The sequence below is a fragment of the Mirounga angustirostris genome, unplaced genomic scaffold, assembly GCF_029215605.1.
Source record: "Mirounga angustirostris isolate CCGP_5_RB_7025 unplaced genomic scaffold, mMirAng1.0.hap1 SCAF_12, whole genome shotgun sequence".
NCBI lineage: Eukaryota > Metazoa > Chordata > Mammalia > Carnivora > Phocidae > Mirounga > Mirounga angustirostris.
In genome coordinates this window covers 35343768-35404715 of record NW_026991720.1, presented here as the reverse complement: position 1 = coordinate 35404715, position 60948 = coordinate 35343768, and the positions used below count along the sequence as shown (strand labels likewise).

The 60948-nt window shown below is 35.9% G+C and overlaps 1 protein-coding gene and 1 long non-coding RNA gene across 2 annotated transcripts; one reads left to right on the top strand and one right to left on the bottom strand.

The window, feature by feature from the left end:
* Positions 1-1089: 1089 nt before the first annotated feature.
* PPP1R3A (protein phosphatase 1 regulatory subunit 3A) lies at positions 1090-47149 on the bottom strand. The gene is made up of 4 exons (XM_045864382.3): positions 46327-47149; positions 6256-6314; positions 6019-6143; positions 1090-4106 (listed from the first exon to the last, which is right to left on the bottom strand). Exons 1-4 carry the CDS (start codon positions 47112-47114, stop codon positions 1710-1712), a joined length of 3369 nt encoding a protein of 1122 aa, XP_045720338.1. The 5' UTR covers positions 47115-47149; the 3' UTR covers positions 1090-1709.
* On the top strand, positions 19134-28333 carry LOC123835377 (uncharacterized). Its single transcript, XR_008505236.2, has 3 exons — positions 19134-22716; positions 23984-24103; positions 26475-28333. It is a non-coding gene; the product is annotated as an uncharacterized LOC123835377 (long non-coding RNA).
* Positions 47150-60948: the final 13799 nt, after the last annotated feature.

Here is a 60948-nt window from a genome sequence, read left to right as displayed (position 1 = left end):
TGTTTGTATTTGTTCAACTAAAAAGTTAAAGTCAAGCATTCAATTTCAATGGGACTTGAGACAAGCCTACAATTAGGGATTTGGAAATAGCTGTGTACCTAATGAAGATTAGGGAAATCATTTACTACTACATGAAAGTCAGTTTAAATGCTTTGTTCTCATTTTTTATTCCCATAAATGCATGTTTCTTAGAAGTATGGGATGATATATGCAAGTTTTACTCATTGAATTTACCTTTACAGGTAAATAGATGCTCTTTTCTCTCTGAAGATCATGTTACGTACTCTATGAAGGAAGTTCCTATGAAAAAGAAATCACCCAAATGGACTCCCACAGTTACTCTCTTCCATATTCCTGGCCAAATCAAAAGTACGTATGCCTCCTCCCTGGAAAGTAGCCATTCACGGTATCAAAGGAAGTACTGTGCCATAGACCAGAGCACAGGATTTTTGCATCTAGCAATCATTTAATAAATGGTTGTTGAAATCTTATATAAAAATCTTTGCATTCCCACTATGTGACCAAAATGATTAGTTCCATTTTTTCACATACTTAGCCATAGAAAATAACAGTAGCTAAAGTCACTGCTACACTGGATATTCATTTCTCCCTGAGTAGATTGCCATATCTACTTACTTGCCCACTAAAAACTTGAGTTATCATCTAACAACCTGATGATTATATAACAATCACCAATGATTATTTCGTCTCTATATGCACCTTGGAAAATAATTCATTGTCCTATAACAAAAAATAAAAATTTGTTTGAAGACAAAAAATACTACCAAGTAAAATAGTTCGTTTGGAAATACTTTTTAAATTATTATTATTATTTAATATTTGATGCTTTATAGGTACAAATTCGTTCTGAAGCAATGCTTGTGGACTTTTTAATTTTAAAACTTCAACTGAATAATTGACATCAAAATTGTTCAGCTGTGTTATACTTTCTCTTCTTATAAGAGAAAAACATTGCTTATAGACAGGCCCCCCACAAAATTTTGTAGATTGAGAGATCATCTCCCAATTGTTTCAGTCTTTGTCAGATTTGGCTTATGAGTGCTCTAACTTTGTAGATATAAGGGAGGTAGAAGATATCTGTGTATAAAGTATTATTCAAGCAAACAAGGTCTTTCTTTAAGTTTATGCATTTCAATATACATGGGTGTTGTTCTTAAAAATATGAAATCAAAGTTGAAAGATTTGATCCATCAAAATGTGCTGGTAAATGATATAGGGATAAATGCAAATTTCATGGTCAATACCAAAAGACAAAAAAAAAAAGTCCTCTGCCATTGTTCATGTTTTATCTATTTTTTTAAAAACTGCAGAAGGAAAAATACTCTAGGGAAAAAAAAATGAAGCTTTACTGCAAAAGAAATGAATGCAAGAAATAGCACTTTAAGTAGTGAAGAGACGTGAAGCATTGCAACTTCATAGCCTGCTAAGGAGCAACAGCTGTACCTAATTTCAACTTGACGTGCTTCAGATCTCATATTCATATAGGTATTTAATGATCCAAACATAATGGTCCTATATAGAATAATTACTTATATGAAGGAGCAAACTTCATACGCATTCCTTTTTAAATGATCCTTCAAGAGAAAAACGGCGCTGGCTCTTTGAACAATGAGTAATCTCTTTCACCAATCCAAACGTTTGGGGCTAAAAAGCTTATCTTTTATGAGAAAATAATAATAGTGGTGAGGTTACTTCTTTTTGACAGACTCTTTTTGTCTCCCGCCTTCCCAAGATAGCCAGTACAATGAAAAAAGATAGAATGCCAGGCCAATCATTAAGTCATACTGGTAGATGGTTACAAGAAATATGACAAACAAAAGGACATACGGTACTTTAGAGTTGGTGTATTTCGAAAGCAGAGATTGATTGCTTTCAGTTTGATCTTCCTGGACAGGGAGACTAGCAGAAGCAGAGCTCTTGGATTCCTTGTCACCTGAAGAGCCCAGTGATTGTCCAGACGCTAATCCTTCATTTTCATGCCTGGCCTCTTCCACGGTCTCAATAGCTTCACTGACAAAAATCGTTGGCTGTAGAGATTTTTCCACACCGTGTTCTCCTTGTTGAAAAATCTGGCTTTTAAATCTTTCTCTGCTACTACCTGAGGTCTCTGTTCCTGAACTTTTGGAAACTTCTTCAGGTATAGACCCAAGATGAGGGTGCTTCTCAATACCCTGGATTTCACTTGTTGGATTACAATTATATTCTGATTTAGTAGAAATAGATTGGAGAGTCATGGTAGTAATTATATTCTCTACAGCAACTGCCTGTTCATGAGATGGCACTGAGGTTTTAGCATGGTGATTGGAAACGTGAGAGACATTCTGAGAAGCTCTGTTAGTGTCTGAGTTTAAAGTAGAATGAATAATAGCATCTCTGTCTGTTTTCTTTGATAATTCTTGGACCTGTTTATCATCTCTATTTTCTGGAAATGTTTTTTTGTCTTTTGGTAACATTCCCAAATGTAAATCCAGTTCTGAGGCTGCTTTTTGATTGCCTGTAATGACCTGGAAGGATTCTTCTACAGATGTGATATTTCCAATGCCACGTTTCTTCCTGTCATGTGTCTTCCCGGGATTGTACATAGATATGGTTTCTTCTTTCTCCATTTCATCTACATGTACATTACAAATACCTAAACGTGATTCCTTTTCAAAATCATTGTCATAGATTACACCTCCTGTATCTCGTTGACAAAGGGTATAATGTGAATCATCATTTCCCCCTTCATGTGGATCAAACGCTGTTTCCTTTACCTCGATGGGCCTGTCACTTCGTGCTGTCTCTTGAGGTAGCTTAGCAATTATTGCTTTTTCTCTAGCAGACATGCTTTCTAGAGCACTTTCTGATGTTGTCTTAATTATATAAGCTGTACCTGCTTCTGCTTTCTCAGTAACACCATGATCAGCTAGAGAAGACAGTTCACAGCTCACTGTTTCTTGGCAGGTAAACAATTTTTCCGTAGGAGTAGCTTTCAAATTCCTTGTATTATCTCTTTTTCCCCACATGTCTTCACAAGCAGATTGTTCCTTGTTCTGTTCTGTTCTATATGTCTTACTCTCTCTTGCTTTTCTCTGACTTTCTAGAACATTCCAACTTTGTTTCTGTTGTGCATTCTTATTCTGATCCTCAGGATTAATCCAATCTGATTTTTCTTCTTCAACTTGGAAAAGACAATCATTCCTCAAAACATTTCCACTTCTTGGTGAACAAACTTGACCAGGCATCCCTCGAAAAGTAGTGCCTTCACTAGTCAAGAGATCATGCTCTGGAGTTGTTAACACAGCGTTTTCCCAACTTAGACTTATCCTTGGTGAATGAAACATATCTGCTGTGATTGCCTGGTCGGGAATTGTGGTATCTTTACTCAGCAGGACAGTTAGGTCTCTGTTGCTAGTTTCTGTTCCTTCCATACTGATTTCAGACTGGCCCATCTTCCTTTCTTGGTCATGTAAGAATGAATGAAAATTTTTGCTTTGTTTTACATTAACACCTAAATGTATTCTTTGCTCCTCCTCCTCAGTCTTACCATTGCCATAATCTTTCTTAGAAGATCCTTTTTCCATTGATTCTTCTGAACGCAAATCCAAATTGAAATCTCCTCTTAAACATTCCCAATCTCTTGTTTCAATTTTCTCAGCTCTTCCCTCATGTTTTTTATTAAGGTTGTCTGCGACTAGTTGATCTGAGGAAGGACTAGATATTTGCACTCTGCCTCTCCCTTCTGCTGGATTAGCATTATTATCCAGTACTTCTTTGCTGCCAATGTGTAATTGCACTAATTCATCACTACTAGTATCTCCCAATGGTGGCTTGATTTCTCCTATATCTGAAGTAATTTCCTCTGAAGGTTGATGTCTACACTTATTTTCTGAGGAATATTCTTCTTTGCAGTAAAAATCTCCCTTTAAGGAGCTTTCTGCTGATGAACTTGGAGACAAAGGCCTTTTAAACAAGTCAGGGTGTACTTCACCATGGATTTGCTTCTTCTCTAACCCCTCAGCTTTATTTGGAAAATTGACCGGATCTATTGCAAATGTATTCTTTTCATCTCTGGAAGCAGTACTTCTTATTAAGCATTGATTTATCTTAAGGGATAAAAAACAAAACAAAACAGATAATGATCAAATGATTTTAAATATACAAAATGAATTAGATTTCATTAGTGGGGCTAGCAATTAACTGGTAGATTTCCTTGATTCATTTCGTTTGTGGATTTTGTATAAATTCTGAAAGCCGGATGTTTTGGGGGGATCCTTTTAGGCTATGACTTGGGAATGAGATTAATAAGAAAAGGGACCAAAATTAATCACTCTCCTTCCCAGTTTCCAAATATCACATTGTATTATTCAACTATTCTTGCTTGTCATTGCACTTTCTCCTCACTTAGGTTATACACATTGATAGCTCCATGCTAATCAATTAGAGAGCAGCTTCCTGGGTGCCCCTTGCTGCATTTACACTTGCTATAGGTGCCCCTATTACAGTTTCTCTTATTAATATGTTTTCTGCAAAGCCTCTGCAAACTATTAATAGCAAAACGTCACTCAAAGAAAAGTGAGGGAGTTAATGTCTGCAAATTCTGTTTTAATGACCCTCTGCCAACTGGTACTCAAATGTATTTGAGCTCTTCAGTGATGCCAACTGTCAGGATTTAACAGTGAGATGCCTGTGGTTTTTTTTTTTTCTCCTTATAACTGACATTTGCATGATCTCAATAATTATATGCAAATCTTACGTTTTCCCCTTCTTCTCACATAAGGCTCATGTTACTTGTCAACTGCACAGCTGTCTTGTAAGCCAATGCCTGTGGGTTCCACAGATTTGGTTGTATTTCCATCTATTATAGAGCTTCATTGTTTTATGCATTAACGTCAGCATGGAGCAAATTAGCATCTAAATTACAGCTCCCTGTTCATTTATTGGATGTACAATCTCAGTAACTTCTAAACAAACTTTTATATTTGAGCCTGCTCATTGTAATGAGGTGTATTGGTGAAGCATGTGATTTTTCAGGGCCCTTTCATTATATTCTGTGGTTTGAAAAAAAATGGTGATGTTAACTTTCAGCTGGTGAGAATTCTCACAATGGGTGACAACTTTGTAGTTTCTTAAAGTTGGAGCAAAGTAAATTGCATACTTTAGTGATGCAGCTTCCATATCACTATAGAAAAGGTGGAAAACGTGGGGAAAGAGATGAGCTCTATTTCTTTTCTGTTTCAGCACTGACACTTGAAGAGGAAATGTCATTTTAATCTTCGATGATTATGAATCCATGTATCCTAATGATATGAGCTCCAGCCAAACACAGTAAAGGATAAATTGCATTATGTGACTCATTTACTCCCATTTCTTCCTTTGTGATAAAAATGCTATCTAAACCATCCCCCAAAAAATTCCAAATAGATTGAATGTTCACCAAGTGTGAAATTTATGATAACAAATTTAATACTAAATTGTACAGTACTGAATTTGTTTCCTGTTTAAAAAATATAGCACAGGCTATTTTCTCCTCATTCGGTAATTTAATACTTTCCAATGATATAGAACTGTGAGATTCTCACAAAGATGGAAGTAAGTTTTTAAAAAATGCTGCTAAATGCAAGAATCAGACTTGAAAAGCTGGACAGACTCTAACAACCATCTAGCCCAGCCCTCTCATTTTACAGACGAGTTTATGCTAAGTGTACACTTGTCACAAAGATTAGAAATGCACATCAGGATAGTGCTACCTCTTCTATAATTCCTACAAACTATTACTCAGAGCCGCTGGTGAAGAGATAAGAAATGAATGTCATTAATTTACCACTGCAGAGACCAGAAGCAACATACTGAAATCAAAGTGCCTTGTTGATCAAGCTAGAGATGCAAGGACAGAATAGGCGTGCTTTCACATTTGCAAATTATATTAGTTGAAACTATTGAAAGGCAGGCATTGCAGCATCTTTGAAGCATAAATGGATTCATTGTCTGTAATACCGTGGCAACCAGAACACTTACCATCAACTCTAATTCTTTTTCATTATGTTCATCATGTTCCCTGTTTACATCTTTTACATTTCGATTACTGGTTTCCAAGGCTGCCTTGTCCTCATGAGAACAAACAATTGTTGGGATATAGGTATCTGCAAAGTTAATACAATTGTGTCTGTGTAAGATTGTTATCATTGTAGGCTTTAACAAAAGACACAGATTTTGTTTAAAAATTAAATTGAAAAAATCAAATAAAAATATTACCTGTAATCTTTGAATTCTCAAAGTTATTCTCGCCTGATGTTACTAATGATTCTTCTTTACTGTCAAATTTAAAACAAAATGTTATAAATGTTTTCTGAGACTACTTCTTCTAAGTATTTTTGTACAGGGGAAAATTCAAACAAATAACAAGCCAAATAAATATTATATAACCTTTCATATTTTCTTGCATTACTTGGTATGCTTTTTAAATAAAATTGATCTCTTAGAATAATTCAATAGTAAATTACTAGTAGTAGAAAAATTTTTAAATAATTTCCACAATGCCATATTTCTAAATAAGATTGTGTTGCCTATATTTAAAACTTACATAACCAAAGTAAAAATATATGTAAATGTTGATTAGTCCATTATTCATGAATTTAGTCTTTGCAAGTGAGAACATTTTTCTGTTGATTTAAATGATAAAGTTTTATGAACTGACAGTCCATTTGTGGTCGTGGAAATTGCTTTTTAACGTTCCAATTATTAATTTTTGTGTGTTCCATTTTATTCAAAATTCTTTCAGTTGGGTGGATATAACATTAACTCTCTCTCTCCAAGAAAGGAGAAATAAACAAACTTACTAAAAACTGAAAGGCAGCTAAATTTATACTCAGTTCAAAGACTTTATGTGTGTATTACCATGGGCTAATTTTACAACCAAGACTTCAGATTGCTCATATGAAAGCATGTGTTTTCTTTCTTTAAAATGATTTGGGTTATACTTCCTTTATGATAATTTTCTGCATAGTGATTAAGGAAGATAAATATATTTTTCTTTCAAATGTACTCTACTTGTAGGTTTATGTGTGGCATCATTAGAATTTAGATTTGTCCATGAGACTCAGCAAGAAAAATGTTAGTGAAAAAGCTCACTTTGTGTATAGTTATGTCACAAGTCAATCTATCAGAAATGATTGGCCCAGTGTCCACATTTTCTTGTATTGTCTCAGCTGAATTTTCTTATAATGACTTTTTTTCTCCAATAAAATGCATCTAGAGAGTTGGCAATTGCTGATAAAGTTGTGTAATGGAGTCTACTCTTCATTGCATGGATAATGTTGATACAAATCCCAGGAAAGCCCATCTTTTTTCAACAAATCATGAGAAAACTAGCAAATTCTTCCATCTGGACTACACAAGAAGGTAATTCAGTTTTGTTAATATTTATATGTTTAATTTAACTTTACCAAAAATATTTGGTATTTTCCAGTGGGTCCATGAAAGAAAATAATGTTTCTACATACATAAAATATCATTGGAAAAATACAGTATTTACATAATTGATATGGAATCTATAAATCTGTATTGTTTAATGAGGCCAATAACTATGCAAAGATTTATTTTTGTGGAATCTAACTGCAAGTTGGTGCATTTTTCCTTCTCCAAATACATGATATATAGGAGCTTAAAAATATATAAACCATTAAACATCATTTAGTTGTTCCTGCTTCCTCTTTACCTGCATAACAGTGTTGAAAATCTCATTTGTAGAAGGAAAACCATAGCCATTTAAGCCTTCTGTTTTTGACTAACCAAAATGCTATCAATCATTTTTCTAACTTAATTCTCTAAGATACTTCAATTTTTAAAAAATTATTGCATCAAAAGGAAATAAATCTGCTTTTAACTAATTTGGGGGACAAAAAATTAGGTACTAAACTGTATTATTATATTGGTGTCTTATAAAACATGTAAATACATAAATATAGGAGAGAAATCTTAGATTCAGGGATAAATACAAGAAAGAGAAGCTGAAATACATGAAATTTAAATATTATACCAAATATCTATGAAGAAAAATAATAGAAGATGTGTATGATTCCTACAAGGAAAACAATAAAGTTGTATAAAGAAATACTAAAAACCGGGGGGCAGAACAAGATGGCGGAGGAGTAGGAGACCTGGATTTTGTCTGGTCTCAGGAATTCAGCTGGATAGGGATCAAACCATTCTGAACACCTACAAACTCAACAGGAGATCGAAGAAAAGAATAGCAACAACTCTCTGAACAGAAAAGCGACCACTTTCTGGAAGGTAGGACGTGCGGAGAAGTGAATCCGAGGCGATATTCGGGAGGATAGATGGCGGGGGAGGGGCCTCCGTCGGCCGCTTCTGGCAAGTGATAGAACCACGGAGCACAAAATCGGAACTTTTAAAAGTGTGCTCTGCTGAGGGACGTCACTCTGGTGGCTAAGTGGGGGGTGGAACCCTCATGGGACAGTGTGGTCTCAGGACCCTCGGGGTCACAGAAAGACCGGGGGTGCCTGAGTGCGGCAGAGCTCCCAGGTATCGGAGCGGGGAAGCCGGCTGCAGAGACAGAACCGAGGCATGGGCTCTCAGCTCGGGGTTGCCATAAACTGTGATCCGCAGCCCAGTCGGGCCACTGCTCCTCCAGCAGGGACCCAACAAGCAGCAGATCTGGGGAGACTCACCTTCTTCCCCCGGGAGGAGAGGCACGGGAGTGCACCACAGGGATCTGCGGGGCTTGGAGACTCCACACGGGGTTGGGTGTCAGAGAAAGAAACGTGCAGTCACAGGCCGGGTGAGCATGGAGTGAGGCCAGACACCGGGGAGACAGGAGTGACTGACGGCTTTTCTCTGGGGCTCACTGAGGAGTGGGGCCCCGAGTTCTTGGCTCCTCCGGGGCGGAGATTGGGAGGCCGCCATTTTCACTCTCCTCCTCCAAAGCCAAATGGAAAGCTTGCAGGGAACAAAAGCTCCGGAGAGCAAACCCGAGCAGATTACTTAGCCTGGACCGGGCAAGGGCGGGGCAATTCCGCCTCTGGCAAAGACATTTGGGAACCACAGCAACAGACCCCTCCCCCAGAAGATCCGCCAGAACAGCCAGCCAAGACCAAGTTTACCGATCAATGAGAACAGCAGAACTCCAGCACTAGGGGAATACTGCACATAGAATCCATGGCTTTTTTACCATGATTCTGTAGTCTTTCAAAGTTAATTTTTTTTTTACTTTTTTTTTTTGAATTTTTCTTTTTCCCTTTTTCAACCAACATCTTATCAATCCCTTTTTTAAAAAAACATTTTTATTTTTCATTTTTAGAGTCATATTCTATCCCTTCATAGTAGTTACCCATATTTTTGGCATATATATATATAAGTTGTTCTCTCTTTAAAATTTTGAGATAGTTTCTTCTAACAGATCAAAATATACCCTAAATCTCTAGTGTATGGTTTTTTTCTACTCCCCCGCCTGATCACATTCTCTCCTTTTTCTTTTTTTTTTTAAATCCTCTTCTTTCTTTTTTCAAATAACTTCTTATCAATTCCTTATATAAAATTTTTTATAATTTCCATCTTTACAGTCATATTCCATCCCTTCATCATATCAACCCTTATTTTTGTACATATATGTTTTTCTTTCTTTAAAATTTTGGGAGGCACTTTCTTCTAACAGACCAAAATACACCCAAAATCTAGTGTGTGGCACTAATCTATATACCAGCCTCATCATATTTGATCATATACTGTTTTTTTTTTGTTTTGTTCTGTTTTTGTTTGTTTTTATCTTTATCTTTTTCTTTTTCTTTTTCCCTTTTTCTCTCTTTCCCTTTCTTTTCCCACTGCTTCAGGTCTTTTCTGATTTGTTTAGAGTATATTTTCTGGGGACCTTGTTACCCTGTTAGCATTTTGTTCTCTCATTAATCTATTCTCCTCTGGACAAAATGACAAGACGGAAAAAATCACCTCAACAAAAAGAACAAGAGGTAGTACCAACTGCCAGGGACCTACTCAATACGGACATTAGTACGATGTCAGATCTAGAGTTCAGAATCATCACTTTAAAGATACTAGCTGGGCTTGAAGAAAACATGGAAGTTATTAGAGAAACGCTTTCTGGAGAAGTAAAAGAACTAAAATCCAACCAAGTCGAAATCAAAAAGGCTTGGTTATACCTAATGAGGTGCAATCAAAAATGGGGGCACTAACTGCTAGGATAAATGAGGCAGAAGAGAGAATCAGTGATATAGAAGACCAAATGATGGAAAATAAAGAAGCTGAGAAAAAGAGAGATAAACAACTACTGGATCACGAGGGCAGAATTCGAGAGATAAGTGATACCGGAAGATGAAACAACATTAGAATAATTGGGATCCCAGAAGAAGAAGAAAGAGAGAGAGGGGCAGAAGGTATAATGGAGCAAATTATAGCAGAGAACTTCCCTAATTTGGGGAAGGAAACAGGGATCAAAATCCAGGAGGCACAGAGAACCCCTCTCAAAATCAATAAAAATAGGTCAACACCCCGACATCTAATAGTAAAACTTACAAGTCTCAGAGACAAAGAGAAAATCCTGAAAGCAGCTTGGGAGAAGAGATCTGTAACCTACAATGGTAGAAACATTAGATTGGCAACAGACCTATCCACAGAGACCTGGCAGGCCAGAAAGGACTGGCAGGATATATTCAGAGCACTAAATGGGAAAAATATGCAGCCAAGACTACTATATCCAGCTAGGCTGTCGTTGAAAATAGAAGGAGAGATAAAAAGCTTCCAGGACAAACAAAAACTAAAGGAATTTGCAAACACAAAACCAGCCCTACAAGAAATCTTGAAAGGGGTCCTCTAAGCAAAGAGAGACCCTAAAAGCAACATAGAAGAGAAAGGAACACAGACAATATACAGTAACATTCACCTTACAGGCAATATAATGGCACTAAATTCCTATCTTTCAATAGTTACTCTGAATGTAAATGGGCTAAATGCCCCAATCAAAAGACACAGGCTATCAGATTGGATTAAAAAACAAGACCCATCGATATGCTGTCTGCAAGAGACTCATTTTAGACCCAAAGACACCCCCAGATTGAAAGTGAGGGGGTGGAAAACCATTTACCATGCTAATGGACACCAAAAGAAAGCTGGGGTGGCAATCCTTATATCAGACAAATTAGATTTTAAACCAAAGACTGTAATAAGAGATGAGGAAGGACACTATATCCTACTTAAAGGGTCTATCCAACAAGAAGATCTAACAATTGTAAATATCTATGCCCCTAACATGGGAGCAGCCAATTATATAAGGCAATTAATAACAAAAGCAAAGAAACACATTGACAGCAGTACAATAATGGTGGGGGACTTTAACACCCCCCTCACTGAAATGGACAGATCGTCTAAGCAAAAGATCAACAAGGAAATAAAGGCTTTAAATGACATACTGGATCAAATGGACTTCACAGACACATTCAGAACATTCCATCCCAAAGCAATGGAATACACATTCTTCTCTAGTGCCCATGGAACATTCTCCAGGATCAATCACATGCTAGGTCATAAATCAGGTCTCAACCAGTACCAAAAGATTGGGATCATTCCCTGCCTATTTTCAGACCACAATGCTTTGAAACTAGAACTCAATCACAAGAGGAAAGTCGGAAAGAACTCAAATACATGGAAGCTAAAGAGCATCCTACTAAAGAACGAATGGGTCAACCAGGAAATTAAAGAAGAATTTAAAAAATACATGGAAACCAATGAAAATGAAAACACAACTGTTCAAAATCTTTGGGATGCAGCAAAGGCAGTCCTAAGAGGAAAGTATATAGCAATACAAGCCTTTCTCAAGAAACAAGAAAGGTCTCAAGTACACAACCTAACCCTACACCTAAAGAAGTTGGAGAAAGAACAGCAAATAAAGCCTAAACCCAGCAGGAGAAGAGAAATAATAAAGATCAGAGCAGAAATCAATGAAATAGAAACTAAAAGAACAGTAGAACATATCAACAAAAATGGAGCTTGTTCTTTGAAAAAATTAATAAGATTGATAAACCCCTGGCCAGACTTATCAAAAAGAAAAGAGAAATGACCCAAATCAACAAAATCATAAATGAAAGAGGAGAGATCACAACCAACACCAAAGAAATACAATTATAAGAACATATTATGAGCAACTCTATGCCAGCAAATTAGATAACCTGGAAGAAATGGAGGCATTCCTAGAGGTGTATCAACTACCAAAACTGAACCAGGAAGAAATAGAAAACCTGAACAGACCTATAACCACTTAGGAAATTGAAGCAGTCATCAAAAATCTCCCAACAAACAAAAGCCCAGGGCCAGATGGCTTCCCAGGGGAATTCTACCAAACATTTCAAGAAGAATGAATACCTATTCTTCTGAAACTGTTCCAAAAAATAGAAATGGAAGGAAAACTTCCAAACTCATTTTATGAGGCCAGCATTACCTTGATCCCAAAACCAGACAAAGACCCCATCAAAAAGGAGAATTACAGACCAATATCCCTGATGAACATGGATGCAAAAATTCTCACCAAAATACTAGCCAATAGGATCCAACAGTACATTAAAGGATTATTCACCATGACCAAGTGGGATTTATCCCTGGGCTGCAAGGTTGGTTCAACATCCACAAATCAATCAACGTGATACAATACATTAACAAAAGAAAGAACAAGAACCATATGATCCTCTCAATAGATGCAGAAAAAGCATTTGACAAAGTACAGCATCCTTTCTTGATCAAAACTCTTCAGAGTATAGGCATGGAGGGTACATACCTCAATATCATAAAAGCGATCTATGAAAAACCTACAGCGAATATCAATGGGGAAAACTGAGAGCTTTCCCCCTAAGGTCAGGAACATGGCAGGGATGTCCACTATCACCACTGCTATTCAACATAGTATTAGAAGTCCTAGCCACAGCAATCAGACAACAAAAAGAAATCAAAGGCATCCAAATCGGCAAAGAAGAAGTCAAACTCTCACTCTTTGCAGACGATATGATACTTTATATGGAAAACCCCAAAGACTCCACCCCAAAACTGCTAGAACTCATACAGGAATTCAGTAAAGTGGCAGGATATAAAATCAATGCACAGAAATCAGTGGCATTCCTATACCACAACAACAAGACAGAAGAAAGAGAAATTAAGGAGTCGATCCCATTTACAATTGCACCCAAAACCATAAGATACCTAGGAATAAATCTAACCAAAGAGGCAAAGGATCTGTACTCAGAAAACTTTAAAATACTCATGAAAGAAATTGAGGAAGACACAAAGAAATGGAAAAATGTTCCATGCTCATGGATTGGAAGAACAAATATTGTGAAGATGTCAATGCTACCTAGAGCAATCTACACATTCAATGCAATCCCTATCAAAATATCATCCACTTTTTTCAAAGAAATGGAACAAATAATCCTAAAATTTGTATGGAACCAGAAAAGACCCCGCATAGCCAGAGGAATGTTGAAAAAGAAAAGCAAAGCCGGCGGCATCACAATTCCGGACTTCCAGCTCTATTACAAAGCTGTCATCATCAAGACAGTATGGTACTGTCCCAAAAACAGGCACATAGATCAATGGAACAGAATAGAGAGCCCAGAAATGGACCCTCAACTCTATGGTCAACTCATCTTTGACAAAGCAGGAAAGAATGTCCAGTGGAAAAAAGACAGTCTCTTCAACAAATGGTGTTGGGAAAACTGGATAGCCACATGCAGAAGAATGAAACTGGACCATTTCCTTACACCACACACAAAAATAGACTCCAAATGGTTGAAAGACCTCAATGTGAGACAGGAGTCCATCAACATCCTAAAGGAGAACACAGGCAGCACCTCTTCGACCTCAGCTGCAGCAACTTCTTCCTAGAAACATCGCCAAAGGCAAGGGAAGCAAGGGCAAAAATGAACTATTGGGACTTCATCAAGATAAAAAGCTTTTGCATAGTAAAAGAAACAGTCAACAAAACCAAAAGACAACCGACAGAATGGGAGAAGATATTTGCAAATGACATATCAGATAAAGGGCTAGTATCCAAAATCTATAAAGAACTTATCAAACTCAACACCCAAAGAACCAAGAATCCAACCAAGAAATGGGCAGAAGACATGAACAGACATTTTCCCAAAGAAGACATCCAAATGGCCAACAGACACATGAAAAAGTGCTCAACATCACTTGGCATCAGGGAAATCCAAATCAAAACCTCAATGAGATACCACCTCACACCAGTCAGAATGGCTAAAATTAACAAGTCAGGAAATGACAGATGTTGGCGGGGATGCAGAGAAAGGGGAACCCTCCTACACTGTTGGTGGGAATGCAAGCTGGTGCAGCCACTCTGGAAAACTGTATGGAGGTTCCTCAAAAAGTTGAAAATAGAGCTACCATATGATCCAGCAACTGCACTACTGGGTATTTACCCCAAAGATACAAGTGTAGGGATCCGAAGGGGTACATGCACCCCGATGTTTATAGCAGCAATGTCCACAATAGCCAAACTGTGGAAAGAGCCAAGATGTCCATCGACAGATGAATGGATAAAGAAGATGTGGTATATATATACAATGGAATATTATGCAGCCATCAAAAGGAATGAGCTCTTGCCATTTGCAACGATGTGGATGGAAGTGGAAGGTATTATGCTGAGCGAAATAAGTCAATCAGAGAAAGACATGTATCATATGACCTCACTGATATGAGGAATTCTTAATCTCAGGAAACAAACTGAGGGTGGCTGGAGTGGGGGGTGGGATGGGAGGGATGGGCTGACTGGGTGATAGACACTGGGGAGGGTATGTGCTCTGGTAAGCGCTGTGAATTGTGCAAGACTGTTGAATCTCAGATCTGTACCTCTGAAACAAATAATGCAATATATGTTAAGAAAAAAAAAAGAAGAAGATAGCAGGAGGGGAAGAATGAAGGTTGGAAATCAGAGGGGTAGACAAACCATGAGAGACGATGGACTCTGAAAAACAAACTGAGGGTTCTGGAGGGGAGGGGGGAGGATGGGTTAGCCTGGTGATGGGTATTAAAGAGGGCACGTTCTGCATGGAGCACTGGGTGTTATGCACAAACAATGAATCATGGAACACTTCATCTAAAACTAATGATGTAATGTATGGGGATTAACATAACAATAAAAAAATTAAAAAAAAAAGAAATACTAAAAACCTAGAAAAATTGAGATACATACCATGTTCATAGATAGGAAGAAGATATATTAAATTATTAATTCTCTCCCAAATTGATTCAATCCAATTCTAATCAAAGTCCCACAACAGTTTTTGGGGCTCCTGGGTGGCTCAGTCAGTTAAGCATCTGCCTTTGGCTCAGGTCATGATCTTGGGGTCCTGGGATCGAGCCCCAAATCAGGAGCCTGCTTCTCCCTCTCCCTCTGCCTCTCCTCCTGCTTGGGCTCTCTTGCTTGCTCTCTCTCCCTCTCTCTATCTCTCTCTCTCAAATAAATAAAAATCCACAACAGGTTTTTTTTTTTTTTTACAAAATTTGAAAATAGGATCTTAAAGAGAAGACTAAAGGACTGAAGGTAGATAAAATATTTTTGAGAAGTAACTGTGAGGAGAAACCTGCTCTACCTGATTTCAAGAGATCATATGAAGTTTTAGTTTTTTAAGACAGTTATGGTGGTATGGAGATGGACAGACAAGGATTGAGAGCATAGTGACAGATTTGCACATATCTAGAACTTGGGTATATTACAAACATGGTATATCATATAGTAGGTAATAAGGGATTGTTCAAAAATGAAGATAGGGAAAATGGCTGCTTCTATGAGAAAAGATGAAATCAGCACAACATATATTCAGAAATGAACTCCAGATGGATTAATATCTGAAATGTCAAAAATCTTGAAATTCTTTTTTTAAAAAGATTTATTTTTTATTTTATTTTATTTTATTTTTCAAATATATACATGCATTTTTATTTTAACATTTGTGGCCAATACTGTGTAAGACCAATGTTTATGACCTTACATTAACTTCTCCAGCAGGACCCATATACAGCAGAAGTGTTCGTATTGCTTTTATTTCTGCTTGTTAGACTAATAGTATCCTAAAATAATTTAGCCATCTGGAATCATACTTATGCAAAATATAAAAAGAATCTAGATGATTTAATTGTATTCTGTATTTCTGTAATTCTATATGAAAAAATAGTAAGTGAACTCATGATGTAATTTTCCCAAAACACAGCTTTTATTATAGCATGCTCTAAACTAGATAAACCTCTTTCTGTAAACATTGTGCATGCTCATGAAAAGTCTGCTTTCCTAAATAGGTATAATGAACAAATATAAGTAAAACTGTTCAAGAAATTTACCCTTAAAACTTAAATTTACTATTACCACATTTGGAAAATAACCCAGAAATGTTCCACTAAGGAATGCTGAAATGTAAACAATTTGAATTTTAAAGTCATTTATTCTTTTGAAAATGTTTTAAACAACAACAACAACAAAATCTAAGATTTAAATCTGTCTCTATGAATAGCTTAAGCAATATACTAAATCATACTTAATTAGAACCAACAAAAACATTGGCAGTAATGCAACTAATGTCTAATGAACCCAGAAGTTCAGATAAAATTAGAAATCTATGTATCCTCTATAACAAAATATTTCCTTAATTCAGAAAAAAAATCTAGGGGCACCTGGGGGGCTCAGTCATTAAGCGTCTGCCTTCGGCTCAGGTCATGATCCCGGGGTCCTGGGATTGAGCCTCACATCAGGCTCCCTGCTCTGCGGGAAGCCTGCTTCTCCCTCTCTCACTACCCCCTGCTTGTGTTCCCTCTCTTGCTGTGTCTCTCTCTGTCAAATAAATGAAATAAAATCTTTAAAAAAAAAGAAAAGAAAAGAAAAAAAATCTAGCATCTGATTTAAGTATATAAAACCAGAATATTCTTTTTTGCCAGTGTTCTGTTGAAATGTGAGATTTATACAACCAGTTTGATTAAATTGACCAGTAGAGGTTTATTTTTACTCCTGTATACTTCTGGTATCTGTTTAACAGGTTTTACTTTGATGGAATTAAGTTGCAATTGTCACTGACCTAGTTATCAGAATTACGCTTAGTATCAATTCTTTCTTTATTTTAGAGAGAAAGAGAGCACGAGCGGGAGGAGGGGCAGATGAAAAAGGAGAGAAATCATCAAGCGACTCCACACTGAGCATGGAGCCAAACGGGGGGGCTCAATCTCACTACCCTAAGATTATGACCTGAGCCAAAACCAAGAGTTGGACACTCGACCTACTGTGCCACCCAGGCATCCCAAAACCTTGAAATTCTTAATAGAAAAAACGTGTGAATATCTTACAGACTTCAGAGTTGGAAATGTTTTCTTAAATAAGAAGAAAAAAAGTGGCTATAAAAAAAAGATTGTCAGTTTAACTATATTGAAATTTAAAACTTGTTCATTAAAAGACAGATTTATAAGAGAAAAATATAAATTACAAACTAGGATAGAATGCATGTGTTACATAAAATCAACACAAAAAAAGCATCAATAATATATAAGAAAATCAATAAGAAAGCAAGAACATTTTCATAGACTCAAGGGAGAGGGACAGACATTTCACTGAAGAGAAACTTCATATAGCCAGTAAGCACATAAAAGGATAGGCAGTATTGTCAGAGAACAGAGAAATGTAAATCAAAACCACAAGGAGATATTATTTTAATATCCATTTAATTGATAAAAATTGCTATCAAGTACACAAACTTGAAACGATCTAAATGCCCACCAACAGAAGAGACACACAGAACTATGGCATATCATAAAAAGAAATATTACATAGCATTCAAAATTAATAAACCACAGAGACATACAACAATATGGATAAATCTTAGTAACATCGCATTAAATGAATAGTTCCAAAACATTACATCAGAGGATGTTCTTTTTATAAGCTAAAAACTACTAAAATAATTTGAATATATATATATATATATATATATATATCAAGGATAATATATATATATTATCAAGGAAAACAGAATATACTAAAAAGTTATATAAACAAGAAAGCTTGATTTTAAAGATTATGGTTACGTCAGGTGGGGCAAGTTGGGGTAAGGGATGAGGAAAGGAAGTGATTAGAATTTGGTTGTTGTTTTGAGTGGTAGTTTTGCAGGTGCTTATTACATTATTTAAAATATCTAGTTAAATTCTAATTTCAGATAATTTATTAAGACAAATGGCTTACTCTCTGGCTTAGATTAGAGGATGTCTTTAGATAAAATCCCACGCTGAAATTCAAAGTGCCAGTCATACGACCAGTTACATCTAAAGAGTATAATTAAAACAACTTTAGAAGAATTGAGGATAAAAACAAAGCACCTGGGCACCTGGGTGGCTCAGTTGGTTAAGCAACTGCCTTCGGCTCAGGTCATGATCCTGGAGTCCCGCGATCAAGTCCCACATCGGGCTCCCTGCTCGGCGGGGAGTCTGCTTCTCCCTCTGACCCTCCTCCTTCTCATGCTCTCTGTCTCTCATTCTCTCTCTCTCAAATAAATAAATAAAATCTTTAAAAAAAAAAAACAAAGCACCTGATGGTTGATGATAGGGCCCAGAACTACACAATTGTCATAGAAATGAAAAGCATTATTGATTATTTCGGGTCTCCCTTTCATGTTACCTGAGCTCTTTTAAGCAAGGAAGTTTCTTATTTCTTTGTATTCCCAGGGGCTAAAACAGTGCCTGACCCATACTAGTGGCTGTTGAATAAATGCACAACATCCTTTCTACTCTTCCCTTCTCTTTACCTCTTTGTCTTTTAATGCTTAAAGTTTCACCCCTTCCAAAGCTCAGGACAATGTTTTTAATTATGACATCAAATAATTAAACAACATTTTAAAATCTTATAAACTTAGAAATTAAAAAGTCAAAAAGATATGTATTTTGTGGAGAAAGTTTATTTCCAGTGCATCTTAAATCATATAATATAGCCTTTTGTATTATTTAATCATAAGAAGGGTCATTCGTTCTTCTAGAAGATATTTTGATCACCCACTCTCATAACTTAATAATAAACACTGGGATATCATAACGTCTTACTTTTAGGAAGCTAAAATGTAAGGATGGAAATAGACACATCAACAGGCAATTATTATAATCACTGTAATAAGTGATAAGTATTATAATACATTATGGAATATGAAACATATTCTCTAAGAAAAAAAGGGAGGACAGAAACAAGGAGGGTACTCTGTGGGGAAATCATGGAATTTTTTACAAAGGAAGTAATATTTTGAGTCACTGAGTTATTGAGGAAAGTAAGAGTTTGGCAATTAGAGAAGAATGGTATGGTCATTCCAGACAGAGGCAATTACAAGTGGTAAAAGATTTTAGGGTAAGAAAGCACAAAAGACAGAGACACATTCAGAAACAATGAAATGTTCAGACGGTTCAAATTGTATTGGGGGGAAAGAATGCCGAGGAACAGAACTAGAGTTAGTTTGAATAGGTTTTGGTGGTGTTGTTTTTTTTTTAGTAAATTTTATTTAAATTCCAGTCAGTTAACATACAGTGTAATATTAATTTCAGGTGTACAATTTAGTGATTCAACACTTACAACATCTGGTGCTCGTCACAAGTGCCCTCCTTAATCCCCATCACCTATTTAACCCATCCCTCAGCCCACCTCCCCTCTGGTAATCATCAGTTTGTTTTTGAGTAGGTTTTAAAGGGCTTAGCATGCCAAGCAGAGTGGGGCTGAATTCTTTATGCACTTTTTAACCACTGCAGGGGGTGGTAGGGAAAGGGAGTTCAATGGGAGAGAGACATGATCAGATGTCCATTTTAGAACCAATCTCTGGAGGTACATTTAGGGACTTCTCTAAGGAGAACCTGAATGAGCCACAGTGGGGCAGGTAGACTAGCCACGAGAAGACTACAATATTTCAGGCACAAATATGATGAGGGTTAAAGGTGACAGCAAGGAAAGAGGAGAGGAATCAAATTTGAGTTATAACTTTTGATGTGGCAAAAATATGATTTGTTGATCAATTCCCTGTAGATAGATTTTAAAAATGACTCTCTGCCTGACGTTGGTTGCATTCATGAGATTTAGAAATCTACTGTTTTCCCTCCTAAGACCTAAGCAAGGAAGAGTTAAATCTGGAAGTTAACTGGGGCCCCTGCACTACAAGTCAGGAAGGTGTTGAATTAATCTGCAGTGTGGTTTCTGATCTCTTATGGGCTGGGTGATCTGCTTCTGAGGTACCCATGAGAAGCACCTTCTTCCCTAATCTCACATGCTTGGACAGGGGACCCACAAGTTATGCTTAGGTTCCTGGCTTTTATTCTAGTCCTTCACTGGGGAAAAATAAAATGCCTTCCCATCCACACTGTTCACCTGGGCCATAACATTCTAAGTAGTTATTAGCCAGCCTGTAAGTAGTACCTACTAGTTCTGCTAGATCTGGGCATTCTATCTAGATGAATCTCTAAGGAACTAGAGATCAAGCTCATAAAGGAACTTGCATCTCCGTTGTTCAGGAGCCCTGCTACCTGTCCCTCCCTTCTCCCATGGATACTATAACTCTTGATATAACAACAGTTCCCCAAATCGCCTTTCATATCAGAAGCACCAGATCAGATCTCTCTAAGTTTTAAATTAATAGACCTGCACATGGAGGTGGGAAGGGAATGGAGAATGATAGAGCTGAGAAACTCCCAAGATGATTTTGATGTGAGGCCAGATTTGTAAACCCAATAAAGATGTGATGTATCTCAGTGCACTGAGTCCATTGAGTCTAGCTATGCAGACTGCCCCTTCCCTCAATGATAGGCAGTGGGGAGAGTCATTTCTCTGCTTTAGTTGGCCCTCCTGGTCCCAAACCTGGTTCCCCTACTCCTTGTTAGTTTGCTATGACTTTGTCACATGCTTTCCTACTATTTAGAAAACACTTAAGAGTGGAGAGAAATAAAGGCTAATGCAGAGGTTTCTAGTTTGAGAATTTAAAAGGATGGAACTAGCATCACCTGAAATAGAGAATTCAGGAGGTGAAACAAGGGTGAAGGAAAGCAATGAGTTTCATTGAGGAAATGTGTTAGGCTTAGAAGGTCTTTGGGCTTTTGACCAAATGGGAAGTGAAAATTAGTGTTTATTGAATGAAAAATGCCCAGATTTTATTGTTTTTTTTCTCTCTTATAATATCATTGCACAAAGGCTTGCATCATCTTTACAATTTAAATTTTCCCCCACTTCAAAGAAATGGGACATAACATTGAAATTTTGTGTGATGGCCTCAAGTAGATAATAAATATGTTTTGAATATATAAAGAAATTAATGGTTTCCAATCAATAATGATCAATAATGATCCATATGAAATATAATAGCCACGTGACCTCGGACATGATACTCAACCTCTCTATGCCTCAGTTTACTCCAAAATATTGCCTCTTCCTTATACAGGGCAATTATTTAGCACAGTTCTCAATACATGGAAGTGTTTAATAAATTTATCGTTATTATCACTATTGTTATTATTATTATTGTTATTAGTGATGTGTGGTAAACACATTCTACGCTACTATGGTACCCAAGTGCCATGCCTTTCCTTTCACTTGGAGTTATCTGTAGTTTTTAATGTTTACCCTATATTCTCTCATACCTTTAATTCACAAGCTACTTTCAAGAGTAAAATTTGTAACCCATGATAGCATACTTGCTTAGTTGTTTTTACAATGCCCTTCTCAGAGGACCATCCTCCAAAGAAAAATCACTAGATCTTCAGTAAAAGTAACCTTTTATTGAAAAGTGTCCTCTCCAAATACAGTGTGCACGGGAATGTTAATCCACACTTTCTTCTTTATTCAGTGTCGAGATTTAGGCACCATGTTAATATTACCACATTACTGCAGTTTCTGCATATGTGACACTTCTGCTTTTGGAGTTAATTTTAACACTGTTGAAATGTAGTCGTTTTTGTATAAGTAATGATATGATTTTCCTAAGGTCCTATAATGCCATTGTGCTAAAAAGCTCATATGTCTCTTAAAATATGAGTAAAACCTCTCAGAGACCTGTTCCACACAATCCGAGTCTGATGTGATGGAATTACCCAACCAGTCCGGGTAAATGTCAGGATTGGGTTGCAGGCAGCAAAAGTGTAACTCTGTTCCAAGAGCAATAAAAAAGTTGGCATAAAAAAGGATCATTTCCAAAGTGGTCATGACTTGTATTTGTGTCTCCTTAACACTGCTGCAAGATGCTCGGCATTGCTCAGAGAACACCGTACTTGGAATTCTTGGGCACCACCTTTCACTCAGAGAAACAGCTAAAAAATGCATAAATGTTGAACTCCTCAAGCAGTTCAGCCTGTCCTCTTTGGTCTTATTTTGTTTCCTCTATCCTCCTCCCTTAAAGAAAGAAAGGAAAATAAATGGAGAGCTTTTAAATTAGAAAAAATAGGCACCTCTTTGAGATTTTTTTTTAAGACACTTAAAAAGAGTACATCAACATTGGCATTGGCACTGACAAATGGCTACTCCTAGAAATACTGAAAAGGCTTTCCTGGGATAATAATTACATATTGTATACTATTTATTTTCATAATTTTATGGTGATATTTTCCTAAAAATTCACTTTCTAGTATTCTGACTTTTTTTTTAGCCACTTCTGAATTGGCGGATGGGGGAAAGCAAAAGCTTGTACTTAACGAGAGGTAATGTTGAAAATACATTAACTACTAGAGCTTAATATCTGTCCCTTTGGTGTTACAATACCAGTAGTCTTCTCTTGATCCGGAGTAAAACTGAAAACAGCAGTGAAATATTTGATCAAAAGACAGAGAATTAAAGAGATAAATTTCTAATTGTGAGCGGAAGTATCTAAGGAAAAAAGATTTAAAGGCATGATGCAGAAGGAATTTAGATTGAAAAGACAAATTATATTCAGTTCCTTGATGATAAAGAAAGCACAATAAAATGAAGACAGCTCTGCATTATTAACAGGGATTGAAAGAAGCAAGAAATAATCTCAAAGAGAAAACATCAACATTTTTAAATGGCTTTATATTCCCTTCAATCCTGAATCTGGAGACTAATAACTAATATGGTAAGGAATATGGTTTTTGTGGGCATCACATTCCTTATCTTCGAAGTAAAGGCTCTGGATTAGATTAGGGATATCAAATACAATACCCTCATGCTGGCCTCTCTCTCTAGCACCCATGGCAAGGACTGATAACAGATCAAGGGATTTCCTTGCTGAGACCAGATTCAACTCAATGAACCTTCTCCACACAGCCAGGCAGCCACTACCCATCAACCCTTTTATTGCTCAAATTGGAATGAACTTGCTCTTCTCAGTTTTGCTATTAAATAACATGCCTTCCAGTTTTAGAGTTCTATATTTATATAACTAATAGGAGTATTTATGAATATAATTTTGAAATGTTTTATTTGGAAATTTCTTAAACTATTAAAAAAATAAAAATGCTAGCAGAATCAGTAGAAATAGCTGCTAACTCAAAATTTCAACACAGTCAAAAATAAACTCTTGGTAAAAATCTTATGGTCAGCATTATCAGTTCAAATTGATAGAAATCCTACCTGCACAGTTTGTGAGCTAATCTTATATTATTTGTAGTAAAGATTACAGAATCATTTGCTTCCACATCATTTTACTTATGTTCTTGTAAAACTTTTCAAATAACAGAACATTACATATATCACAACTGGTTGGATAAACAAATGTATTGGATAATACCTATCATATAGGCTCATTTATTACTTATAAAATGTAATCATAAACCATGGCAAACCACAAGACCCTTGAATAAACTCTAGTGAACAGCTCAAGCATTCAAGAAACTAAGCACATGCCACGACATTAGGGACCAGATGGTTTTATTGAGTCATTTTCCTGTTTTCCATAAAGCTGATTTACTACATTCTTAAAAATCTTTTCTATTTCTATTTCTCAATTAGAGCATTGCCCATTGCCTCGGTGCTTGATCTTGAGAACGTACTGAAAACAATTGTACTATGCCTTCTCAATACAGGAAATTTCAATAACTGAAAAACATACCTTTGTTGAAGAATCCTTTGGTAAGTTTCTTTTCCAAAGTTTCTTCATTTCATAACTTGGTTGCCTACTAAGGATTGCCCATTCAAATCTGCCTTGCCATGTCAAAGTGCTGGGTGCTATTTTTTCTGCTCACCTCACCTCACAGGAATCAGGACAAAAAAAAAAAAGACTGTTTAGATTTAGTTCTGTGATTGAATCTGGGCAACATGTGCATTTTGTGGCAATGTGTATTTTCTCAAGAGGTACTACATTGTGAGCATCTAGTGAAGAATTAAGTAGCCTCTTTGAGGTCCATGTGTGAACCAAAAATTGTAGGTTGCTTTGGGAGGAGATAGAATTATAAGCAGAATCCATGAATTTCAAGTAAAGAAGACTTATAGGTAAACCTGGCTCAAGGAATGACTCTGCCACAACCTGCCAGTTATATTCCATTGAGAGAGAAATGTGATTGTTTTTAAGCAATGAGTACTGGAAAAACTAAAGAATACACATCAGAGGGATATCAGAAAAAGTTCTTAAACTTATTGGCCCAAAGGCCTTATTTTACTTGAGTTCTTAAAGGAAGTAATTGTCACCCATGGAGTAGGTGGGTGACAAGAAACGAGTGATTGTTCAGCTGAGAGTCCTGCTACTTCCAAAGTTGGACATCCTTATTCTCCAGAGTTCCCCTGCAAAGCGACTAAGAGTTTTATACCATCTCCATCTTCCAAAAATTATCAGAGTATTGTCGTGTGTATTTTTTCCCTAAGGATACTAAGTTGCAGGCATTCTTTTTTTCATAACGATGTTGATTTATCTGTGGTTGTGTAAAAAGTCACTATCACAGAGTCATGACTACTGAGCCAGCTAATTGAAATTACAGAAACTCTGATTAAACACGCTTTCTTTGTGGAATCTACGTGTAAGTATTGCTAAGCTATTTGGTTTGTTAAATACTGAGCTTTGACATACAAGCTCTTTAGCATTTCTGTTACTTATTGTTTTGAAACTGTTTTAAGAAAAAGTAATTTAAAATGTAAATTGGTATATCCAGTGTATGTTTGGAAGGGTTAGGAGGCAGAGTCAACACAAAGGAGCATGAGACTTCCAGACTTTGAAATCAAATCATTCAAGAAGTGGCACCTCTCAGAAGGAATTGTTGCCAAATGGAGGGTGACAGGTATGAGGTCAGAGTACCAACCTGTAGCTGCTCATCTGAGCATCTTTGCCCTCAATTTTCTCAAAATAGCAATGTTTACAAGTGGTTGTTCATTTGTTATTTTTTTTTTTTTTATGGGGAACAAAGTGCTAAGAAACTTCTCCAACTTTTTCCCCCAGTTCTACCGATTCCTGTCTCCTGACAAAGGATCTCAAGCATGTGTCAATACTCTTTCCTTCATCTGGAAAGTAAATCAGGCGAGATGGTGTGTAATTCAGTAGAAATACTGGAAGAACAATTCTTCAGTATTTTTTATAGGAGATCATAGATTTTATGTTTGTAAAAAAGCACCAGATATATTAAATAGAGTAATTGGGACCAACTTGCCAAAGCAAGTTAGAAAAGTTAAAATTGTGCCTTCCTGCGACTACCTTGAATTGTTAAATTTAAAAGTTATAAAGTAATTTTTTAGCTCATTTCTTTATTGCTATGAAATTAATATATGTCTGCTATTTCCTCTTTATTTTTAATTTTTTATACTATCAGCTACTGCTTTGGTTTTAATGAGTGTTTATGATATGAAATGTGTTCTAATTCATTTCCATGTTCAAGCAATTCAATTTCACAAACATACTTTCAAACTAGCTATTCTACTTACGCTAATCACAGCATGAATTGATATATCAGGGAAAAGAGAAATATGGTAAATTGGGTTGGATGGTTTATGTTAAAATCCAAATAAGAACCCTATTATCCAACTGGATTTGTGTTTAACTGCATTTGAGAAGTTTTCTAGGCAGAGGAGTAAGACTTAAAGCATTATTTCTGAATTTAATGCTTTTGTGAACTTACGTCACACATTAAAATCATCTTAATGCACCTTTTTGTCAATTCTTCACAATAGTATTACAAAAGGAAGGGAAAAGAGGATACATTTAAAAAGCAAATGAAAAAGAACTCAATGGGAGCCTATTAGGCTACCTGTTGATGAGCATGTAAGAGAGTCGTTAATATGCGGCTCATTGACATGATAGGACATAATGACTCCTCCAGGGACGGTTCAGTCTATTGTGTCAGAGACTAGTTAGGGATTCATTAACGTGAAGACTCATGACTTCTTAATATGCAAATTATTAATGCAATGCATTGAGGCATCCCTCACAAATGTCCTCATTTTGCATTACATGTCTTCTTTGCCACCCTTTACCCACACCTTTTGTGAACTGTTTTCTTTTTTCCATCCTCTGTTGCAGATCTCTTCACAAAAGATGCCGTACTCCTGTGGAATCTACCACTTCACATTCAAAGACCTCCTCCCCTTCAGCCCACCTTTCTGGGATTTATTGCAGGTCCACATATACAAACCCCTTGAACATTTTGAATAAATCAGTAAAAATTCAGCATAAAATCTGATTTGATATATTTCTCCAATGTCAAATTGGTTTTTGGCTAAAGTCAGGGCAATGTGAACAAAGTGGTTGTTTTTAAGAAATGAGACTCTGAAACATTAATACTATCATTTATACTGAAGGTGGGAAGGGAAAGAAAAAGAGAGCTGAGAAAAGCCCAAGAAAGAAGACACAAGAAAAAAAAGTTTAATTAAACCAAGTAGGAAGAGTAAGTATTCATACCAATGTAATACATTAAATGAAGAAATGGATTTAAACCACTCAATGTCTGGCATACAGCAAGCAATCAATAAGTATTAGCTGTTATTATTATGTTGGCATTTTGCACTCTGCACAAAGACAAAGTTAAAATCCACATTTCCTATTGAAACAATAAGAAAAATGTTATTGAGTGAAAGTTGTTCCATCTATAAATTAATATACCATAATGAGGGAATCAAACGTATTCTTTATTCCTACAACAGAATTAGCTACAGCATTCATGGAGAGGTACTCAGGCATCCTTTGAAACTTATCCAGATTTCATGTATAGAAACTATGTTTTAATATACCCTTTCATGTGGGACTTTATATACTACCTATATTCATTTTCTTGCCACTCTATTATTCTAACCTTGTCTAAAACACAATACCTTCTCTGCTAAACTTCAGGAGAAACAGACTCTATTTCTAATTTCCATTAGCCCTCAACTCTGCAGTAGGTCTACAGAAGTCTATTTATCATAAAATTCATATCTCCATACAAAATCAGTAACATTTTTTAAAGCTAACAGCTTTATCGAATTATAATATATACGCCATAAAATTCACCCACTTTAAGTGTACAATACAATAATTTTTAGCATATTTAGTATATTTTCAGAATTGTGCAGCCATCACCAAAAACTAACCTTAAAACATTTCCAGTACCCCAAAAAGAAACCTCATGTCCTTTAGAAGCACTCTTCATTTCTCAACCCCAGCCTTAGAGACACTAATCTTCCTGTCTCTATATATTTGCCTAATTTGGACATTTTATACAAGTGGAATTATGCAATATGTGTCCTTTCATGTCTGGCTTCTTTCACAGAGCATAATGTTTTGAGGCTCATCGATGTTGTAGCATGTATCAGTACTTTCTTTTTATTGCTTAATAGTATTCCATTATATAGATATAACACACTTTGTTTACTCATTCACCAGTTGTTGGGCATTTGGATTTTTCCACCTTTTGGTACTTGTGGATAGTACTTCTATAAACATTTACATTTGTGTGGGCATATGTTTTCATTTCCCTTGGGTAGAAACCTAGATGTGAAATTGCTGGGCTATAGTCATTCCATATTTCACATATTAAGAAACTGTCATACTATTTTCCTATAAAGTGGCTGCACCATTTTATAATCCCACCACTAGTGCATGAAGGTTTTAATTTCAAGTCCTCACCAACATTTATTACCTCTTATTGATCATAATAATTCCAGTGGGTGTGAAGTGATACCTTATTGTGGTTTTTGCATTCCTAATGATGTTGAGTATTGTTTTATGTGCTTATAGGTCATTAAAATAGCTTCTTTAGAGAATATCTATTCAGATGCTTAGCTTATTTTATTTTATTTTATTTAAGATTTTATTTATTTATTTGAGAGAGAGAGAGAGCACATGAAAGGGGGGAGGGTCAGGGGGAGAAGCAGACTCCCTGCTGAGCAGGGAGCCCGATGCGGGACTCGATCCTGGGACTCCAGGATCATGACCTGAGCCCAAGGCAGTCACTTAACCAACTGAGCCACCCAGGCGCCCGCTTAGCTTATTTTAAAATTAAGTTCTTCTAGATATAAGTCACTTACTGGATATATGATTTCTCCACTATGTGGGTTGTCTTTTTTTTTAAGACTTCATTTATTTATTTGAGAGAAAGAGTGAGCACAACAGGGGGAGGGGCAGAGGGAGAAGGACAAGCGGATTCCCTGCTGAGCAGGGAGCCCTGCATGGGGCTTGATCCCAGGACCCCGCGATCATGACCTGCACTGAAGTCAGATGCTTAACAGACTGAGCCACCCAGGTGCCCCCTACATAGACTTTGTTTGATTGAATCTCTTTAAATAGGAGACAATATTTTTAACATAAATAATCTTTATTAATATAATTATCACAAGCAGCTAATTATACTTCACATTCTTCTAATGTTAATTTCAATTCTAAATGCTAGAAAACATTAAACTACCCAGGTTCTAGACTGAAGTAGATGTAAGCAGATTCAGAAATGCTGCAAATGAACACGTAGATTCAAGGAAAGAAGTCCAACTGATTTAGGAAGCTCACGGTACAAACATGCTATTTTCTCTGGAGCCTACAGCTAGAAGAGATAGAATAAGCAGGGAGGAGCTCATCAGTGCCAAGATGACTCTCCCAGTTGAAGGCCTTTCGATCCCTGATTAAATAGAGCAAAGTTTATTACCAGGAAATCCTAAGCAGATGAAATGAGAAGGGCTCAGTAAGATAAAACTATGGTTGGAGATCAGTACAAGAGCAATATGGTACTTGGGAAGGACTAGTTGAGAACCAGATATGAGCCAAAAGGCAAGGAGCCTTTTGACTGAAGACGTTGGGCCACAGACGGGGTTGCAGAAGGAGTCTGGGATAAGAGCCAAATTCTGCTGAGACTCAGCTACATTGCCAAAGATGAAGATCTCTGCCACAGTCTTAAGGCAACAGCAGACTCTGCAGTCAACACTCTGAAGAATACTTTTATCAGGTGGGCTTAAAGGACCCAGTCCTTCTATTGGACATCATGCTAATTCAGAATAATGTTAGACAAAACTCAGTGTGTATTCATTCAACAAATATTTAATATTTGCTAGGCATTATACTAGAAGTTAAACCATGAGCACAAGCCAAGATTAAACAAGCTCTGCCTTCATAAAGTTTACAGTCTAAAGAAAGATAAATACAAACCAGCAGTTTAAAAATCACAACTGTACCATTCACGAATGGGGAAGCATGGGGCCCTACAGAAAAAAATACTAGGAACACTATCCCAAACTCAATGAAGGCAGTAGCATCTGGCACATATGTGGGCTTGTAAAGAGACATCAGACTGGAAGGAGGTCAGATCCTGCAATCTGATTGCAGATCATATTTAAAAGCGTGATTTTCTGAATCCTAAAATATACATTTTTTCAAGAAGGAAAACAGTTTTAAAAGAAAACTCTTAAAAGTTGACTTCATCCTAAATGGCAATTAACTTGATCCTTAGTGTTCCTGCTCTTGCTTAACCCTCTCACCATACCTGCAAAAGCATTATTTCATTTAGATTGACTGATTTTCTTTTTGTTTAAATAGTATTACTCTTTTGGTACGTATTGAGACTAAATGATTTCCAATTTTTTTTAATAATTGTAATTCAGAACACCTGTGTTTAGATCTTTTGTTTACACCAGTTATTCCCAATCCTGGGGCACATCAGAATCACCTGGGGAGATTTTTAAACAATACCTATGCCTGAGCCCTGCCCCAGACCAGTTCAGTTAGTCTTTGCAGTGGGGCCTGTGTATGGGTCTTTTATTTTTCCCTTCCCTGTGTGCAGCCAAGCTTGAAAAACACCGGTTTATGCTACTATTCCACACTGGCTTCTACTCTACAAAGGTATGGTCAGTGTGAAATTAAGTCCTCTAGTAAAAATACTCTGCTATTAAGAGTTTCCATGGGGTGGGGAGAGAAGAAGGTATACATAATCAAATGGGCTAGCATTAATGTAAATTTTATTTATTTATTTATTTATTTATTTTTTTAAGATTTTATTTATTTATTCATGAGAAACAGAGAGAGAGAGGCAGAGGGAGAAGCAGGCTCCCAAGGAGCAGAGAGCCCGATGCGGGACTCGATCCCAGGACCCTGGGATCATGACCTGAGCCGAAGGCAGACGCTTAACCATCTGAGCCACCCAGGCGCCCTAAATTTTATACAAATTGTACTTCTGCTACTGTTAAGTCTATAAAACAATTTTCATTTATCATGGAGATTACCCACCCATACTTCAGTGCATTTAAATTTACTTTTTTTTTTTTTTAACTGAAAAGAAACCTACGTGCTGTTTAGGGTAAAAGACATTCATCGTTTCTACTTTCACAGCTATATTGCTCATTATAAAACTGCTAGTTTTTGTAAGAATTTAGACCTGAACTAGTAAAACGTTTTCTGGTTGTACTATGTGGCAAATTGTCCAAATAATTATTGCAAATGCAAATACCATAAAGTGTATTGCCAAGGACACTAGTAGGTTAGATCCTATAAAAGAAACAATTAGAGTCTTGAGGTAAAAATAATAGAAATGAGATGACAGTTATTGAAAAAGGTAGAACTTGCAATATAATAGTTTAAACATAAGTTTGTGGATAATGCTGGTATTTTAATGTGTTTGGAGTTTATCATGTATAAGAGAATGTTTCATATAAAAATACCACAACCACATATATTCTGGTCTTCTTTTTTCCTGATTTGGTGTGTAAGTGAGGGCACTTGCAAGATTGCACTTGCTATCTTTGAGGATCAGCATTTTACAACAGTTTGCTTCATTAATATGTATATAGTGTTGATTTTATGAAAAAAATTTCTTTTTACATGTCTCAATTTACATAAGCTTATTCCATATGTATAATACTATGATCAGGATACCTATATAATGTTCCTACTCTTGCTTATTCTGCAGATTGCAGATTGCAGAAATCTATAGTCAGGATAATCACAATAATGGAAAACAAAAATAATGATAGATAAAATTATTTAGTACTTTTTAACTCCAATAACTCAAATGTTGAATTCCTTCTTTGATTAACTGTAGCTCAGCTCCAACACGGTGCACCAGTGGAAAAGATGGACCTAGAAAGATAGGAATGAGACTCTGGGAAGCCAGAGAGCAGCCAGAGAAAGGAGAAAGGGATCCTAAAGAGGTCTGGTGTCAAAGAGAAATTGTTTCTGTGCCTTTCCTGCATGAGACCCTGTGGCTAGGTAGTGACTGGTATGCCCAAGAATCTATAGGAGGCATAAGGAGCATGAGCACCTAATGCAAACAGAGGGGAAAGGTCCATCACTTGAAATTGCTTCAAGTATTGCCCTTGTGGCTTTGTTCATCATGGAACCCTGTTCCCCCAGATTTCTTCATGACTGACTCTCTTCATGTCTCTGATCAGCTGTCATTTTCTCAGTGATGTGCAATCTTTACTCCTCCTTCTTCTGTGGTATTGTATTTTATACTCTCAATTGCATTTACCATTTTCTAACATAACTTACTTATTTTTTATGTTAACTACTTATTAGTTTTCCCTTCCATTAGCATTTCATCTAACCAAGGAAAGAGATTGTCATTTTTTCACTAATGTATCTCCAGTGTTTAGAACAGTACCTGGCACATAGTATGTGCTCAATAACCGTGGTTGAATGCATGAAGACCCTTTATTCTTTTCTCCAGTCACTTGTGGTTTTTGTTTGTTTATTCTCTATCAGTGCACAAGCTAAAGGACACAGTAAGAACTTTGCTACTGATATCTTGATGATTTTTTTTCTTTCAAGTCAACCAAGACACATACTCTCTCAATCTTGAGGTCACTGGTATTAGAAGGAACCATACTAGTGTAATTTCCATATACCCATCCACAAGGATAAACATTGAGATGCCTGGACTAATCTTTCTCACTAAGTTAAAACATAAACCTTAGATTTTAAAGGAAGAATTTGGATCAACTAATTACAAAAAGAAATTTTCCCTGAGCACGACTAGAGCAGTAAGATGAGTCACCCATGAAATAGGTATAGGAATACCTAAAAATGCGTGCCATCATACATATCTGCTTTTTATATTAAAGATGACCTCTAGCAAAATTAAATAACTAATATTGGTAATGAGAAAAGGATAAAACCTGTATTTAACCATTCCAAATACAGAAAGAGACAGTAAGTAAAAAATGGTTAAAAACATAGAAAAGGTTTTTAAACATGAGACTCCCAAAACACAAGCAGAAGTATGATGGTATTCCTAAGTACCATAAGCAGTTTTTCAAGGCAATAAAGAATCTTTCATAAAACATGATTAGTGGAAAGCATGTTAGGAGAGAAACATTGGGGAAATTATGCTCAACACTTAAAATTACATCAATCTCGTTTCTTATAGTTAGCAACCTAGTTCATACTTTTCATTAATTTACTCTGAATACTTTCTGAATTAATATAACTAAAATACTACTCTATCCTTGAACAGGGAGACTAAAGTTCAAATTTTCAGCCTAGCAAGAGTGTACAGTTCTTTTCCAGCTTTTTTTTATTGTTTTATTTTTTTTATTGTTATGTTAGTCACCATACAGTACATCATTAGTTTTTGATGTAGTGTTCCATGAGTCATTGTTTCCATATAACATCAAGTGCTCCATGCAATACGTGTCCTCCTTAATACCCGTCACCAACTTTATTTTTCAAGTTTGACTTCCACAATTCCATCCATTCTAGGCAATCTAATTGACTAACAAAATCCCCAAGTTGTCCTTTGCACTGCCATTTCCACACATATTTTTTACTCTCTGTAATGCTCCCCTGCTTCTTCTCCACCTACCCAAGTTTTACCATTTCAAGGTCAAGTTCAGTTCTTCTCTGATGCTCTTCCTAATGAGGGCAGCCTGCATAATAGTCCTTTCTTGAATGCCTATTGCTCTGTATCTCCTGCGATTTCCTCTGAGTATGTGTTATTCCATTTGGCACACATTACATTGATAGCTAACTTTTCATGTATATAAATATTATTCCTTAACCAAATTCATGCTTGAAGATAGAAGCTACCTAGGAGTGTTCTACGTAAAATAAGAACTCTATTATTTCTTTATGAATAAGTGTCTTATCGAGGCATTGTGGTTCAGAGCCATAGGAGATTAAAGAATTTAAATCACAAACCCAGTTTCTTCTATTAAATATTTTCTGGATTTGATCAAATAAATCCCTTTGCCTAAATCTCTTCTTATGTCAAATGGGGCTGGTGTTGCTTACTACAATGTACAAAGGTGATCTAATGGGAAATAACTTTGTATCACTTAAGAAATGATGATAGATTTAAAACACGTATTCCTTAAGCTTATATAATTAGAAATTTCTAAATAAAAGAACAAGGTAACTTATTAAAGTAGTAAATATCATAGAATTAAAGTTGTCAATAAGGTATAGTCCATACATGACATGAAAGTCCTGCCTAGTTTTGTAGCCAAGTTCTAGTTAATGTTACAGATCCTTAGATACAAAATTAGACTAATGAAAGGAATTTCATACCATAAGTGGTCAAGGAATTCCCTAGGAATTGGAGAAATACACACACACACACACACACACACAATTGACCTTTATAATCATGCCAACATAATTTTGAAAAGGATTTCTAAAAAATTAATTTCCTTAGAGGTTACAATTCATCACAGACAAGTATATTTTATTGTACTAAAAAAAAATAACCCCCCCAATTTCTCAACAGCTAAGCCTTACCCAGAAAATGTTTAATTCAGTCTCACAAATAACATTTCAGTGGAACCCATCTCCACTTGTATATTGAAAGTTAATTGGAAAACAATAAATTTAAATGGTAAAACTTCAATTTCCAGCCAACTTCATTTAAAAACTTCATAGAAAGTAAAAAAATAAAAATAAAAATAAAAATAAATTTACAAATGCTATGCATTACCTACCTTTTTTTTACTTGGGTTGTGACCTTAGCTTTTACATAATAAAGTTCTATAGGATATTAGGAAAATTATAGTAAGACTCTTGAACACTATGAGATGTTAGTTGAGGGTGGTAATGTAAGAACTAATTCCTATATCAGTATAGGGGAGCATATTATTTTTGCCAGTAATAAAAATATAATTATTTATGCTAATTTCCTAAAACATGTTGGTTTCCCAATTCTTACTGCCATAAAAAGAAAAATAATATAACTTTTAAAGTTTAAAATTTTTTAAAAAATTGAATCATTGTAATGTCTGATGACGGTACTACTTCAGTTTGAGTTTAACATTTTCACAAGATACTTTAAATGTATTTTATATTCTGCAAAATCAGTAATTACCTGTGAACTAGAAAGTTACCATTACTTAAAGTTTTCAAAAGTTAAAGCTCTTGCCTATAAGAATCAATGCAACTGGACCCCTCTGTTATATAGTTTTAAAACACATGTATACAAGAATATGGGAAGTCTTCATATTCTTCCTGCAACTCTTCTTTAAATCTAAAATTATATCCAAAAAAATTGTACATGCTATTCAGTAGAGTGTAGCAGATCCATCACACTTCCTTTTGGTTAAGTTTTAAGGTTAAACATGTAGACACATTGCATTACTCCTCTTAAATACTTTTGTTTTTTGGTTTCCTGTAGGGGAAGACCAGGCATGCAATCCCAAGACAGAGGTGACAGTACTGTATGACTTAATAAAGTTTAGGTTTAGGTACACAGGAGGAATCTGGTAGAGGTAAAAGGCCCAGTCAAGGGAAGACATTAAGGTAAAGAAAAGCAGATAGGACAGAAGGCGGGCCGAGAATCCACAGGTGTCAGAATCAGGGAACATCATATGAGCACTACTACGAATATTGGCCGTGATCCTGGCCCTGGCAAGAAGGAAGAATGAATGACTCTGTTCTGATCAGTAGACACACAATATCTGCCTTTGGTCTTTCATTATTCAGCCTGTTAGATTTTTCTGGTTCTGGTCCCACTGGTCTGGACTGTGGTATGAAGAAAGCCAAAGGCTAACCCGTGAGTATTTATTTTATTTGAGATGTTAAGATTATTTGACATTACTTCAAAGTAATATTATGATGACTCCATGAATCAGCTCTTTAGAAGACTTAGGATAGAAGGAAAGACAATAATGAGAGTATCCCATAGTAGGCATGTTAATTTATTTCTCAATTTGATCTCTTATTGATACCTTGATAACTGAAAGTAACCATCTAAATTTAGATTGTCTATAAGACTGTATAATGGTTAATGTGTTCATTTCTATATTTAATTTTAAGTCGATTTAGGTAACAAATACATGGTTATTGCAGGGACAAATTTCCTTTTTATCTGTTGTTTTTATGATCTATAAATATAGTCTTTCTATATTTTATCCTATTTTTAATTTTTAAAGTAATTTTTATTTTTGATCCAATGAACAATCATTACCTCATGGCCATAGAATATAATATGGGTATAGAATTAATAAGAACCAGGGCGCCTGGGTGGCTCAGTTGGTTGAGCGACTGCCTTCGGCTCAGGTCATGATCCTGGAGTCCCTGGATCGAGTCCCGCATCGGGCTCCCTGCACGGCGGGGAGTCTGCTTCTCCCTCTGACCCTCCCCCCCCTCATGTGCTCTCTCTCATTCTCTCTCTCTCAAATAAATAAATAAAATCTTTAAAAAAAAAAAGAATTAATAAGAACCAGCAAAAGAGAAATCAGTTATTATTTTGAAGTTTTTTATTTACATCACAGGGATGATGACTATGATTTTAAACAAAACATAGAATAAAGGAAGAAGAGTTAGGATATGAGGAAATATGTAACTTTGGTGTGAGACATTAAGGGAATTAATTTGCCACCTGGATATCCAGATGGAGATGTTCAGAAGGCATCTGATTTTTAAAGACTGTGAAAACAATGAAAATACTCATCATTAAAACTGTAACAAGTATAATTCATTCTTCAGTTATTCAGAAGGTGCTTTTGGATTTTACTAGGCCTCGGGGTTATCAATGAGAAAACCAGTTGCCTTTATTATTAATTTTAAGAGCTTTTTCTATGCAAATCCTTTTATTAGCTACAGTGGGGAATAATGTTTAGACAAATACATCATTCCTGGCCTCAAGGAACTTGCAGTCCAGTTAGGAAGATGACACACACATAGGTTTTTTAAAGTGCAGGGAAAGGCCATCATTATAAATGGCACCTTTGTAAACATTTTGACTAAACAGATACAGAGGGCCATATGATGGAAGTCCTCTTCCTTCCAGACATACAAATATCTGAAAAACAGGAAGTCTTTTGTTAAATGTTAATTTCTTTGCCTATAGATAAATTACATCAGATGCAAACACAGCAAACAGCAACCCTTTCATTTAAGGAAAGCTTTTATTTTATACCCTTGAAATAACTACTCCATGAAAAAATATTGCCAGAATTATTTTAATTTAAAGGAAGAATAACAAAGCAATATAAGGGCAAAAGCAATCCCATAATATGGATAAATCAGGAATAGGACTAGGAGTCCTGTTGAACTACATGAGTTTAATGAGATTTGTAAACAAATGTCTTGAATGTCCCTATAACTAGCATTGTCTAAAAACTTAACTTGGTTTGCCAAAGTTAGCTTTAAATGAGCTATTACTAATACAGACAATAGAAAATATTAGAAAACATATGAACTATCTGAAGAATGCCTTTATTATATGTATAACACACATACACACAAACAAGATAAGGTTTAACTAAAAAGCTCATATATACGGATGTGTGTGTGTAGTTTTTCCACACAAAAAGGCAATGCATTAAGAATAATTCAAATATAGATGGGCAGTATTACTTAACTGCTCCCTATGTTCAATTTACTAAATAAATTATGAACTGGATTGGCTGTCCCAGTTCTCTGCACATATTCCTTGATTAGAACAAATAGCTTTTAGTTAAAACTGTACACACACACACACACACACACACGCGTTCAAGAAATTTAACATCTATTCGGGTGAATTCTGCTTGTCGCTATTGTATTAACCTTTCTACAAAACGATACACTTAGAGCCAATTTAAGTTTCAGTTGGTCTATATTACATTTGATTTTTGAAACCTATTTGAAATTTTTCAGTGTCTCATACAGTTACATTCTTGAGTGAAATTTTATTAAAAAATTAGATATCTAGAAAATAGAGTACATAGCTATGCAAAATTATTATTTGTCTAAGAGCGTTTCAAAAATTCTAACAGCCATCGTTTTCAGTAGAATTGAGAAATAAACCGAGTAATCTTCTGAAATATTTTGAAGTCTCTTCCCTGGCACCCATAGGAAGTACAGGAATAACAACAATCCCTCCAGTACTCAGAACTCAAAGCTAATGATGGCAGGACTGGGAGAGCTCTTTAGCTAGCTTGCTGTTATTTCCTGCAGCTCCTGGAATGTTAGTGCCCGTAGTGCACAGTCCTTGTAATAGTCATGTCATTCCCCCGTCAGAGAATCTAGTTGGGATGAGTTTTTTCTTCTCTGAATTTTGCATTAAAATACGACAAACTAGTTTATTAGTTTACTAGTTAGGACCTCAGGGCAAAAATCTAAAGTTATTAGGTTAGTTGACCTGAAAAATAGGAAACAATCACAGAAACAATACGATTCTGCTTAACTTTGTAAGGGTAGGGACGCCAACATTTAATTCAACTGAGAATCAGAGTAAACAAATGACAAGATTAAAGACATAGAACAATATGAATGGCTATATAAAAGACCTAGAATTCCTGATAGAATACATTACTGAAGAACACAATCTTTCCAGAAGATGATTCAGGAGAGAATATATAACCATTTGGCCTGGGTAGTTTTTAGAATAATTCTGCCTCAAAGCAAAAAATAGAATTAAATGGTCTTTTCTACAATATATGATTTATTGAAAATGATTCAGAAATCAAGTGTCGTATTAACACTGGAAACAATGATTCAACTTTATTTACACCAAACTCAATAGTCTTTTTTTTTTTTTTTAAGATTTTATTTATTTACTTGACAGAGAGAGACATAGTGAGAGAGGGAACACAAGCAGGGGGAGTAGGAGAGGGAGAAGTAGGCTTCCCGCAGAGTAGCAGGCCCGATGTGGGGCTCGATCCCAGGACCCTGGGATCATGACCTGAGCCGAAGGCAGGCGCTTAACGACTGAGCCGCCCAGGCGCCCCGAACTCAATAGTCTTATACACCTATTAGAATATTTGTGAAAATTACATTTTTTTTACTGCATCTGAATGTGATTTTTAAAATCTGTGTAATTTTTTCTATTGGCAAATACCCAGAAGATTTAAGTTATAACAATACATTATAAAATTATCTGTAAGTATTTATCCTCAAAAGGAGACATTATAAAATTATTTGTAAGTATTTATCCTCAAAAGGAGATACTAGTAAAAGTAAAATGTATTTTTCCCAGCTTCCTTTCATTATATGGCTTATGAAGCTGACATTTACCTGCACAAGTCTATGTGATTTGTAATTGTGTGAAGACATCCACAGTAATTTTTAAGAATGAGAATAAGCTTGGGGTTTTTCTTAGAGTTAGAATCTACTTGATTTGTATCATGGCTTAAATCTGTAAAACAAATCAGAATACCATCAGTGTTAAATGGGCTATAAAATCTGTTTCACATAATTAAGAAAAGAATCTACTATTTGGCATGCTTTATAAATATAAATTTGGGGGATATTTTGTCTTTTGGTAAGTGAAGGGGTGAGTAAAATTCAAATCCAGAGCCACACATAGGATAGTCATGGTCTTACGATGTTAGCATTTCATGTCTCTTTGTGACTCGAATAGCGTTTAAGTGCAGCAAAGACAGACCATTTCAGACCCCCTCACTTGAGGGGGAAGGGGTAGTAAAATTACCTAAGACAGCTTTGTGTAATGTACAACTGATCTCTATCACCAAACAATGCCGTATAACAGTCCAATTTAGGGATTTCTATTTTGTCATAAAATCTTTAAATAGCAGGATGATATAATTAAGCCTTCAAAACCAGTTATTACTTATATAATAGATAATAACACTACCATGCCGTTTACCCAAGTAAAACTATTAGAGACGCAGAATAAAAACCTGAAAAGATTCGAGACATGTGTTTTGAGGAGCTTTTTCTTTTTTTATATAGTGGTGGGGTACAGAGAACGCTTTAAAACAAAGGAATGGGGGCACCTGCATGGCTCAGTCGTTAAGCGTCTGCTCAGGTCATGATCCCAGGGTCCTGGGATTGAGCCCCACATCGGGCTCCCTGCTCAGCAGGAAACCTGCTTCTCCCTCTCCCACTCCCCCTGCTTGTGTTCCCTCTCTCGCTGTGTCTCTGTCAAATAAATAAATAAAATCTTCTTTAAAAAATTAAAAAAAATAAAGGAATGAGCAAAATGCAATGGTGTATAATTTATTTTCTTAGAGGAAAGAGTTATGTAAAATTCAACTTCACCTTCTAGGTATAAAGTGATGATAGGTGAAGCTGTGTGCAGCTATCTTATTTATTTAGTCCAAAAGAACTATTTTAAGAACTATTTCAAGAAGAAACATGTTGTAGTTTATTTTTTTTAAAAAAGTAGTGTTCAACTTATGAACAGGCAATGTTCCAAATTTTTTTGTAACCCAGAAATTGCTGGAATTTGGGAATCATTTTCCCCTAGCAGCAATGGTATAAATACTAGTTTCTCTGGTTAGTGCCCCAAAGCTTATTGAATCTATAATACAACTAATTTTGAAACTTTTGTATTAGCCTGGGTCCTGGCAGCAGAAATGATAATAAGGAAATAAAGCATTCCTCCCTTAATCTTGAGCGTAGGACTAGCCATATAGAAGTTTTAAAAGCGATATTTATCACCAATGTCATTTTGAATATCTATGGAGGGTCATCAACTGGGACAGATCCTTATATATGTTAGCTAATGTAGTTCTCATAGCACCTCTGCCAAGTAGAAATTATTAACCCTATTTTGGCCTTTGTAAAAAGGGTACAAAATATAATTTATCCAAGTGTACACAATTAGTAATTAGACTGAAAGCCCAAATCTGCCCCACTTTAAAGGGTATGCTGTTTCCATTATGCTTCATTGTTCATGGAATCCACCTTTTCCGCTGAACACACGCGCACACACACACGCACATGCGTGCACACACACGTGCACACACACGCACACACGTATATAAAAATTTCAGGCATGGTTTCAAAGTGAAGTGTCAGAGCTTAGAAGATCTTTTAAGTCTATCAGGTCACTAAGCAGTCAGGCCCACCTCAGGGGTCTGCTCCTGAAGTCATTCCTCATTATTCCTGTTGGGGTTTTGATCTAAAAACTTAGAACAGGGACAAGAGTCACAATCAGCAAAACTGGAAAAAGTTGAAAAACTAAGTGTCCCAATTCATAATCTTTTTTTTTTCTCTTGCCTAGAGTTTTACTGGCTCAGAGTGCTTGGGCCCTATAAGAATTTTTATAGGCTTGGGGCGCCTGGGTGGCTCAGTCATTAAGCGTCTGCCTTTGGCTCAGGTCGTGGTCCCAGGGTCCTGGGATCGAGCCCTGCATCGGGCTCCCTGCTCTGCAGAAGCCTGCTTCTCCCTCTCCCTCTGCTGCTCCCCCTGCTTGTGCTCTCTCTGTCTTTGTCCAATAAATAAATAAAATCTAAAAACAATAATAATAATTTTTACAGGCTTGCAGATGGGCTTCGGGTGGGAAGTTCAAGTTTGTGGAGATCCAGAGGATCCATGTTAAGAAATGGCATCCATAGTGATTCCCTTCAGCTAGAGCTTGAGAATGATGAGACTCTTGTTTCCCTTCTCTTAGAAAAGGTGACAAAACTACACCAGGGAGTCTGGGCTTCTAGGGGGATGGATTTACAGAAAACCAGGAAGCCACAAAGCCCTGATAGATCTCCAAGGAACTAAGCTACTTGGCTCCTTGCTGTCAACCAGATGGCAGCTTCCAAACGGTCCTCTTGACGGGTCCTGTGCAGCTGTGTTTTATGTTTCCATATGGCCTTGCCAGAGCTCCCCCCCTTAAGCAGACCTGGCTTCCACAATTAGTACGGACTCACAACAAGTTAGTTATGGAATACATTAAGTCCTAAAGGCCTCATGGGGCTATTTACACTTCTTTGGACTATTTCCAGGATCCCAGATTATACTGTAAGTGTAAATTAAGGAAGTCTCACGATCCAGTGCCTCTGACTGGAACATGCAACATTACCATATCTTCTGCTCCATTTTCCAGTGCTTTTCTTGGCCTCATTTTAACGATTTTATACCACCCTGAAAGGTAAACTCTGCAATCTTAAAATCATGCTTTAGAAAGTCTTTCTTTCTTTTCCCTTCTTGAATGTGCCTGATTTTATTTCTCATGCACAAAAATTGAAGACTGATCAATTTTTTCCTTTGGCATTGAAGTCTTTCAGGAATTTATTTGCATTCACCTGGCCAAGTTATAAATACCATCCAACACCTATATCACGCCATTTCTTTACTTAAAATAATAAATTGGTTTCACTTAATAAAATACAAAACCAGATGAAGTCAGTCTGTGTACCCAACGGTTGGGAACATACATTTAGCAGCTGGTGAGGGAAAAAAAGTTCACTCCCTTAGCCCATGCACAAGATCAGTTATAGATCACATATTTTAGAAAACCTGAAACATAATGTAAATGGTTCTTATCTTATTTTTTAAGCATGGCTTCCATTGTGTACCCAAAGAATTGGGGTTGATATTCTTTGTCGCTTTCTCTGTTCTCAGTCCCTGTGAGGACTTTTTCTTTGGGACCTCTCCTCATCTTCGCAGGGTCATGTTTCTTAGCCATGTTTCTCATGGATACTGGTGCCTAACAACACTCAGGTCCTTAATAAACACTTGTTGAATGAGTTTTGGAACCTGAACAAGGTAGACTATGATATCTGGAGAAATAATGCAAGTCCAAGAATCAGAAATTAATTAGCTGAACAAGGTTTGTTAATGATGATGGCAATTATAGTTGGCTTTTGATGACTACTTTATATGTGCGCAGCACTGCACTTAAAGCTTTAAGGACATCTAATTTTACGTTAATTGAATTATCACAATGTCAGGCATCATTACCCCTATTTTACAGATGAATAAACTGAGGTGCTGCGAAATAAAGTAGTATGTCCACAGTCACAGAGCTATAAGTATATATTTTACTGGGATTAATATACAAGTCTGTTCAATGCCAAACTTCATGCCTTTTTTTACCCCTTCCCATCTGGTCCTCCATTTTATCATCTAGTAAATGTGGAATATTTAATAGTCATTAAGATAACCAGTTTTAAGATGTTTCAGATATAAGGTGACACACATCTCGGGAAAAGTTAGAATATAATTAGTTTTGCTTAATGATTAAAGTCCTGTAAGAGACCAAGAAGTGGCTCTCCAAAGCTGAAAACTTAGGAACCTTGGAAGGAAAGAGGAAGGAGATTTTTGGGCACGTTGAGCCTTTCTAGGGTTTTGGAGATCCATCTAAAGCTAAAGTTAGCCCTGTCTTTTTACACTGGTTAACATTTACTGATAATTTACTATGTTCCAGATACTGTGCCAAAAATTTATATGTATTATTTCACAGAAATCTCAGCCAACCCTATAAGATAGTACTATTGTTATTCCCAAAACAGATGAGGAAACCAAGCTTAACTTGCCCAAAGTCACCTGCTAGCATGGTGGAGCTTGGACTCAAAGCCAGATATGTTTAACTCGGAAGCCCATAATTTTAACTGCTTCTGAATGCTATTTTTAGCTTATTTATCCATGTACATTTAAGGTAATTTATATCTGTGTCATTTATTTCTTTTGGTCATTTATTTTGAAATAAAGTCCATGGGATGAGGATCAGCAATCTGCTTAGTTTGTTTGCTAGCACATACAACCGTGCCATGTGTGTGGTGACACTTACCAAGTATCTCCTGATGTGGGCCTTTGGGTGCAATTAAATATCTCTGGGTCACTCTCAGTCACATGTCTACAAGTAACAAACTCTGCTTTCCTCTCACTCTAGATATTTCTTTCTGTCGAAGTGGATGGATTAACAAACATCAAAGAAAATGTAGAGATTTACAAATTCTGACCTGAAAAAAATCTCCATAGAAAAAGCATAGTGTCTAGGGTGATTGACACAACAGAAATCCTACCTCACTAAGTGTATTCCCACAGTTGGTTCTGTACTTATTAGAAGGGATTATTGATGCTTTCAGAAGATACAATCTCCAGGACACTGATAGCAAATTAACTTTGGTATTAAGAGGAATTCAAGTTAGAGGTTACTGTCTACGTTAGGACAGCTTCTTTTCACTTTAACTCTGAGTTATATAACCCACTATTGTTAATTACTTGCATGTATGAAGCAAAAATCCACATAAATTTCTCTTCTGTATTTATCTGTTGGGAGAAGTGACCTCCAAATTAAGCTATGGAGGAAGTGTGGAAACATTCAAAAAAGACCCATTTAAATTATGTAACTCTTTGGAGGGAGAAGGATGTTTTAGAAGCTATCACTTTTTGATCAAATCAGTATTAGCTCACTTTTATTTTAGCCAAATACACATTTTGTAAAATAACACTAATAAGGTATGCTATTTTTCCCTAACTAAATTCTTCACAATGAAATCCAACTGCAATATTCATTTAGAAATTTGATAATGCTCTCTTGTGTGAGTTTTAGGAATATTTGAAACCCCATTGCATATAAATTATATCATGGAAAAGCTGTATAAATATTCTATTACGGCACATGCTGTTCTAAGAATCTGTCAGGATTTCCTTTATACACTCCATTTTGAGTGGTATATAAATCAGATATAAAAATTCACATTGGACTGAAACTCTGCACAAAAGGCCTCCTCCAGAGGCAAATGCTTTTTTCAAAATGTGGTTTGAATTATGTTGGTCATTTTTAAGTTATAGAAGTGCAGAAAATGTATTTGTGGTTTTGAAGGAGAGAGATTTTTTCCATTTTTATAACTCATTAGGAAACTTTACAGGCCTTTAGACCATTTTGTGGTTTAGTTCTTCTCAGGTTTTTCCCCAAAGCAATATTAAAACTTGAACAGTGTCCGCTCTGAATCCAATGATTACTGTTCTGAATACATATGCGTGTATGGATATATATAGTTATACATATCTTAGAGTAGGAGAAGTTCCAATAATGTCATGAGTGGGGTAGAAGATTAGGCCTATCAGTGCCCATTTTTGTTCTTGGAATCAAGTCAACTTTGGCCTATCAAAGGAATCCCCTATTTTTACCAGTTCAGTATGTATTGCTTGTAATTTTAAAGCTGCATCTTTAACTTCAGAAAAATCCTCTGAGTTAAACACTACTTCTTCTATTAGCTCTTTGACAATAAGGCTATGACTTTTCTCAATTTTGCTTCTCTCTAACAAAGAGAACAAGTTGCAGCACGTTTAATAGATATTCACTGATGATCTCTTTTGTAAAGTATTTAATGTGTACGTTTGTGTATATGAATCAGTTTGTTAAATAGTATTGAGTTTATTTTGTCTATATAGCTAACATGTTCCTGAGTAATTTCATAAACATCTAAGTTACTATTTTAGCACATGTAGAGATTATGTTTATATTATTCTCTTAATAGCATCAGTTAAAATCTGAGAAAGTTTTATTTGGACTAAGAAAGTTGGCAAAATTCACAAAGTTGTGTAAGCCAATCTTTCAAATGACTTTAAAGGATAATGAAAATAGAAATATTTTATATGATTGAATTGCTTCCACCTATGTTATATTTAGTTCATTAATGCATGAGACTAACACACTTAGTAGTTACTATTTACTGTCATATAATAGATCAAGGCATTAAAGCATAAAGAGGCTAAAATTTTTCCAATGTCGTTCCTTATGTTTTTATTAAATTCCACTTAGAATCTCGGTGTCTTGATTCCTAATACAGTTCACTCTTCATCATATTACAGTATTTCTGGTGCAGTTGCTAGAATCTTAGGTCTAGTAACAGTTAGGATGGACCACCCAGAGGACAGTCCAACATTTGCCTGTGACTTGTGGAGCAATGTGGACTTTTCCACTAAGACACTTTGAGGAGCAGAAGTGATCTATCTCCTCCTGGATGTTTTATCTGCTAACCCGGTGTCATGGAAATTAGCCAACTCTACAATAGAGAGAACTGAATGCAGTTTTCTTTCTTTCTTTCTTTTTTTTATATTAACAGGAGAGCAGGGTTACTAATGAGGAATCATATCCCAAATCTCTAATCTGTGAAGCTGTACATACTTATTTATATTTGGGTCATTTTTTTAAATTCTCCATTTGCTTTTACTAACTTATACTACTTTGTGTTCTATAATATTATATTTGGTTGTAACTATAAAATTTTGTGTGTAATTTATACATAACTCGTATACTTTTGTCTTTCTCTTGGTTTGTCACTAAAGTCATAGCTCTTATGATTTACCTTAACATGTACTCCAAACAGCCCTATATGACTCAATCATTAAGAAATTTTGGGGGAAGCCTATGAATATCTGAGTACTAAGAGCATTTTGAAACACAGTTTTATGTTAATCAGAAATGTTTTGAAGTTTTGCGTAGACATTTAAAACCCACTGAAAATAAACATAATATAAATGTCAAAATGAAGTGTTACATGTTAAGAATCCAGATTCCATGGTTTGAACTTAACAATTCGTAAGTCATTAGGCAAGCAATATGCACATTGTGCTGCCCTCCTCCCCCACCTACTAAATTATACCCATACTTTTCCTTGCATTTGGAGGAGCGATAACATGGTGCTATTATTTGAATAGCACTGACCTTGTTAAAGCCTAGCACCATTGTTTTATTTATGATGAACGGTGTATTTTTAAACAGAATGGCTACTTCGTACAACACATGAAATAAAGAATGACATAAAAAGACTTTAAGATTATGAAGAGTAAAGAATGTAAGATAGATCCTCACCTTGATTTTACCTTTAAACAGCCTTTTATTTGTCTATTAGGAACTTCTTCCCGTGGTTTTACAGGCTCCGGCTCTTGTTCTTTCTTTTGACAAATCAGTATATAATTTGTGCCATTATTATTTGACCAAAATGTACCAACAGAAGTTTCATAACGTATACAAAACTCAACTTTACTGCCATCTTTTTGATAAGGGGGAACCAATAAAATCTTAAAGGAGAACTGGTCAGTTTCACCATCACATGAATTTGGGACATATTCTGCTAAAATGTCATAATGTGTCTGCCAGTCATCCAAGGACATTCTCACATATACTAACTTCTCAAAAGAAATATTCAAAACTCGAATAATGCCCTTCATACTTGTAGACCCAGGAGGATACTCAGTTGACTCCAGTATTGCTTTCTGTACTTGAAGTTGCTGCATAAGATCTTCTTTTGAAGAAGGCAAATCAAATAGTGGAGATAAAACATATTCTTCTGTGTGAAATATGTCCTTCCTTAAGTCAAAACCGGTGGAAACACTTGGTAAATCCCAGCAATCAAATTCTTTGACAGACACAAGATTGAATCCAAAGGTGTCAGCGAATGAAACTCTTCTTGCACCTGAAGATGGAGTGTCCAGGTACATATCTTCAGAAGAATCAGAACCTCGTCTACTAGGTTGAGGCGAGAAGCCAGGTTTGAAAGTAGCTTTAACTTCCTCATCTTCAGAAAGAGAATCAGATAAATTAGGAACTTCTAAAAAGTTATCTTTGCTAATCTGACTAGGTTCTTCAGAAGGCTCCATTGGGCTCTCTGATATCAAATAAGGGAGGACTGTACAACTAGTAGAGGCTGATATTTGAGATACTGAGGCTTAAAATAAGTATTATGTTACAGTTGACATTGCAGAGAGGAGTCAGCTCTATAAATAGGTCCAATGGCGTGTAAACTATGCTAGCTTGCCTCCAAAGGCCTTTAATATGATAGCATCCATGTTACTCTCACCAGTATGTTTCAGACTTAACTGTTTTTAAATTTGCATGTGTTTATGAGCTGAGTTCCAAAAAGACATTTTAAATCATTTTTTGCTGTGTTGAAAAATCTGAAACTCTATTTAGAATTTTAAAAATTGTTTTAACCAGTTGATCTTAAACATAAAAACATGGATGCCTTATTTTAAAGAAAATAAAAGTAGTATCCAATACTAACATGTAGTTTTGAGCTAAATCAATCCATTGAAGCAGACAAGGGCAGACAGGAGAAAAGAAGAACATTTATAGAGTGGGGAAGAATCCAGTGTCTAATAATAATGATAGCTACTATTTAACAGGGACCTTCAATGTAAAATGTGAACTATAAAAGGGTTAAATAGAGGCACTGGGAGTCCTGAGGAAACATGATTTAGATGAAGAAGGTATCATTTGAAATAAACCGTGAAGGGTAGGTAGGATATAGACATGCAGGGCTGGAGTGAGGTGGATTTTCCAGGTGGAAGAAATGGACTGAGCCAAGGCCTAGAACAAATAATTAATCAAATCTGTTATTTTAAACATTTGTAAGTTTCTTTTAATTAATCTATGGAAAAATATACGCAAGTAATATGTTATTGCCTTGAAAATATAAATGGGCAATGGTAGGCCTGGCCCAGGAGTGAAATATTTAGGTAGAATAAAGTGTTCATCTTTGGCAAACTGCCATTTTTATGCCCACAAAACAGAAGTTAATACCATGACATCTTGGAGTTTGATGTGAGTTTTAAAGTGTGAGCAGCCTGTTTAGACCACCACATTTTTTGTGTTAATGTAAAATCCACTCTGGAATGACAATCATGTAAATACCTATAAAAAAAATTTTAAACATACATATGCTTTGACCCTGAAAGTTTCCAGCTAGAAATTTACCCTATCACTGTAAGTATACAAAGATAAATATAGATATATGTTCATACAATTGATTATTTTAAAAACTCTAGAAATTTTCCAAATATCCACCCACAGGAAACTGGATAAAAAATGTGACACCCATACAATAAAATGTTTTATAGTCATTAAAAAGGCTAACATAGCACTTTATATGTTGATACAGAAAGATAACTAAGATGAATTGGTAAGTGAGAAAAGAAAGTGTGCACAGATATGTGCCTAGAAAATTCCTGGAAAGACAAAAGAAATTGTTAGCAGTGGTTGTCTCTGATCATAGAGGCTGAAGGTCACAGGGGAAAGGAGATTCCTATTCTTCACTCAATTAATTAAATTGTGAAAGGAGATTAATTTTTTTTTTAAAAAAAAGAAAGCTGCCCAATGGGATTTCTTTAAAATTACAGCTTGGTAAATACATTATAACTTACTGGACAATTTGAATTGCATAAATAGTGGCTCACGAAATTATTTTTTAAAATTAAAAATGAGCGGTGTCTAGAATAAGGAAATGAAATTATTTGGGCCTTACCTCATCCATATAGCAAGAATGAGTGGTGACCTCATGTGTTGTTCAAGAATGGAAAATGGCTATCCCTTGCAAAGTTAATGACCGTGAGCTTTGAGTAGCAATATTCCGAGGTACCTACAATATATATCACTAGGTATTCAAGGAAATTAGTAACAAAATAATTTATAGAATTAGTCAATAATCCATACAGTCATGTAAAAAATAGAAGAATGAAAATTCACAGATACAATGATGTACCAAAGTAATCTAACTATTTGAGGGGTACAAGCAGAGGCATAGAGCTAAAGACCCCTGGGGTTGTATTCTGTCTCTGCTACTTATTAGCTGGGTGATGTTCAGAATTTTGCTCAAACTTTTTAACCCTCATTTACAATTAACAATTAACCCTCATTAACAATTAAATGAGTTGCATGTTAAATGTCTAGCACAAAACCTACAGTAACAGTGGCAGGCATTATTTTTATTTCTAAATACGCTTGTGAAAGGCTGATTTCTAAGACACATTAATAGATAATAGACCATAGAGAGTCCACATATATAATATTAAGTAATAATCTGTAATTTGATTTTTGTGTTTTTCAAAGACTCGAGTATGTAACACTTAACTTTATAAGACATAAAATAGCTCTACTTTAGAAAATGGTCCTATTATTTGAACTAAACTTTTCTCTTCTTACTTTGTGTCTTTACCCAGAGCACTGCTCCCTTGATTTGTAGTAATCACTGCCTCTCTTTTGCAGTTTATAACCTTTGCATAATTGTAGACAGTTGAATGTTCCCCCTTAGTCACCACTTAGCTAAAGCCCAGTGATTTTTAATCTCTTCTCACATGTCAATCCTCCAGCTCTTTCTATCATTTTGTTACTCCTCTATGAACCCCTTCCAGCTTACCTATATTATTCTGTTAATGAACTGCCCCCAGATGAATGCAGTATCACAGATCCACTGTCTCTGGAGCATGTAAAGAAACAATACTGGTTTCAGCCTTGTGACTTGGTGTTTGTATTCAGTTAAAATTCACATCACCTTGCTTCTTTTGCACATCATAGATCAGATCAACATCCCATTTTCTCATATTCACCACTACTTCAATTTTAACATGACTTGTACCATACTCTTCTTCAACTGCTTAGGCGTACTTTTTTTTTTTTTTGACAGAACTAGGGCCTTTTTTTTTTTCCCTTAACAAACTACAGCTCAAGTTTTCACATATTCCACTTCTTTGTATTAATCAAAGATTCTCAAAGGTAACTTTAACTTAAAGGACTGTATCAGTCAGGATCCCAGGAAGTGGGAAATCAACATCATGCTCAAAATAAGATAATTCCTTCCAGAAGGGCTTATTTACAAGCGTCTATTTAGAAAGTATAAATGCAGAAAAGCCCTAAGGACTAGTGCGGTAAACTGGGGGCCAGTCACATCAGCATTGTTACCATCCTTCAAGGCATGAGGAAAGGGACAATCATCTGAACCCAAAAGCAAAGAGTGCCCTGAGCTCCCTATTGGCTGAAGAGGATCAATGATCTTTGGTCAAGGGACACTGCCAACCAAATATGACCTTGCCAACAGAGATTCAGGAACAAAAATATACTGAACTTACTCTTCTCCTTTCCTGTGATGTCCTACCAGGGCTACACATTGGCCAGAGGCTACGGGGACTATAACAATTCATTCAGGTCAGCCTCCTGGTATAGACAGCAGGATGGAGAAGGGTGAAAAAAAGTAGCAAGTGGATTTGGAGGAGCAAACAAAGATATCAGAAATTAAAAGTTTATTATTCAGTTATCATTACATGCTTATACATTATGTTTAAACATATATAATTTAAAATATGCATATATGTTCCTCTTGCTTAATACATACTCTATCTCAATGCTAACTGAGTTCCTGTTACCTGATATTTTATTGTTACAGCGAGAAAATTTGAAATATCTAGCATTCGTAAACTGATCCAGTGGAAGTCATAAATAAGAAATACTGAGTTTATCCACAGATGGCTAAGAAAGAAGTAATCTTTTTTGAGACTAGTTATAATGTCACATTTGTTTCCTGTTGGCATAAGTCTTTGCAACGTAAACCCAAGAAATATTTTGTCAAAAGAGAACCCAGAAGAGTGATTTTTAACCAAAGATACATATCAAAATCACTGAGAGGTGTTCAAACTACACAGGCTCAGGTGCATCATCAGATCTACCGAATAGAGCACTGAATAGAACTTCCAGGTTGGTGATAATGCACAAGTGATTCCGTTAAAGATTGGTGAAGATGCATGATCTGCGAGTCTTTTGGACCCTATAGGGTCAAGGAGTCAGGGACTTATGTTCTAGTTAGAAAGAATCATAGCTATCATCCCTCAAGCATTATGCGGGTTTTTTTAGTTTTTTTTGTTTTTTGTTTGTTTGGTTTTTTGGGGGGGTTTTGTTTTGTTTTTTTGAGAGACACAGAGAGAACATGCACACAAGTCGGGTGGGGGGAGGCAGAGGGAGAGAGAGAATCTTAAGCAGGCTCCACACTGAGCCAATGTGGGACTCCAACTCACTACCCTGAGATCATGACCTGAGCCAAAATCAAGAGTCAGACGCTTAACCAACTGAGCCACCAAGGCACTCCTGTGCTTTTTTTTTTTTTTTTTGTATAGAGTCTATAAAATAACTTTTATAAAAAATGACATAAAAATTTAGTAGTTATAGAGTAGCAGAACTTTAAGGCACTTAGCGATCATTTAGGCTGGTCCCCTCACTTTCACATAAGAAAACTGAAATCTGAAACAATGATGACCCCATCATTTAGTAACTGAGCTGGGACTTGATCTCAGCTCTCTCTTGCTTTGAGTCCAGTGTTCGCCATATTATCCCATACATTTACTAACTTTTAGCTTTAGAATTCAAAATTAACAAAGTAATCATTTTTTTTGAAAAAATAGACATTAAAATTCATTTGTTCTAATCCAGTTTATTTTTTTAAATCAATTAACTTTTTTGAACTTTCTTTTTTCCATTTGATGAAAGATCTCCAGAGTGTCCAGATAATTTTTCTTTATGACAGAGTCTCTCAACCTTTTTTAACCTTTGCTGCCTTTGGTAAATATAACATCTTACACTGTCCTCTCTCTCCCTCAGAGACTCTGCTGTACTCCTATTTGGGAATTACTGATCTAAGTTATAAAAATGAATTATATGATCTTTTGATAACTAATCTTTTGATACTTAGTATTTTAAAGGACTATTAGTTAAAGACCAGGTTGGCTCATCAGATGGCAATTACTGGAAAAAATCCTCTGTAAAGGTCCATATCTACCAATAGAGGATGCGCAGATAAATCAGCAGAAAGTGGAAATTTTGCCAGGTGAAGATAAATTTTTAAAGGTAAGTGTCATTTATCCCATGGAGAGATGAATGATTCAGTGTAGGTAATTGATCATGTTATAGCAGAAGAGTTTGTCACCAAAAGCAGCATCCTCATGCTTTAGCTTAATTTACAAAAGAAAAACTAGTATAATATTCAAGCACCAAGTGCTTATTTTATATGGATTAAACAATGCGCTTTAAACTCCTTTGATTGAAATAAAAACGTATAAATACAGAGTTAAAGAAATCTAGAGTTCGAAGTTTGCTAAGCAAGCAAGCATCAAGGCTAAACACTTAATTTTACATATAAGAACATTGAAATCTAAGTGGTCAGCTGGACTCTTACCTTGGGGTATGGATGAATCCAGCACTAGCCCTAGAAGGAAAATATATTAAAAGCTTCTCAAAGACAGGTATAACCCAGTAATATCTTAATAAATTTTTAATTGACGCTTATGGGTCATTTGGGTTACTTAATATAGGCAAAAATTTAGCATTTACTATGGATTTCTCCCAAAGTTCCAAAGATATGTATTTGCTTTATGCAATGTTTGGCACAGTTTTGGGTAAAGATGAATACTTAATACCTCAGTAACAACTTAAAGAATCTTAAGCTGAATTTGCCATGCAGGTTATGGTGCTTAATAGTGTTTAATATTATAAAAAAGCCAGCAACACTGTCAGCATTACTTAGCTGTAGTTGTCTCAACTGTACATATTTAACAGGCTAGGAGCTCGGAACCTGTGGTATATAGACCTTGCAGGGTAAGTGGATGGAAAACAAAGGATCTGAAAATTCTCTAAAATCATATGTTAAATTTGTGCATGTCTACATTTAACTGTGTTGAGTATACAAAATTTACTTCCTGGGTCTCTGAGCCAAAGTTTTAAGAATGATTGATATCTGCAAATGATGATTTGACAATCAGGAGGAGGCGGTCCTGTGAATTACAAGTAGAATATGTGCCAGTCTGTCCCTTTCATGCACCTCAAGTTCAGCCCAAACTGAATCAGTACCCATTATAAAAATCCCTTTGCTATGCAATATGAAAAATACATGACGATGTTTATATGAACACATACACACATTATGCATATCTAATCTATTTAGGTGAGAAATAAATAGAACTTGCTTAATTTTTCATAAGGCACTCCCGGTACAGTGAATAAATATATTAGCATCATTTTAAATTTTCTCATGGCAAATCATCTTTTATCAATAGAGTAGCCAACTGTTTTGGATTCTTTTAGATTTTTCTTAAGAATAAAAAAGAAATCTAGACATAATCTCTTGCTTAACCCAGTAGCTTAGTCATCTATATTTTTTAAATCCTATAACAAAGAATTGTGAAATATGTAAGGAAATTAGAAATATATGTTCTTCCAGGTGGAATCAGTTTGAAAGTTTAAATGATTTGCTCACTGATGATCAGTGTTTGGAAAGTTATTTGGTAGAACACATTTGGGAGCGTGTGTTTATTCATTATGGGTTAAAATTGTATCTCCTAGAGTAGGAAAGCTCCCTGGAAATCATTCTGTCTACCTCTACCCTTTAAAGACTCCCTTTTAAGATTTATTAATAGGAGGGCGCCTGGGTGGCTCAGTCGTTAAGCGTCTGCCTTCGGCTCAGGTCATGGTCCCAGGGTCCTGGGTTGAGTCCCACATCGGGCTCCCTGCTCCACAGAGAGCCTGCTTCTCCCTCTTCCACTCCCCCTGCTTGTGTTCCCTCTCTCACTGTGTCTCTGTCAAACAAATAAATAAATAAAATCTTTTTTTAAAAAAAGATTTATTAATAGGCATGTTTCTATCTTTATCTTAGATGAATTTAGTGATAGCAAACTGCTTCATAAGGCAACATATTCCACTTTTGAAAAAAACTAATAAAGAGTTCTTTGTCGTTTCATGCCACAATCTAATTTACATTAGTTTTTGCTTTTTTATTTTGATTTTGGAAGCAGCATTTGATATTCTCATAAAAACTTACTATGCTAATCAAAATCTTCATAAAAATGTCAACTGAAGCAAAACTTTTGAAGTATTATATTCATGCAGAAAAGTTCACAAATTATTAGTGTACAGCTCATTGAATTTTTCCCAAAGCGAACTTAGCCATTTAACCACCAACTAGTATGAAAAAATAGATTACCAGTGCTCCAGCCAGAAATCCGTCTCCTATTCATTCCCAATAACTGCTTCGCAAAAGTAACCACCATGGTGACTCCTCACACCACTGATTAGTTTTCTGGTTTTTGAGCTTAAGTTAAATGGAACCAAATTCATCACAGCTAATTAGTAAAGGATGGAATTAGTCCCAAAGCTAGTACCCTTCATCTACTCACCACTTTACAATAAATTCAATTCAATAAAATCCACAGGGGAGAGAGCAGCACATTATGAAAAGAACACTTGAGTCAAGAAAATTCTATTTAAAATATGGTTCATGGGGATGCCTGGGTGGCTCAGTCAGTTAAGTGTCTGCCTTCAGCTCAGGTCATGATTCCAGGGTCCTGGGATCGAGTCCCACATCAGGCTCCTTGCTCATTGGGGAGCCTGCTTCTCCCTCTCCCTGTCGCTCCCCCTGCTGTGTGTGCACACTCTCTCTCTCTTTCCCTCTCTCTCTCTGACAAATAAATAAAAAAAATCTTTTTAAAAATAAATAAATAAACTTGTAAAATATTACACTTTTCAAAGCACAAATTCATTAGATATTATTGCTTTTGTAATGAATGCTTTCTTCTCTTTTTGCTTGTGTAACTTCCTTTTAAAGACAGTACCTTACAGTGTTCACTTTGCACTTGAATAACCACAGAAGAGAAAGAAGAGTTGTAAATGTTGTATTTTTTTCCATTGGAGATGTCAACTCCCAATTTTTCTGTCTCCCACCCCCAAATCCCATAAGCCCATCTGAAAAACACTCACACAAACCATACCAAAATAACCCAAAAGAACCTAAGAAGTTCCTAGAGGCCTAAAGGGTAAACAGACAGGGATAGGAAGAATCTGATAATATCCTTTCTACACTTCTGGAATTTAAACTTATTTTAATTTGGTAATTCCCTCAGAAAGGTTAAACATAAATTCTTTCACATCCCTAGCTCCCACAGAATGAGAATATGATTTCTAGTCATGTTCTCTCATTAAAATAAAATTTCAATATCATAAAACAATTAGACGATCCCCAAGGTCCTTTTTAATTTTCTAAATCTGACTCTTATGACCCATGAAGTTTATTGCAATGTGCTTAAACTTGTGTGTTGAATTGTGCCTGTTTGTTCATTGTGTGAGTAAGTGTGTGTGTTGGGACAGGCACTATCGACTGACTCCCCAAACTTCCATTTTGTAAGGCTCACTTCAGTAAATATTAATACTCTTACCCTCTGCCAGGGTGGATAAGAAAGTGCCCTTGCCTTTTTATAACAGGACGTGTAACTTAACTTCTCCATTATGAATTAGACAGTTTTTTTAGGATACCACAGTTAGTGCTCATCCTTTTACTTCCTTAAAAGTGTATCAGTCTGTGACTTTAATTTTAAAAATTTTAGTTGATAGCTTTCCACACATTATTTAGGTAATTTGTGTACATCACATATACATCTGGCTGAACCACACTAGATTGCTAGAGTGAATGGCATTTCACTCTTTACAGGCAATCTGCATGCCCAAGAAACAGACCATGAAGATATAGTATTGTAGTTATCAAATTCAGATCAGACAGCATTATTGGGTCCTTACTTGCATACTATTGCAGGATTGACTCAAAATTTCAGCTCAATTTTCTGTACTATTTTCATAGCATGAAGTAAAGGAGGGCTAGCTGTTGAAGAGCTGGGAAAGAATTTATATGGTATCATGTCTCCCACAGCTCCAAGCGCACAGCCTTACCAGAAGATGTTTGTATACTACAATATATATAAGCTGGAAGGGATTCTAGAAAGTCTGTAGACCCTCTGCTACGTTGTATTGTTTTTGTTTTTTTTTTTTTTAAAGATTTTATTTATTTATTTGACAGAGAGAGACACAGCAAGAGAGGGAACACGAGCAGGGGGAGTGGGAGAGGGAGAAGCAGGCTTCCCGCGGAGCAGGGAGCCCGATGCGGGGCTCAATCTGAGGACCGTGGGGCTCGATCTGAGGACCGTGGGGCTCGATCTGAGGACCGTGGGGCTCGATCTGAGCCGAAGGCAGACGCTTAACGACTGAGCCACCCAGGCGCCCCTCTGCTGCCTTGTATTGTAAAAGAAACATGTCTACAAGGAAGAAGGGAAAATTTTTCCCTTCCTCTTATGAGAGCACTAGCAGCATAAGCAAAGCTAGCATTTGGTCAGCTGGCTCACAATTCAATGGTCTTCCCCCTCAAACCCTTTAAGTAAATCTTGTTTAGTATTTAAAAGAAGTGCTTAAAATGTGTCCCTCTGCCACTCCTGAAGGTGTCCTGATAAGCAGCTGAACCCTTCTTTTCTAAATATTTTTATTGCATCCATACGTAAGACTGGGATGGTATTTAAACTCTAACTCTGAGGATCAGTCCAGTCCCCTAAAAGGGAGCGGTATCTATCCTCTTTATCCAAGCAATCACACTGGGATCTTTATCATACTCCAAGACGATGAAAAAGTCTACAGGTGATTCCTCAATTGATAAAGGAGTCCTATATCACTGATATATCATCATTTCTCTGCTTATCCTCACTTGGAGGTGATTTCTCCACTTCCTATCTGGAGTCTAAGGAAGAGTGCTTTGTGTATTTCTGAAAACCTCTTTAAAAGAATGACTGAACAGGTTTAATGTATTAACAGTCGCCACAGAAGGTCTCATATGTATGAAGTTGCTTATCATACTCATTTATATAAGAAGCCGTATAGGATAAATTTCCATCATGTATTATATAGACTTACTTGGAAAAACCTTAAAGAATAGTAGAGCACAAAAGAAAAGAGACTTATCCATGAAGAAGTAGACTAACATTAGATCATTTTCAAGTATAGTTTCACATAAAATATAAAGATGTGAGGGAAATGATCCATTAAAAACCAATATCAGGGAATTAGAACCATTAGAGGAGATGTGATAAATATATACTGTCACTACTTCTCCCTGGTTACAAAAATTTTAAATTTAGGAATGGCCTATTTCCTTTCCCCAGGAGAGTAATCGGAATTTAAATTGGGGGCGAGGAGGTGCCTCATAAGATTTCCTATCTAGAACTTTCCCAGACATGGAGAGAGGGGTCAAAAATATGTATCAGCCGGCTTGGAAGGTGATATTTTCTTTCACCCTTTCAACACTGAAACTTATGGCCACTGTAGGAAAGAATTAGGATTAACCATCTTATATAATTATAGGTTAAATCTTCTGAACATAGGTGAAGTGAAAATAGAATATGAATAAAGTTCATCTGCCCAGTCTAAAATTCAGGAGTGGCATAGCAATCTGTTTCCAAGGCTCAAATTACTACAATTATCATAGCATACATGGTCTGTGGCCTGACACTGCAAATTTCAAAAAGGAAACCAGAACATACAGAGTAATTTTCTTCTGCTCCATGTGTCCAGGTGTCACTCATTCACCCTCTACTGAAAGTTGGAGTTTGGAGGCCAGGTAGGTGAATTTACTTTCCACACCATCCCTATGAGCTTTTGTCTAAATTATCTGGCTACACAAAAGATCAGCTTGAAACTTATTGCTCACTTCTTATCTATTCAATGGTTTGATGGAACAGCAAGGAATATCGTTAAAGACAATGAGGCATCAACTCCTTTAATTATTCTCTCTTAAGAATGTGCCATTTCAGACCATCTATTTCAGATTTGGAATCGTGACATTTTAACCTCTTCTTGATTAAAGGTTTCTATCTCCATCTCAAAGAATGCTTACTTATATGTAGTTTCTCACAAATGGCTTAACCTTTCTGCAGCTCAGTTTCATCCCTTATAAAATAGAGATAATTACAGGGAGTTCTATTTGCCCAGCATGTGGCAGGCATGCTCCATGCATGGACTCCCCATAAGGTCTTCATATGGAGTTCGAAATATGTCATAAGAACAAAGACAGAACCGAAAATAGAATTGGGACTAAAAGCAAGACAGGGTATCAGGCATAGGGGAGTTGAATGTTGGTGTTCGAGAGTCCTTTGGTCCTTTGGGATCCTTCTGCCTTTTACACGTTTCATTCACCTACCTAAACAATTATAAAAAACATCATGCATAATAAGCAAATAGAACTTTACAACTAGCATAAATTAAAACTCTCAAAACGTCTCGTTAGGCTTAGAAGTAATGTAGTACTTTCCATTTTCTTAACAGTTACAGAAACAAAGTTGGGAACTTTGGATGAGATTTTAGTTTTCAGTTATTTTTCTAAGGGAGATAAAAGATGTGGCATACTGATACTTCAATGAAGAAGTGAATTATTATCCCATGATTTCTCCATTAAGAATAAAAACAGCCTGCACTTGGAGAAGGGTTTGTATAAATTTTTTAGAAATTTTAGTTTTGAATGGCATTTATGCTTCCATTTTTTAATAATACAATTTTTATTTTGTCATTGGTAAGTGCAAAGTTGTAGGCAATTTTCTCCATCAATCATTAGTGATTATTGGTTTTAATCTATATTGGTAAATATTTTAGAAATGTTTCTCACACAATATAGATAATAAATAGTAAATCGCCATAATTATGAACACATCCTTGAAGTATTTTCTTGGTATTAGAACTATGTAGAGCTGTTACTAGTAACATGCTATCAAAATGTGATCCATAATCAGATATTAATTCAATACTATTGATAAACACTGCAGAACATTTGTATGACTTCAGGTTTTTTGACCACAGTATTCACTATTAGCAGAATGTTGGCAGCCATAAAGTGTCCCTTTTATGACTTACCTCTAGTTAATAGAAAGCCTTACAATTAATTTTAAAATACATCTGCTTAAACCAAAATATTTTCACATGGTAATATCTCCTTGTCTTAGATAAAAAAGCAGGACCCAGGCAAAACAAGAGAAATTGATTCTATGTCAATAAATTATGACTTTCTCTTTCAATAAGTGGTTAAATGGAATGTTTTTATTCATTTTATGTGAAGGAGGTTGAAGTGGAAAGAAGTTCACTAAATTATTATTGACTTACCTATTATTTTTAATAGGCTTAGAAAACCAGATCCTGATAGAATTTTGACCGGAAGAAACTATTTGCCAATAAATAAATCCTAGTGTGAAATTAATTTACTCTTTCGTTTGGTTGCTGAAACAAAATTCTAAATCTTTAAATTTCCTTCTAAATACAGTAGTTCTTTGTGGCATTAAACATGTAGTTAATATAGTTCCATTTTGTATTGTATCTTCTGAGAAAAATGGATAAAACCTTCTATGTATGTTGCAGTTCTTTGAAGTTATACTACTACTTTCAGATTTGATTGTGAGCATTTATTTATTCCGGTTTCATTATTCTTTCTTGACCAGGTAGTCTTTTGTCTTTATTTCTTTCTTGTATCAAAGCTACTAGCAAATGCAGTAATAGCATTAGGGACTATATGTATAAAGGCATCACATAATGGGGAAAGTAGCTGATCATTTCTCCAGCCTTCTCCACTTAACCCCAAACAGGCTCTCACTGACTAGAAGAATTTTAGGAAGAGTAGTCTTCTTAATTCTGATCAACAGAGAGCACAGGGTCAAGTCAGGAAGGGCTGCCTCCCCTGTATCTCCTTGAGTGTGGCCAAGTGTTCATAACTCCCCTCGACATGCACACATGATCCCAATTTTTTCCCTGAGGTGGAGATAAGAGAAATAGATTTCCATGCACATAAAAGTAAATAGCAGGATAAATATTGTCCAAAATTTTTAAAAAAGTGAAATCATTTATTTTGAAGCAAAGGTCTATAACTACTCTTAGAAACCTTATAGTAGAGTCAAATGCTTTTAAAATAATTTATTTTTTATCTTTTTTTAAAGATGTATTTATTTGAGAGAGAGAGAGAGAGCACAAAAGGGGAGGGGCACAGGGAGAGGAAGAGTGGGAGAATCTCAAGCTGACTCCACGCTGAGCATGAGGCCTGACATGGGGCTTGATCTCATGGCCCTGAGATCATGACCTAAGGTGAAACCAAGAGTCAGAGGCTTAGCCGCCTGTGCCACCCAGGTGCTCCCTTTTAAAATAATTTAAACTAAGTAAAGATTAAAGGAAAACTCCATAATCTTTAAAACAGTGGTCAATAAACTAACTTCTCCAATGGGAATGATAGGGCAACATGGAGTTATTTCACACTGAACTGAATAAAAACCATCAAAAACAAGGGCTATTCTTATGTTTAATTATCAAAGCAATTGATTTGACCTAATATAACTCAGAATACTTGATAGTAATTATTTCACACTTATACTCTTATTTAGTCACAACTATTGATAGGAGCTGGTCATCTTTCCCACAATAAAATCATGTTCCTGACCTATTATCAATAAACATAGAATATAGGAGTTATTTTTTAGCTACCAATGATAGCTTTGACCTCATTTTAAAACACCTCACTTCATTTATCCTTAACAAGGGTCTAGATGAATGACTACAATTCAAGGCAAAATCTCTGGCTAGAAACCCAAGAGCCAGAATAGCAAAGATGTTTGGTTCTTATACCAAGAATAACTGGCAGATAGTATCTCCCAGGAGCACTGTGTTGAGAAAAATTGTAGGTCCAAATTCAACTCAGTAGGAAAAATGTTATGGTAAAATCTTGAATGAGAGCAAGAAGCAGGGAGTAAGCTCTGAATAGGTGCTGGTTACTATGAATTTCATTAATATTTATTCAGCACCTACTATGTGTAGGACTCTGAACATCACTGCAAGAGATAC

Coding starts and splice junctions, on each gene's coding strand:
- PPP1R3A (XM_045864382.3), bottom strand. CDS start 47,114: ATGGAGCCTTCTGAAGAACCTAGTCAGATTAGCAAAGATAACTTTTTA. Junction 6,315..46,326: donor TGTTTAAAGGTAAAATCAAG/GTGAGGATCTAT, acceptor TAAATTTGACAG/TAAAGAAGAATCATTAGTAA. Junction 4,107..6,018: donor AAAAAGAATTAGAGTTGATG/GTAAGTGTTCTG, acceptor TTATCCCTTAAG/ATAAATCAATGCTTAATAAG.